At 46.1% G+C, this 68,759-nt stretch overlaps 10 protein-coding genes across 24 annotated transcripts; 7 read left to right on the plus strand and 3 right to left on the minus strand.

Moving 5' to 3' along the window:
• Positions 1-1,549: 1,549 nt before the first annotated feature.
• Positions 1,550-2,684, minus strand: LOC127769828 (uncharacterized). Its single transcript, XM_052295484.1, has one exon. It carries the CDS (start codon positions 2,493-2,495, stop codon positions 1,971-1,973), a length of 525 nt encoding a protein of 174 aa, XP_052151444.1. The 5' UTR covers positions 2,496-2,684; the 3' UTR covers positions 1,550-1,970.
• A 15,116-nt stretch (positions 2,685-17,800) lies between these two features.
• LOC127770368 (pentatricopeptide repeat-containing protein At3g22670, mitochondrial-like) lies at positions 17,801-24,698 on the plus strand. 14 transcript variants are annotated; one of them, XR_008016940.1, is made up of 5 exons: positions 17,803-19,334; positions 22,057-22,235; positions 22,540-22,593; positions 22,950-22,995; positions 23,999-24,696. XR_008016940.1 is itself a non-coding variant. In XM_052296054.1 (2 exons), exons 1-2 carry the CDS (start codon positions 17,912-17,914, stop codon positions 19,162-19,164), a joined length of 1,167 nt encoding a protein of 388 aa, XP_052152014.1. In that variant the 5' UTR covers positions 17,801-17,911; the 3' UTR covers positions 19,165-19,251. The 14 variants fall into 14 exon arrangements, 2 of the variants coding, with proteins under 2 accessions (XP_052152014.1, XP_052152013.1); XR_008016942.1 differs by lacking the exon at positions 23,999-24,696 and having other exon boundaries at positions 17,801-19,071; positions 19,156-19,334; positions 22,057-22,593; positions 22,950-23,539; XR_008016941.1 differs by lacking the exon at positions 22,057-22,235 and having other exon boundaries at positions 17,802-19,334; positions 23,999-24,698.
• Positions 24,699-26,444: 1,746 nt separating this feature from the next.
• Positions 26,445-28,922, plus strand: LOC127772228 (probable aquaporin PIP2-3). Its single transcript, XM_052298239.1, has 3 exons — positions 26,445-27,128; positions 27,812-27,952; positions 28,461-28,922. Exons 1-3 carry the CDS (start codon positions 26,511-26,513, stop codon positions 28,572-28,574), a joined length of 873 nt encoding a protein of 290 aa, XP_052154199.1. The 5' UTR covers positions 26,445-26,510; the 3' UTR covers positions 28,575-28,922.
• Positions 28,923-34,805: 5,883 nt separating this feature from the next.
• Positions 34,806-37,010, plus strand: LOC127770045 (uncharacterized). The gene is made up of 2 exons (XM_052295710.1): positions 34,806-35,191; positions 36,753-37,010. Exons 1-2 carry the CDS (start codon positions 34,930-34,932, stop codon positions 36,788-36,790), a joined length of 300 nt encoding a protein of 99 aa, XP_052151670.1. The 5' UTR covers positions 34,806-34,929; the 3' UTR covers positions 36,791-37,010.
• Positions 37,011-39,242: 2,232 nt separating this feature from the next.
• LOC127770493 (uncharacterized) lies at positions 39,243-42,305 on the plus strand. Of its 2 annotated transcripts, XM_052296230.1 has the most exons (4): positions 39,243-41,524; positions 41,698-41,824; positions 41,942-42,043; positions 42,185-42,305. In XM_052296230.1, exons 1-4 carry the CDS (start codon positions 39,495-39,497, stop codon positions 42,239-42,241), a joined length of 2,316 nt encoding a protein of 771 aa, XP_052152190.1. In that variant the 5' UTR covers positions 39,243-39,494; the 3' UTR covers positions 42,242-42,305. The 2 variants fall into 2 exon arrangements, 1 of the variants encoding a protein (XP_052152190.1); XR_008017006.1 differs by lacking the exon at positions 42,185-42,305 and having other exon boundaries at positions 39,243-41,528.
• Positions 42,306-42,788: 483 nt separating this feature from the next.
• Positions 42,789-45,030, plus strand: LOC127770496 (uncharacterized). The gene is made up of 2 exons (XM_052296233.1): positions 42,789-43,279; positions 44,489-45,030. The coding sequence occupies exon 1, from the start codon at positions 42,800-42,802 to the stop codon at positions 43,271-43,273; it is 474 nt and encodes a 157-aa protein (XP_052152193.1). The 5' UTR covers positions 42,789-42,799; the 3' UTR covers positions 43,274-43,279; positions 44,489-45,030.
• Positions 45,031-45,741: 711 nt separating this feature from the next.
• LOC127770494 (IAA-amino acid hydrolase ILR1-like 5) lies at positions 45,742-49,337 on the plus strand. Its single transcript, XM_052296231.1, has 5 exons — positions 45,742-46,172; positions 46,422-46,547; positions 46,916-47,230; positions 48,251-48,379; positions 48,788-49,337. Exons 1-5 carry the CDS (start codon positions 45,861-45,863, stop codon positions 49,184-49,186), a joined length of 1,281 nt encoding a protein of 426 aa, XP_052152191.1. The 5' UTR covers positions 45,742-45,860; the 3' UTR covers positions 49,187-49,337.
• Positions 49,338-49,505: 168 nt separating this feature from the next.
• On the minus strand, positions 49,506-49,994 carry LOC127770495 (protein PELPK1-like). The gene has a single exon (XM_052296232.1). It carries the CDS (start codon positions 49,992-49,994, stop codon positions 49,506-49,508), a length of 489 nt encoding a protein of 162 aa, XP_052152192.1.
• A 1,409-nt stretch (positions 49,995-51,403) lies between these two features.
• On the plus strand, positions 51,404-52,094 carry LOC127770498 (defensin-like protein CAL1). Its single transcript, XM_052296234.1, has 2 exons — positions 51,404-51,550; positions 51,666-52,094. The coding sequence occupies exons 1-2, from the start codon at positions 51,484-51,486 to the stop codon at positions 51,842-51,844; spliced, it is 246 nt and encodes an 81-aa protein (XP_052152194.1). The 5' UTR covers positions 51,404-51,483; the 3' UTR covers positions 51,845-52,094.
• An 8,883-nt stretch (positions 52,095-60,977) lies between these two features.
• On the minus strand, positions 60,978-64,696 carry LOC127769692 (gibberellin 2-beta-dioxygenase 6). Its single transcript, XM_052295309.1, has 3 exons — positions 64,090-64,696; positions 61,721-62,063; positions 60,978-61,540 (listed from the first exon to the last, which is right to left on the minus strand). The coding sequence occupies exons 1-3, from the start codon at positions 64,575-64,577 to the stop codon at positions 61,295-61,297; spliced, it is 1,077 nt and encodes a 358-aa protein (XP_052151269.1). The 5' UTR covers positions 64,578-64,696; the 3' UTR covers positions 60,978-61,294.
• Positions 64,697-68,759: the final 4,063 nt, after the last annotated feature.

A 68,759-nucleotide genomic window follows, 5' to 3' on the forward strand; every position in this document is an offset into this window, starting at 1 on the left:
AATTTGAATTTGCATATTTGTGAGATGATATATTACATATTAACCTATCATGTCAATTTTTTTGAAAATTTTTCATAACCATTTAGATGATATGTAAGAAACGGGTGGACGTCCACCCGACCCGAGTGTTTAAAACACTTTCCCGTACTATCTTCTCTTTTGTAAAAGCGGTGCCAGGTAGAAGCTTGATCGATCCAAGTTTTACGTGGCGGATAGGCGAGGTAGGCGCCACGGCGTTCACGGCGATCGAGAACCAAATCAACCCCGGGTAGCTCCGCTGCCGCAGTCGGTCGATCGATCGCGCGCGGTGCCATCCATGCATGCATGCATGGGCAGGCTCCTCTTGCCAGCTGCGCCGTCTGTGGCAGTGCGCCCTGCTCGTAACCGAGCCGACAGATCCTAGTGCGGGCAGGCGCCGCGGTGCGTGCCACTGCCACAAGACCAGAGAGACGTGGTGCACCCACGGGCCACACGCCACCCGCCCCCGCCGCGCGCGCGTGCGCGTGCAGAGGCGGCAGCAGCTGCCTTCACGTGCACAACCGTGCCATGGCCGGGCCTCACCTCGCCGATGCATCCACCCTGCTCGCCTCGGTCGAGCGGCCGGCCGGGCCTGGCTCCGCTGCTCGTGCGCAGGCTGCGGCGTCGTTCGTCCGAGGACGTCCCATCAGTCCACGTCGAGACCACTTGGCGAGAGCTTGGATCAGCAAGGCACAAGTTTAATCTCGCAGCCGCACCCTGCTCCATTTTAAATTGATCGTGCCATTGTCGGTACGTACGGGTTTAAAACTGCGTCGTGACATAAGCAGATGGGAGTGAGTGAGCATTACGGTTCAGCGATGCATGGGTCGGGTCTGGAAGGGGACGTCGTTTCGATATATTTTTCCTGTGTGCAGCTGCAGCAGCAGCATGGGTGAAGCGATAGGGTCCTACATGGCCCTACATGATCTTATCCAGCTACAACGTTGGGAAAACGACGCCTTGCCATGTGCCATGCATATTATCGGCTATCCATGTATAGCCGTGTTAACAAATAAATACTAATAGATCAATTATTGATGCTCTTCGGTTTGTGGAGACTCGCAGCCTCATACGTCACCTAATCTGTTTTAGCATCAACTTTAATTCTGATATGGGACCCTACAAAAGTCCGAACGTAGTGAATGAGTATATGTATTTCCAGGATTTTCCTTATATAATCACTGATATGATACATATCAGTATCTGCTAACTGTTCAGTAGGGTCGGCTTGCCGCTGCATCATTGGCAATGATGTTGCTAGCTAGTGTTGCACTATACATAGGTGTCCCGCTCATCCAAAAGAACAATTCATCATTTTAGCTATTGCAGGAGAGGCAGTCGTTCATTTTCCATTTACACTCCTGTTGAATGACATCAATATATATAATATATGCATACAAAATTACTGGAAAAATGTGTGGTGTGACGGTATGAAAGATATTTTTTCTTTTCTCGAATTCTATAAATAAAATACTACTACTAAAAGAATAAGTACCAGAGACTGGCAGTATGCATGCATGTCAACACAAGATTCTTTCTGAATTTCTTCGTCCTCTATGCAATTTCGCACAAAACGGCATGTACAATTCTGCATACTACATACTACAGTGGTATAATACATACACTGTGCAGTAATGTGGAATTTCCCATACTCGAAGGGTAGAAAAAAAATACAGGATCGATCAGCTGATCAACCAACTCCAACCATCTCCAGGTGCCCTCAAAATTGTCACACCTTGATTGAACAAACCACCCACTCTTCCTGTCCTCTCTTGCATCTAGCCTTCTAGGACTAGGAGTACTACCCAATTTCTTATCTTGTCCATGGCGAAAGAAAAAGAAATAAGAACAAAAGAGAATAAAGTAATTAGTACTACTAAGTACTCATTTTTAACCTACTGCACGTCTGCACGGCGAGGCCAACCACCGGGAGTGATCAGCTAGCTCGCCGGTCAGTCCTCGAAGCCGGTCTTCTTCCAGACCGCGTCCCGGACCCGGCTGAGGTCGCGCCCCTTGAGCGTCCTCCCGATCCCCTCGTGCACCGACAGCGACGCCGCGCGGCCGCGCCACGCCAGCTCGTGCGGCGGTATCACCACGCCGCCGACGCCGGCCACCTTGCCGTACTCGTAGTCGTCGTCGCCGTCGCCCTGGAGCTCCCACTCCGCAGCAGCGGCCTGGTGATCCCTGTACTCGACCCCAAGAATCTTCTGCCAGTCCGGTATGTTCACCGGCAGCGAGCCGGCGGCCCGATCCAGCGGGGCCTTCCGGCCGGCGCGGGCGGACGGGATCGCGCGGCCCCGGGCGCCTAGCTCGGCGGGGCTGGACTCCACGCCGGCCGCGCCGTACGAGCCCCACACGTCCGACTCGTCGAACTCGTCCGCCCCGGGGCTTCCGGGGCACCTCGCCGCGGCGCCCCTGGACGGCGCGAACATCCGGTAGGCGTGCTTCGCTGCCGCCGACCTCGCGCTCCCAGCCATACGCCGCCGCCGCCGCCCGATCGATCGGTCTACGCTGCAGGGTAATATATAGGAGTAATTTGCTCCGCTTTACCGTGAAGCCGCTCGCAACCACCGATCTTTACAGGAGGTGAGAGCGCGAGAATGTCGTGAGGAAAGTAATGGGTTTGGAGTTTGTGTGTGGGCTTGGACGTTTGGTTGTCCACGTTGGATTTTATAGGAGCGAGAGGTGAAGAACGGGAATACTGCGCCTCCGCGAGGTGAAAAGTGACGAGAGATAGCAGAAGCGGATAAGACTGTTTTTTGGAATGACGCTTCTGCCCTCCGGTGGTTCACGCTGCCACGGCTTCGTAGGCTTACAGCTATGCACCGGGGCACACCGTGGGCGCTTGTGTGGCCATGGGACACGTCGGTCTTGTACACGCTTGAACCGTGGCGAGTAAACATATTTTCCACCGGTGACGTGCCCGCGTCGAGACAAAATCGTACTACGACTACGAGTACGACCAGCTTCACGCTGGAAATGGACCATTTCACAGGGAGTAATAATTGGCCAAGGGCATTGGCGAGATTTCGCCAAGAGGAAAGGACCCAGGGACGCCGTCCTGAAATTTTCACAATTTGACCCTTTGCAAAAACCATTTTTACAAATAAACCACCGCTAAAACTTATTTCAAAAATAACTTTTTTTTTGGTCAGCGCCAAATCACCTGGCGCTGAACTTAGACACCTCAGCGCCATGTCAACTGGCGCTGAATGCCGTGCCACCGTGGATGGGAGACTAAGTCAGCGTGCCAACGCATATTCAGTGTCACGCTATTTGGCGCTGAGGTGTCTAAGTTCAGCGCCACACGATTTGGCGCTGAACAAAAGGGTTATTTTTAAAATAAGTTTTGGCGGCGGTTTATTTGTAAAAATAATTTTTGCAAAGGTCAAATTGTGAAAATTTTTGGACGCCGTCGCTGCACACACGATGGCAACATGGCCCCCTCGGCTGGGTCGACGGGTCCGCGAAGGCGACACGTGGTCTCGCGCTTGGCTGTCTCCCCACGTTCGCTGCCGGTGGCCCCGTCCCCCCTCGTGGGCGCGTGAATTGCAGCCTACTGGCGAAGGGGCCCAACCGTGGGCCCGGCTGTTGGCTGGTAGAGGAGACTGGGCCGGTGGCCGGTTGAAACTTGAACGCAATGCAAATAGTGCAGTTCGAGTACTGCGGTAGTGTCCGGGTCAGGTACGGCACAGATTGATATACTACCGGACTACCGGACCGAAGTGCAGTTAACACCGGTCACAGCTTGACCGGGATGATCAGAAAATATTAGAGCCACAGGCAAAAGGTCGTTGGAACAAATCAATCTTATCCAACTGAGCTGTATAACTTCTCTTCAAGGCATGAATGCATAAGGGATGGGATCACAATGGTGTGTTGTTAATCGCCTTGCGTATCACCTAGAAACAACACTATCGTCTAACGAGTTGTTTCTACATTATTACAGCATATAAAAAGAGCCACCCTACAAACTGTGAGCGAAGAGATAATAGATACCACCTCCGTTTCAAACTATAACAGTACTTATTTTGTTTCGTCATGATAATGTTTTGAACAACAATTATTTTATTAAAATGTGATTTTTGACACAAATTAATTTTTATTATATTTATATTCAAAAGTAATTACTTTTGCCACAAAATTATATTCTAATGAAATAATGATTGATAAGAGTCTTGTCCCGATGAAACAAAATATACCTTATATTTTGAGATAGATGGAGTAGTAGTACAATACAAGAAGAGATATATGCCCCATCTGTGGTATGGGTTATTTGGCTCGTCTCTTCACCAAGGGCCAATGGCTCCATTTTCTTTGGTACACATTAGAAAAAATATCTATACAACATTACATAAGGACGACATAGTAATTGTTGTTACACACTCGACGACATAGTAATTGTTGTTACACACTCAACAACATATTAACAATTTATTTATTGAAAATGTCTCAGCTATTTACGCCATTTATTGATTGTATTTAAAAACCATATATTGTTAGTTGTTTTAACCTTTAGATGGTTGTTCTTTGGTGTAGGTTGTACAGAGTCACAAATGCAATACACCAAGCAACGAAGCAAATATACCACACCTAGGTTATTCATCTTGTTTCACGCATGATCAGTCTACCTCTCTGCAAGAAAAAAAATGCTAAAACTATTAACAAGAACAATTATGATACCTCTAGCTAGTCTGGATTAGGATACCTCATACTAAATCACTAATACGTATTGTTTGGATCAATGAGAACACATAGCATTTTCATACTACAGTGTAAAGCCTAGTGATAGGGTGTGATATCCATACCCTTGTAGATGAGAGCTCACTGTGAGCTATAGGATGGTGGACTGCGATAGGCAAACAACCAAAAGTAAAATAGGTTAGCTAAATTTAGCATTATTTTTGGTTGGTAGTGTAGGGAAGAAAAATGATCTGTTCAAGTATAGCCAAGCAGTCAAATTCACCCACTATTTATGCATGTTATATAACATTATTATTTTTGTAGTTGAAAAATTAGCTACAGTTCAAGTAGGAGTACATTTTTATTCAACTGTAGCATTGTGTAATTTTTTTTGACGCAAACATTGTGTAAATTTTTACACCATGAAACACAAATCTGCCAATGAGTGATCACGGTCGACTGTGCACCGGTGTGTGATGCCCCTGGAGGCTTGGACGTTGTCGCCCGCTGTACCACACTACTATCGTCGATCGCACGCGCTGTAGCTGTCGTGGTGCATGTATGCTGAACTGTACTGCTACCCACGAGCGGGCCGCGCGCGGGTACGTGGCGTGCGGGCAGTGGCCCGGTCCACGTGGGCGCTGCCCTGGACGCACGTAAGGTAGGGCGCATCTGTACCCGATCCAAAATTAAGACGCCCCTCGGTCGCGCCCCCGGCTAAGTTTTAATTCCGACCCGAACTGTCCCTACAAAACACAACACGTCTCTACCCGTACACTGGTGGAGAAACCACCTTTTATTGGCCGGCCGAATTTTACAATAGTCCCGGTTACAATAAAAACCGGGGCTAAAGATCATCTTTAGTCCCGGTTCAAATGCTGTCAGGGCCTGTCAGCCCTCCCGGGATCTTTAGTCCCGGTTCATAACACCAACCAGGACTAAAGTCCCACCCCTATATATGTCTTCTTCCTCCTCCAGCTACTCGAGCAAGCTTCAAAATTTCTTCAAAAAAGAGGGGAGGTCATGACAAAATTTCTAGTGAATTTATTTTGGTGATTATATACAAATCGGAGGTGCCTAAAAGGTTAGCAACTTTATCCTCCAATGTTTTTTTTGTCATATTACATTTGGAGCTATGTTTTGCACACTTTTCTGTCTCCAAAATTTAGTTGTAAGTTGATGAGAGAGAAAATTTGTGTGGGGGAAGAAAGAATATATATAGAAATTTAGTTTATTTGCTAAATAAGGTTTTATAAAATAGTTGAGAAGAAAAATATAGTGAAAGTTAATCTTAAATAATAGAAAACAAACTAAAATGAAAATTAAAAGAAGTACAACACATTAATATTAGTTTAGAACTTTAGAAATAGTAAATAAGAATTATTTGGTGTAATATTTATAATTTTTGTATGAATAATGATATGTCATTATTGTATGACTGTTGAAAGAGTTTGTAATTATTTTATAATTATTGTATGACTGTCATTATTGTAAGAATAATTATTTGTGTACGATTTTTTTCATCTTATGTAGATGGATCGGCAATGGATGTACGCTGACCGGCGGTCCAAAGAGTTTGTTGACGTCGTGCATTATTTTTTAAGAGTGGCCGAAGCAAACAGGCATAAGGGTTTTATTTATTGTCCATGCAATAAGTGTAAGAATCAGAAGGAGTATTTTGCATCCAGGACTATTCATTTCCACTTGTTTGAGTCGGGGTTCATGCCAAGCTATAACTGTTAGACATCCCACGGAGAGCAAGGGGTTGAAATGGAAGAAGATGAAGTGGAAGATGACAATATTCTGGACTTTGGTCAGTACGCTGGATTTGAAGGAAATCAAACGGGCGAGGAGGAAAGGGATGCTGATGGTAACGACGTTGCGGATGATCTTGGTCAGATGTTGTAGGACGCCAAGGAGGACTGCGAAAGTGAAAAGGGGGCCCATAAATTGGACAAGATGTTAGAGGACCACAGAACGTCGTTGTACCCAAGTTGCGAGTAGGGGCACAAAAAGTTGGATACCACTCTGGAGTTCTTGCAATGGAAGGCAAAAAATTGTGTTAGTGACAAGGCATTTGGCGATTTATTGAAACTCGTCAAGAACATTCTTCCGGAGCGAAACAAATTGCCCGAGACAACGTACGAGGCTAAGAAGATAGTCTGCCCTCTAGGACTGGAAGTTCAGAAGATTCACGCATGTTCGAATGATTGTATCCTATATCGCGGTGAGGAGTACGAGAACCTAGAAGCATGCCCTGTTTGCAAAGCACTACGATACAAGATTAGACGAGACGATACAGGAGAAGTTGACGGGCAGCTAACAAAGAAGAGAATTCCTGCTAAGGTGATGTGGTATTTCCCTATAATACCACGGCTAAGGCGTTTGTTCAGAAACAAGGGGAATGTTAGAATGATGCGATGGCACGCTGAAGAGCGGCAACAGGACAGGATCGCTGAGACACCCCACCGATGGTTCGCAGTGGCGAAACATCGACAGAAAATTTAAAGACTTTGGAAAGGACGCACGAAACATACGGTTTGGTTTAAGTACGAATGGCATGAATCCTTTTGGACAGATGAGCAGCGGCCATAGCACTTGGCCCGTTACGATGTGTATCTACAACCTCCCCCCTGGCTATGCATGAAGAGGAAGTACATAATGATGCCGATTATTATTCAAGGCCCCAAGCAACCTGGTAACGACATCGATGTGTACCTAAGACCACTGGTCGAAGATCTTAAACTGTTGTGGAAAAAGGAAGGTGTCCCCGTGTGGGACGAGGACAAACAGGAGGAGTTTAACCTACGAGCGCTGCTGTTCGTAACCATCAACGATTGGCCTGCACTTAGCAACCTTTTCGGTCAGTCCAACAAGGGGTACAAGGCTTGCACTCACTGTATGCATGAAACAGAAAGTACGTATCTTAAGCACTATAGGAAGGTTGTGTACATGGGTCATCGTCGATTCCTTGCTGCAAACCATCCGGTACGGAAGAAAGGCAAGCACTTTGAACATAAGATGGACCACCGTACGAAGCCTAAACATCGCAGCGGGAAAACAATGTTTGCTATGGTTAAAGATCTTAAAGTAGTGTTCGGAAAGGGGCCTGGAAGCCAGCCTATAGAGAGCGAAGATGGTCACGCGGCGATGTGGAAAAAGAACTCTATATTTTGGGAGTTACCCTATTGGGAATTCTTGGACGTCCGCCACGCAATCGACGTGATGCACCTCACTAAGAACCTTTGCGTAAACCTTCTTGGCTTCCTAGGTGTATATGGAAAGTCGAAAGATACACTGGAAGCACGTAATGATCTGAAGCATATGGAACAACGCGGCGACCTTCACCCGGAACCAAAGGAGAAAGGAAGCTATCACTTGAGTCCAGCCAGCTACACTCTTAGCAAGGTAGAGAAGAAAAGTATGTTTGAATGCTTGGAGAGCATAAAGGTACCGTCTGGATACTCCACGAATATCAAGCGAATAATAAGCACAAAGGAGAAGAAGTTCACAAACCTAAAGTCTCATGACTGTCACGTGTTGATGACACAACTGCTACCAGTTGTAATAAGGGGTATCCTTCTAGACAATGTCTGGGCAACAATAACAAAGCTATGTGCTTTCATGAACGCAATTTCGCAGAAGGTCATCGATCCGGATATATTAGAAGCCCTTTAGAATGATGTGGTGCAATATCTTGTCAGTTTTGAGTTGATATTTCCACCTTCATTTTTCAATATAATAACGCATCTACTTTGTCACCTTGTCAAAGAGATCAGTATTCTCGGGCCTGTGTACCTACACAACATGTTTCCTTTCGAGAGGTACATGGGCGTTCTAAAGAAGTATGTTCGTAACCATGCTTGTCCACAGACAAGCATCGCCAAGGGGTATGGAACATAGGAGGTCATCGAATTTTACATAGAATTTATTGAAGACCTTCGCCCAATCGGGATACCTGAATCACGCCATGAAGGGAGACTACGGGGAAAGGGAACTCTCGGAAGGAAAGCAATAATGACGGTAGACAACAATTTATTCCGTAAAGCCCATTTCACGGTTCTGCAACAATCTTCATTAGTATCTCCTTACATCGAGGAGCACTTGGCTCTAGTTCGCGCCAGAAACATCGGTAAGTCCGATGCATGGATTACACGGCATCACATTGATACTTTCCCCCCGTGGTTACGACAACATCTCATGGGTAACGAGACGATCAACCAACAACTGGCCTTCCTAGCGAGAGGACCATCTGGGTCGATCGCGACATTCCAGGGATATGAGATCAATGGATACACATTCTACACGAGAGCCCAAGACATGAAGACTCTAGAGCATCCAGGACGAACACGAGGGAAAGGGGTGATTCCTTAGAAGATTGGATTCAAGGAGGACATCCACACGTACAGGAGTCGGATGAGGAGCAAGAGAGATACCGAGGCGAAGATTGCAGATCTTGAGTACAAGGTATCGAGCTACGAGCTCAGCATGCAAGAGGAGGTGAACTTAACAAGAACGTGAACATGAACTTAACGTACGTTAACGTGAACGCATGTGAACAAACGAACGTAGGTGAACGAAATGTGAACTTAACGAGAACGCCAACGTGAAATACAATATATGTTACTTTGCGTTTATCCTAATACATCTTTTTGTATGTTGCAGAAAAGACGTTGTCGTCGTCGTCCCTCAAGCCGGATTGTTAGCTAGCCCTCGAAGGAATTCGCGCAGGCAAGTGATGTAAATATATGATTGTTAGATTTTTAATGCAATTAAGACTATAAGATTTAATATACGACACTTAGACTTAGCATATATGATTATCTAGGTTTGTAATGTACGACACTTAGACGACTTAGCATATATGATTACCTAGGATCCTAATATACGACACTTAGACTTAGCATAGTATAAGATTATTAGATTTGTAATAAGACTTAGCATATTGTGTAGGGTTCTAATATACGACAGTTAGACTTAGCATATATGACTATTTGAGTTTTAATATAAGATTATTAGAGTTCTAATACAAGATTATTTGAGTTTTAATATAAGATTATTAGATTTGTAATTAGACATAGTATATAATTATTGTCTAGGGTCCTAATATACGACACTTAGACTTAGCATAGTTGACTATTAGAGTTTTAATACAATATTATTTGAGTTTTAATATAAGATTATTAGATTTGTAATAAGACTTAGCATATAAAATTGGGTAGGGTTTTAATATACGACAGTTAGACTTAGCATATTTGACTTAATTAGCATATATGATTGTTAGCATATAAGATTGTTAAAGCAAAAATGACCTATAATAGTTGTTAAAGCAACTATTTCTTGGATGAACAGATGGCTGATCGCGATGAGGAACAGATACTGTACAATATAATCGCGGAGGGAAGCAGCCAGTACTGGAACGAAGAAGAGGGGAACGAGGATCCAAACCAGTACTTGAACGAGGAAGAGAACGTGGAGAGGGATGCGGAGGGGAACCAGGAGGGGAATGTGTTGAGGGATGTGGAGGGGAACCGGGAGGAGGAGGCTAGTGGAAGTCAACCCTCCGCTGGACAGAAGAGGGCACGCGGGCAACGAGGTGCCGCGAAGAAGCTAGAGAGTCAGCACATCATAATGGAAGTGGACGAAGACGGCCGACCTAGTGCCCCGGCGGAAGCAGCCAAGAACTACGTACGACACATCGGTTGGATTATGCGGGATAACGTGGTTGTCAGTACGGTGTACTGGCGCAGAACAAGGGCACGCGGAGATCATGAGAGCTTTGTCCCAGATTCGGAGAAAGAGATGCTGTGGACCACAATGCTCAAGACATTCACCCTTCCCGCGGGTATAGAGGACAAAGTGAAAAGGTGGACTCTAAAGAAAATGACAGAACAGTTTCAGAGCTTCAAGGGAGATCTGTACCAGAAATATATCCTGAAGGGGCAGACACCGAGCTTCGACACATTCCCAAAGCTAAGGGATCATTGGAACGAGTTCGTTGCATATAAGACAGGTCAACAAGGGCAGGCGATGATGGAAAGAAACAAAAAAATGCCGCCAAGAAGAAGTACCATCACCACTTGGGGTCAGGCGGCTATAGCGTCGCGATGCCGAAGTGGGAGGAAATGGAGGCAAGCTTGCTTGAGAGGGGGATCGAACCGGCTACCGCTAAATGGCCGGATCGATCGAAGTTCGGGTACTATGCTCACGGTGGAACGCTCAACCCAGTTGATGGCTCCCTGGTCTTCAGCGATCAGATACGCGAGGCTGCGCGTCGACTAACGGACGCAGTGGAAGCCTCTTCTCAGGGTACGTTCCGACCCGACAGAGAGAAGGACGAGTTGTCACTCGCCCTGCAGACTCCAGAGCATCCAGGACGAATACGAGGGAAAGGGGTGATTCCTTGGAAGATTGGATTCAAGGAGGACATCCACACGTACAGGAGTCGGATGAGGAGCAAGAGAGATACCGAGGCGAAGATTGCAGATCTTGAGTACAGGGTATCGAGCTACGAGCTCAGCATGCAACAGGAGGTGGCAAGGAAGGTTGATGAACGCATGGCCGCACATCGGTCCCATGATCCCCAGCCGACCATTCCTCCTGCAATGTTGATCCCTTTAGACAATCATAGCAGCTGCGCCTCAACGAGGCAGGTAGGATCACAGAGCATGGACGCCATGCAAACCCAGGACGAAACCACTTGCCCAGTTGATGACATAACTCAGCGGACACCATGTGAGCTGCATATTCCCTTCAAGAACTTATCAATAAAGGTAAGTTCGTAGTTTATAGATTTTAGACTTGTCCATTCCGCAAGCTGCTGCTTATATATGTTGATTACTAATAAATAACCTCTCACCACGTGAAGGTGGCGTCGGGCATGGCCATCCCAACGGACCCTTTCGGGGACTTACCACTGCAGGCCGATTTCAACAGGATACTCCAAGGTCGAAGTTGAGTTGGTGGAAGGCGTGTACGAGGACCTCGAGTTGGATTACCCTGGAGGAGACGGTGAGACGCATCTACGAGACACAAGCCACGCCATTATGCTATGGCGCAAGCGGTACATCATCCTCCCTGGGCGACAAGCGGCGTCTCGTGCACCATCTCCTCCGGCTCCGCCATCTCTTCCTCAGGCTCCTGCACCGTCTCCTCCTCATGCTCCAGCACCGTCTCCACCTCAGGCTCCTGCACCGACTCCTCCTCAGGCTCCTACACCGACTCCTTCGCAAGCTCCTCGTCCAGCACCTTCCAAGTCAAGGGCCCCCCAAGCTCCACCGCCTACCCCCACAAGGGCAACGAAGAAGGCGAAAGTTGATGCCGCAAAAAACAAGGATCCGGGGTACGATTGCACGCAAGAGGAGCTTGACGCTTATGTGGCATCAGAAGTCAGGAGACAATTGAAGCCTCGAAGTCCAGAAAAGAAGATTCCTATATACCCGAGTCAGGAACTTCTTCAGGGGTATGTCTGCACCTGCCAAGGAGGCTATAAAGCTATCGGACTATGAGTGAACACTTAAGAAAGCATCTTCTGGAAAGTCCAAACCAGTCCCTCAGCTTGGAGAGCAACCAAACCAGGAGATCGAGCCGTTGGTGACTGGTGAAGATTTTGGAATACAAGAATTTATTAATGACACCGGGCTAACTACGGATCAATTGCTACGAGGCGCACCAATCGAAAAGGCGGAAGTGAAATACATGTACGAACTCGGTAAACCGCTTGTCAAGCCTGAGCAGCTGCAGTCCCTACCCACACAAATGTACAAGTTCCATCAACTGTACATGGAGATGAGCGCCACTGGTAGAGAGATGATCGGAGCGAGGATCAGGGGCACGGACTTCTTGCAAGGAGATGACACATTCTCTGGATCAATTGCAAGGGTATCTACGAACTATACCAGCTGGACGCCCTCGATGTCTCTATTATGAGTTGCTGGATTTTGTAAGTATCGTTCAATTAGATTTCTTATTACGTTTTCTTTAATTAATTAGGTCCTTCTATATAGTAGACTATATATAATATATACTTCCCTTTATCGTTGTAGAATGGAGATTCAAAGGGCCCGACGGCGGAGGGTTTTCGATACTGGATTCATCGACCATCGGAAAGTAAACGTCGCAATGCTCGACCAGTATCCGTAAGCTAGAGGACAATCTCGTCCATCTCCTGAAGGCGCTGCATTACAAGACGTTCATACTATTGCCGTACAACACAGAGTTAGTTTTTACTGTCTTCCTATACCAAATTTCATTCCCGTACGAACATGCTAAGTGTTTCATATGTAATGCATCCCACGCACATTGCAGATTCCACTGGGTCCTTTTACTCTTCGACCTGGAGGCCTGCACCGTCAACGTATATGACTCAATGGATAAAAAAGAGTCTACGTTTGACAAGGTTTTCAAACTTATAGATAGGTACTGTCATAAGTTCCTATGTTAATTACGAATCTTGTTATAATTAATTGCTACTACGAATCATAGCTTTAAACTCCATGTAGGGCTTGGTATCGGTTCCGTCATTTGGTCCGCGGCAAATGGAGAGAAAGACTTAGGCGGAAGTTCAATTTTCCTGTGAGTACACATGCTCTACATTTATATTCAATCTCCAATTCAAATACATACAAGTGTATATTAATTAGATCTCTCGCCGTTTGTCAATTTATTTATAGTGCGCAAAGCAAAAGCAGGGAACTAACTTGTGTGGCTACTACGTGTGCGAGTATTGCCACTGCCTTGCAGACCAAATCATCACCACAAGAGAGCTCGATGTACGTACAAATAAATTCAAAATTTCATTGCGTACATATCGATTTGTTGTTTAATTACTAATTAATCTCATACATTCATATAGTTTATTCGCATGAGGGATAACCTGATCACACACAAGGAATTTATCGCGGCGGTTCAAGAACAACTCATGGGATTCATCAACGAACAAATCCTTGATCCCAAGGGTGAATTCTACTACGACGGAAATACAATTCATAGGTCCTTAGCTTCTGAGATAACGACTACTACTACGTCGAAATCGTAGCTAGCTAGGACATCATAATGGATTGTAATTAATACATGTCTATTTTTCTATATGCATGTACACATTTTCTTTAATGTAAATATATACTACCCCCGTTTTTTAATAGATGACGCCGTTGACTTTTTCTCACATGTTTGACCATTCGTTTTATTCAAAAATTTTATGCGAATGTATAAGATATAAATCACACTTAAAGTACTATGAGTGATAACAACTCATAGCAAAATAAATTATAATTACGTAAATTTTTTGAATAAGACGAATGGTCAAACATGTGAGAAAAAGTCAATGGAGTCATCTATTAAAAAATGGAGGGAGTATATATATATATATATATATATATATATATATATATATATGAAAATGATTCAATACACCTGGGAGTACGTACACCTGCTCCCATCCACCGTCCATCCATTCAACCAGCAATCTACCCGATCGAACCTCCCCCTAACGGGTATAGCTACACTGGCCCGTTAATATTTTGAATAAGATTTAATCCATAATTATCCAGGGATAATTTAACTAACCATCGCCGATTTTTTCTCACTAAAGCGACACATATCTCTCGCGATACAGACGCGGCGGCGTGCGGCCATGGCGCGATCCATCGGCGATTCGGCCGCGACGCCGGCACGATCCATCGGCGATTCGGCCACGACGCGAGGTGCGGTGGCTACAGGCAATCCGGCGACGACGGCGTGGTGGTTCATAGGCCGATCGTCCTCATTGTTGGTACCAATCCTTGAAGTCTGACTGCTAGATATATATTCTGATTCCAGATATTCTGATTCATGGTTGCTTCTAAATCTCTGCTATCCTTTCCCCCTTTTGCAGTGAGCCAGGCGTACAAGAACCGTATCAATCATGGCAGAGGTTTCCGGGCTTCCGGCCATAACCTGGAGGCAAACTGTCCAACGATGGCAGCTGCTCACACGGATCCTCAATCGACGATGGTGTCTAGTCAATGAATCACGGCCACAACATCCGGTAGAAACGCGTACTACACCATGTCTATGGTTATTTGATTTCAGGTTCAGAGCTAATATCGATCTGCCAAAAATCAGAGGCGACACGTAAGGCATTTGTTCTAACCTCCCAGAGAACTGAATAGATTCTGAATTTTTCAGCAGCATATATATCTACCTCTTATTTCTTTTTCTCTATTTTTCGATCGACTAGTTGATTCTGAATCCTGTGAGCATGAGCTCATATATACCTCTTGTTTTTTGTATTTGTAGATGAATTTTGTATCATACTTCTAAATTTTGCTCGTGAAAAAGCATATAATACTGCACACATGAAAAGCAATATATGGCTTATCTAAGTAATAGTGGTACATACTACTAAATCTAAGAAATAGTGTATATACTTATTTAAGCAGTATATGCATCATATATATACTGAAGAAACAAAAAGAGTAGTATATGCAGAGATACTGAGCAAACAAGAAAGCAGTATTATCTCCTTTAGCGATGAGATGCAGTATATAGTGACCGAACAAAAGTATAGCAGCATATACTGACCAAATTAAGAAAAAACTAGTATATGCTCCGTCAATACTAATGTAGTATATACTGGCCAGAAAATTCAAGAAAACAGTATATACTGTTCAAAGGAATAAGTAGCATATACTTGTAACAAAACAGTACATACTGTTCCAATAAACAGTAAACAGTATATACTTATAAGAGTATGTGAACATACTATATATACTACATTGCTACTAGAGTATGCAGAAAGCATGCACATATGTACATTCATATATATACTTTGGGAAAGAAATCAGTACATACTCTTTCGGAGAATAAATCAGTATATACTGAACCAAAAGAAAATTAGTATGTGCTGCTATAATTAAGTAAAACGAGTAAAGTTTATACTACTACTACTAAGTGGGAAAAAGTATATACTACAATGTTTATAATCGGATTTCTCTAATCATTCCCAAAAAAATTCAGTATATACTCACTCGTTCCAAAAAAATCAGTATATACTCATTCCAAGAAAAATCAGTATATACTACTCATTCAGTCGTTCCAACAGTATATACTGCACGTACCATTAAAAAAAGAAATAATCAGTATATATACTAGTTGATTCTGAAGTAAGTATATACGACTGCTAAGAAAAAGAAGTATACACTGCTACAACAAAAATATAAGGTAATCCTTACCATGTACTGCTAATAAAAAAAAAACTAGTATATATATACTACTGCTCATCACTACAAAGAGTGTATATACTAGCCTAAAAACAGTATATACTGTTGCTTACTAGAAAAGAGAGTATAACTAAGGCACGTTATCAAATTTGAAAGCAAATGCATACCAACGCCCTCGTTCAAATTTGCACCAAATCCGCTGGGCAGCTAGGCCACATGCATACGGTGTTTTAGAAATTAATAATTTTATTCTTTTTCCTAGCTAATTCGAATTCTAATGGATCATCCACTAATAAGAGTGAGTACATACACCTGGGTGTACGAAAGAGTACATACCATGCATATATATGTTTCAATACATATATATGCATAATATATATATATATATATATATATTATGCATATATATGTATTGAAACATATATATATATATACATGGTATATATATATATATATATATATATATATATATGTGTGTGTGTGTATGTATGTATATATATTAACCATGCAGCAACAGGGCCATGAAAAAAAAAAGGTCAGCTCGATCTTTAGTCCCAACCAACCGGGACTAAAAATTGATCTTTAGTCCCGGTTATTTCACCCGGGACTAAAGATAGCGATCTTTAGTCCCGGATTGGTAGTCCCGGTTTGAAAACCGGGACTAAAGGGGGTTACGAACCGGGACTACAAACGCTTTCTCCACCAGTGGTAGTATCGGACCGTGTTTGTATCTGTATATACACGCAATGACTCACACCGATGCGCGATGTTTGGACAGACGAAATACTGGTGTGAGTTTGTGTCGTCGATGCGTACATCGATCGATTCGTTGCAAAGAAGCGGCTGTCATATCCATCAATTGTGGCATATATATGGTCTGAAACTATGAGAGGATTAACGTACGAGCTTGGTCTTTTTTTATTTTAAAAAAAACGGTTCATACTTAATTACGTTTCTAAATTCTAATGTGAAAGGATATGACTTGTACCGATCATACGCTCCTGGTTCTGGCGTGCAGGTTATATACTTGCATTACGACTAGCTGTCATATTCGACCTTCATTCCCATCTGCCTCGCAGTGGACGCCGGTTTAATTTGGCGTCAAGAGGTAGAGGGGATGCATGGTCAGGTGCGCAGTGCAGGGTATTTTGGCCGGTCAGTTCAGTTGGTCTACCGGTTTTGCTTGCATTCCTGGGTCTCCTTCCAATTCGCTATCACTGCGCTGTTCCGGATAAAAAGCGGTAGCTAGATGGTGAAGTCAATACCGTATGCGTACTGGACTGCTCGACAGATGACATCGTCGTCTCTGGCAGCCTCCGATCGTGTGCACCGTGTGTGGTGCGCAGTAGACATCGCAGACTGAATTTTCATTGTAAGGTACGTATAGCTGGTTTTTTAATACGCGTATAGTATAGCTAGCCATCCTGACGCGGGTAATCTCGATCAGGACTCAGAAGGCTAATGTAGCATACGCCACTGTGATACTGTCCATAATATATGGATCATCCTTTTGTGAAACGTGGAAAGGCTAACGGTGATTCACGCCATCCTTTTGGAGTACTTCTGATCAATGATCATCAATTCATCGTATGGGCTAATGGGCAGCTGAAGGACGCAACAGTGGTCAACTAAAAGCAGTGTCTTGCCGAACTCGGTACGTACTCGTCCCTACACTAGTATAGCACACAAATTTGCCTATACCGATATGCTGTATTCGGCCTTGCTAGAGTTGGGCTCACAAAAATTTTTCTCGGCCCAAATGTTCCGCAACAGCCTAGAATGAGCCTTCTTCTCTGTTGGGCCAATCTAATGCTCGTTTTCTCCCAAAATCCGCGAGGTTTTGTTTTGTAGGCCCAAATACGCTACACACGGCAAGAGGACACCGCGGAAACTCATCTCCAACAACCCTCCAGTCAATGCTGTTCGAGAGATTCATCAGAGAATCGGAAGCAGTTCAATCCCGAAGCAATTTCACTTTTCCTAAATCCTAATCCCTTCGCTTGTCGCCGATGAGCGCGGCGACGGAGGAGGGGCGGCCGGACGGCGAGGAGGATTCGCCGCGCGCGGAGGCGTTCCTGGAGATCCTCGGCCGGGTCCAGCCGGGGGATGCGGAAGCGGAGCTCTCCTCCTGCGGCATCGGCCCGACGGCGGAGGTCGCGGAGCAGGTGCTCAGGTCCCGCGTCTGCTACTCCCGCCCCAAATCCGCCGTCCGCTTCTTCGTCTGGTCGGGCCGGTCGGTGAAGCACACCGGCTACGCCTGGAACCTCCTCGTCGACATCCTCGGCAAGGCCGACATGGAGGAGCCCATGTGGGACGCCGTCCGCACCATGAACAAGGAGGGCGGCGGCCTCGTCACCGTCGCCACCTTCGCCTCCATCTTCTCCTCCTACTGCGCCAGCGGCAACCTCAGGAAGGCCGTCGAGGCCTTCGACGTCATGGGGAAGTACGGCGTGGAGCCGGACGCCGTCGCCCTCAACTCCCTCCTCTCCGCCATGTGCCGCGGGGAGGGCCGCGCGCAGGCGGCGCAGGACCTGTTCGAGCGCACCAAGGCCACCGTCGCGCCCGACGCGGACACCTTCGGGATTCTCCTCGAGGCGTGGGAGAAAGAGGGGAACGCCCAGCGCGCCAAGAGCACCTTCGGCGAGATGATTGTCCGCGTCGGCTGGGACGCCGGCAACATGCCCGCGTACGACGCCTTCCTCTCCACGCTTGTGCGCGGGGATCAATTCGGCGAGGCGCTCAAGTTCCTTCAGGTGATGCGGTCCAAGGGCTGCCTCCCGGGGCTCAAGTTCTTCGCCAGGGCAATCGACCTTGTCGTCCGCAAGCGCGACTATGCGAACTCTTTGGCCATTTGGCAAATGATGATCTCGGATGCTGGCCTTGTACCAAACCTCCCCATGTACAATGCCATGATCGACCTCTGTTGCAGTGTTGGTGATACCGACTACGCCCTCCGCATGCTCGATGAAATGCCCTTCAATGGCGTCTTTGCAGATTTTATCACGTACAATGCCATACTTGAAGGGCTCATCAAGCAGCGCAAGGCTCGTGAGGCTGAGGCTTTCCTCGCAGAGATGAGCAAGAACGAGCAGCTGCCCTCCCCAACCAATTGTGCTGCTGCTATCAGCATGTTCTCTAAGGAGTTTAACCCGTCAGCAGCAATCGATGTGTGGCACTGCATTGTGGAGCACCAGATTACTCCGGCTGATGAGTCAGCCAGAGAACTAATAGTTGGGTTGCTTGATTTTGGCAGGTTTGCTGAGGTGAAGAAATATACTGATGAAATGCTTGACATGGGAATTGAGTTACCTCAGTCAACCATTGATAATATGAAGCGCACATTTGATAAGGTTGGCAAGCGCCACACATATGACCATATTGCTAGAAGGCCAAAGCGGTGTTAGCTATACATCACCAATTTAATCATAATAGGTATGCCTTCTTTCATATGGGTGTTTTTGGCTGTGTCAGTGAATGCCATGAATTGCATGAATTCATCTATCATCTTGACCTTATGCCATTCACTAGTAAGTCCTCATGACTTGCTAGTAAGCTACTTGGAGTGAATGTCATCAGTTGCGTGAATTCACCAATCATCTTGACCTTATGACATTCACTAATTAGTCCTCATGACTTGCAATTAAGCTACTTGGAATTGGAGGTTTTATCCTGGACTACTAGTTTGGTTCCCTATATTCTTGCATGAGCCAATTCCTTGTTCCTCTTGGCTGTCTTGCTCTCCTTGTCTTGTTAATATTGGAGTACCTTTTCTTTTCACGGTGCACAAGGCCACTAAAAATGACTATTCCACTGACTATTTATGTGCGCTACTTTTATGCATTTTGATAACTTTCCTTGCCCCTTTGGAAGACACTGGACATCTATGATTCCATCTTCCTTTACAATAGGATTCATAGTGATGTTGTATGGAAATGTAGCTGTTTGGTGCTCTTCAATGGAGGAAGAACTCCTAACTCATATCTTGGGTATCTAGCGGACATGCACTTCTATCACAACAACTCATATCTTGGGTTATCTAGCGGACATGCACTTTTCTCACAACAACTCCTTGTCGATGTCTACACTACTCACCCCACTTTAAGATAGATATCTTGTGGTGGCTGTCGGGGTTTACAGACTTATGTGCCCTCGCACTATAGTTGATGCAACCCATAAGTCCTGATTGCAGATGGACACATTGCATTGACTATCGTCTATCTTCCAGGACCTAACTATTACACATTGGCTATATGTCTAGGCTGTGGTCTCCCCTCATCTAATCATTGAGTCCCTTGTCCCAAATTACAATGGCCTTACAGATGTGTTTTGTGCTTAACCTTTTTCTCTCTGATCACTTCCATCATTGTAGGTGTCGTGGGCTTCTTAGTGTTTAAGCCAAGTAAAATGTGATTCAATCTTCTTTGCTCAAATCTTTGATTCCTGGTACAACATAGTCGAGATAAAACATAATGTTGTTCACTTTAGCCTGTTTGGGTTTTGCAAAACTCCATAGATATGCAGAAGAGAAATGCTATCCCACTCCATCATGGCTTGACACTTCTTAGTCTGAACTCTGTAGAATTTTAAGGATTGCCTTCTAATTTTGGCATATTATGGACTCGAGTTCAAGATGTGGTGTACTGCGTGTCATCTTTTTTCCCTTACCAAGTTACCCCTGCTATATAGCTTCTCCAAATGCTTTTGATCACTCTTTGAGAAAGGCATGTTGGAAAACAGAATCATGTGGTCAGTACTGATCACACATTGCACAAGATGGTACTGTTTCTTCTTCGTTGAACCTAGATTATCTTCTTTAGTGTTTCTCTGGAACAACAAACCTCTTGAATTGTTAAAGATTCAGTAGCATTGAGTAAAACTACAACAGGTTATGTCTACTGTTACCACTGTTTGATGCACTTCCATCCTATAGAAATCAATAGCTAATGTCTCTATTCATGACGTGTCTACCAGGGAGGATTTACATAATTAGAGTCGGGGACTTTTTTGGGGCCTTTTGTGGGTTGACTCCAAAAAAAAAAAAAAATTCCCAATGAGAACCTTTAAAAAAAAACAAAATGATCTATTTTGGTTTACTTAATGATCAATGCGCCTATGATTGCATGCATCTGTTGAAGTAGAGTTGTATTCCCACCTCTCTCTACACCTTAAGCTTTTGGATGAGCTGATTGGTTCATGAAACTCCAAATATTTTCTGTGGATGTGTTGCTTGATTACTTATTTATGTGTTTCATGGACGCACTGACTATCTATGGTATGCCTGTTCTGTTGGTAGCCTCATATGACCTTGCTTTTGTTACCACATGTGTTACTTTTGCAGCCCGACAACCTAGGCTTTACTTAGTACTGTATGTTACCATTTGTATTTGGTCAAATATTGGATTTTTTGGTGTTGGTTTTGTCTGTCAATTGAAAACTAGAGTGTGAATGAGAGAAAAAAGAGGACAAAAGGCAAACCTCATGTCAAAATTTCCTTTTTGTGTCTCATCTCTCCTAGCTCCAGCTTGGCGATTGTGGACCAAACAAAATGCTGACCTCTGGTCACTGTAAGACGTTTATTCAAACTATGCCACCCTGCTTTGCTGCGTTGTTGTTGAGAAGCTCCTCACCATTGGCAGGGGCATTGTTGTGCACCTCCCCTTCCTCCAGGCAGAGCTCATATAGCTAACGAAACCATGTTTTATATTTCAACACACATATTTAGATTGAAACTCAACCTTTTAACATAAAACACCATCTTGTCTCCCTGTTTGTGCTAACTTGGAACAATCTTGCCACATCTTGGCATAGTTGCCTTCATATTGGCATGGTTGCTAGAGTTAAGTGCCCTTCTTTGCACCCAATCGACCCAAAAAGGCATGAATTCTGCCATTTGGCCTTGTCTGTCTTACCATATGTGTTGGCTGATGTGGCAGAATACCAGTATAGAGATTAGCCTGGCTTGAGCAACCTTTACTAAAAGACGGTGTTTTACATTGGTTGACTGCTCACCTTGTTCATGTGCAAAGAAGTAAAGGGGAATGGGCAAAATTTCAGAATGAGGAATTTATCCAAACAAATGTAATGCATGTGGTTGTGTTACACTTTGTCATGTTCTATAAATTTGTGAAATTTACCCTTTCAAAATATCTGACAGGCTGCCTAAAAGTATTGACAGTAGTGGTATGAACCGCCTATTCTCTGAAACGTAGCAGCGTGATGAACAAGATCAAATCAAGTGGTTGGACTGTCCTTGGTGCGTTCGTTGGCATCAGCATCTGCGCTTCCTGTCATAGACGCCTCTCGCCTGAATCGAGGATTAAATGAAATCAAACGGTGAGAGTACATGCTGATGTGTGGATTCAAGTCCAACAATTAAAAGGGCATAAAATGTAGAAGAGCAAATCAAACATTTGTTTCATTTGGAAGATCTCATAGTTTTTGTGCTATTAGCTTGTCCTTCACATGGCACTGTAGTGCCTAGGGGTGTAGATATAGTTGTTTCAAGAATCCAGTCATTAACATGTCACCATGTGCCTTTATTTTTAGACCTGCAAGTCTATGGGATGTCGATAAAGTTTTCCTGAGAGGGTGTTGAGTTCTTTGGTATGTTAGTATTGCCATATGTCCACTTGTCCAGGATGAGAAGAGGCGAGTTCTGGGTCTCTTGGAAGGCTGCATGGGTACAACCACGGTGAGTTGCTAATTTCATCACATATGTTGCCTATCCATTGCCGTGATTTGCAGGTGTGCCAGAATGGGATAGTGATTTGCATGCGTGTTCCGTCATAGTTGGGTCTGAACAGGATATCGATGTATAAAAATGTGGTTTATTTTATTTTTATTTAGGTCTGCATGATATAATAGAGTGATGGACATGCATCATCTAGTTTCTAATCAACCTTTAGGGGAAATGATCAAATCCACTCAACTATGGGGCAAACAATACATGGCCTTGGGGGAAAAGAAAGAAAGATCGATTTCCCGTAAGAGTAAAAGTTGTCATTAAGCCATTATCCTGCTGATCCTTATATTGTTTTCCTTTTGTAGTTATTGTTCAACTTCAGCTATTTGAAGGCGGATTTTGGAGTAAAAGGTATTCCACAGAGTTGCTCCATTTCAATATCGCTACTGAAATATTACGGGTTTGTTGTGTTGAAAATTGAACTTAGGCGAAGTGCTTCAGTGTCAATTTGCAACACGGGAAACCTGTATAGTTTTGAAATCTACTGTTATTACCAGCAATCCAGCATTTTTATCACCCATTTTGTGTTAGGTTTTGATTGCACGTTGATTGTTTTAATACAAGAAATTGCTTTTTGCTGGAGATTGTGTTGTTTTTTAGTTGAATTTTTATGCTTAAGATCAGATTGGCATTCTTCGAAGGGGATATGCTTTGTTGAATCGGTTCCATTGATCTGAGATTACTTGGTTGTTAGCTGGCTAAGGTGACAGTTCTCCCATATTCTTCAACTTAAGTCAGCTTAACATATCCGTTGCTCCGACATCCCAATTGTTATGTAAGAATCTAATATGTTTTAAAAATATACTTGTTTTTCTAATTTGTATTACACTATTACTCCTTTATATCTGGACCTTCCAGGTGCAGATCATCATATACGCAATCCATCTTATTTTTACACATTTTTCGCGGGACCTCCTTTTACAGAATGTTCTCTTTTTATGCTACGTTCTGCAACTGCAAGTCTGCAACCTGTCTGGACATGCCTAATGGTGGTTCATAATTTTCCCTAGTTCTGATTGCTACGAATTTTGTTGAATTGTTAGACACAGACCCCTTGGATGGATAGCGTGCAGAGTCGTCTCTTTGTCTGTATGCGAAAAAGGATTCCATGTTCTTTGTTTTGACAAAAATGAAAGGAAAAAGAACTTCCTGTCCTGCAATGCCAGCCTGCTAGGCAGTTGTAGAAACCCATCAAAAATATTTGGAGTGAATAGGACTCGAGCCGTCCAGCTCGTTTCAACCATAAAGGCGTAAATTATAGGGCTCAGCGTCACTATTAGCCTGGTCGGTCATTGTTTCATTTTTTTCGCATATTGTAATCTAATGGCTGCAGTGCATCCACTTGTCCATCCAGGAGTCCAGCACGAGCTGCATGCGTCAACATGCAATCGCGGAGAAGCGATGGCTCAGGAAGCGACCTGGGAGATGGAATTGGGGAGGGAGATTAATAATGGATCTTCGCTTTCTGTTTTGTGCTGTTGTTGTCTTCATGGACGAAAGGGCGGCTTGAAACTGTTCCATTCATGAGCGAAATAACGGCATCCATGGATGAGAGTGGACGGTCCTCGAAAGAGAGTGGCAAAGCGTTTTGTCAGGAACAAGCAATCGCATTGCTTTCATGTGAAAGCGTAGCAAAACTGCAGAAGGTTCTAGCCTGGCAAGTTGCAATTCGCGAGAGATTTTATTTTCACGTTGCAGTTTGAACTTTTGCATCCTCCAATTTTTGGTAAGGAAAGGAAAAGGTTCTCTAAAGTCTGAACTGTAGTGTAGTGATGCAACGCTCGTTGCAACGAACCGCTTTTGCACCACAAATTTAATCCGGCCGTATGGTTCAGACAGGCTCGCCTGACCTCATGGCAAGACGTAATTAATTCAACCAGGCTTACAAATTTGTGTACTTTTGCCTTTGATAATTCAGAGAAAGGAGGGATACAGCTAGGGATGTCAATTTTGCCCACGGGTCCGGGTATCCCGGACCGATGGGCACGGGCATGGGTGTAATATTTTGCCCGTGGGCACGCCCGCCCGAGACCCGAGAACATCGTGGAAAAGAGGTGGGTATTGTTTTTTGCCCGTGGGTAATATATACCCGACCCGGTACATATGTATGAGCAAATTTTGTCCCATCTCTTATTCCTCATACCCCCTTTTTTTTTTTTGCCCATTTGGCCCACTAATATATACTAGAAACCCTAACCTATTCCAATCCCCTCTCCTGTTCCCCACTCCCCACTCCTATTCCAATCTTGGTGTCCCCTCTCCTGTTCCCCACTCCCCACTCCTATTCCAATCTTGGTGGCGGCGCAGGCTGGCTCTAAGGACGACGGTGGAAGCGGGCGACGGCGATGGCTCTGAGGGCGACGCGGCCGAGGCGGACTCGGGCGGTGAGTGGCGCGTCAGCGGCGGCGGTGGGAGTCCGACTCATCACCGCCGTCGAGCTTCGCTTCCTCATCGCCGCCAGCCTCCTCATCCACCATCGCCCCGCAGCTGGTGACGCGGCAGCGCATCAGCGCGGGCGGCGGCTGGCGACAAGGCGGCGCGGGTGGAGGCCGGCGAAGTGGCTGTGCACAGGCGGCGACTGTGGCATGGCGGCACACGGCAGGGGCGTGGCTGGCGACACGGCGGCGCGGGCGGAGGCCGGCGAGGCGGCGACGCGACTGTGCATGGCGGCGACCGACGGCGTGGCGGTGGTTGACGACATGGCGGCGCACGGCAAGCAAGCCCGATGGGTACCCGTCGGGCATGCCCGTGCCCGACAGGCATGAGCACGGGTATGGGGTTTTGCCCGATAGGTTTTGCGGGCGTGGATTGGGCACGGGCACTTGGATCTCGGGTCGGGCATGGTTTTGCTCTACCCGTGCCCGACCCGACCTGTTGCCATCCCTATATACAGCCAATGCTGGCACATCATGGGACATTTAGGTTGCAACTAATCAAGCTTTCTGATAACAATCTTGATTAGCTGGTGGTTCTCAGGATGCATGATAGATCGATGATTCGTTGTCCTTATTATTAGCAACCAAACTGCTGATCAAGCAATGACTAATGATTCTCGCTGCCAGACAAATGGCAATAATACGAAAACATTCCGCCTAATATTCGTGGTGACTAATGATTCGCCAGAAGTATGAAAAACACAAGCATGCAGCTAGCCAATGGGTAGCAATGGCTTCCCAGAATTCCGGGACGTGCATGCAAAACCTGTATATAATACTGAAATGTAAATTTCTCCATTTCAGCAGATATTCAAGCGAACTGAAGGTCTGAAGCCAACTAAACAAGGTGTTGTAAGTTCTAAACAAACGAAACCTGTTACCTATACACTAAAGGGCCAAACCTTAATCGCTTAAAACACTAAAACCTAACCCCTGAATTGAACTAAGTGTGTACAACATCTGTATGGAGGGCTCTGAGTTGGTAAAGAACAGCAGAGAGCCAGGAGATCGTGGGACGTTTATCAGAGAGCTAAATCCAAATGTTGAACACATAAGCCATCCACACAATATCGCTGGATTAAACTTGGCCTCTGATTATTAAAAGCAAGCCCCCGTATAATGCACAGCCACCAGTTTGTCTCTGGAATGACCTAATGATGATGGCTTTAGTCGGTTGAGGGCGGCAAAATTATAACCCAGAAATCCCCCTCACCATAAACCCCAGGCTTATCTCTCACTAATTAACAAAATCTCTAAACAAACCAATCACTTGATCACTTCCTGTCCAGTCACGAGCCAGTAGCTAGCTACTACTAGCTACAGTCCACTAGACACCGCCCATAAATACCTCGGCTCGCCGAGCTCGTCAGCTCACACCACTGCAAGCAGCGAGCAAGCTAAGCACACACAGCGCGCTCACAGTGATCGGAGATGGCGAAGGACATTGAGGCGGCGGCGGCGGCGGAGGGCGGGGAGTACACGGCGAAGGACTACTCCGACCCGCCGCCGGCGCCGCTGATCGACGCGGAGGAGCTGACCAAGTGGTCCCTGTACCGCGCGGTGATCGCCGAGTTCGTGGCCACGCTGCTCTTCCTCTACATCACGGTGGCCACGGTCATCGGGTACAAGCACCAGTCGGACCCGGGCGCGAACGCCGCCGACGCCGCGTGCAGCGGCGTCGGCATCCTCGGCATCGCGTGGGCGTTCGGCGGCATGATCTTCATCCTCGTCTACTGCACCGCCGGCGTGTCCGGCGGCCACATCAACCCGGCGGTGACGTTCGGGCTCTTCCTGGCGCGCAAGGTGTCGCTGGTGCGCGCGGTGCTCTACATCGTCGCGCAGAGCCTCGGCGCCATCTGCGGCGTCGGGCTCGTCAAGGGGTTCCAGAGCGCCTTCTACGTGCGCTATGGCGGCGGCGCCAACGAGCTCAGCGACGGCTACTCCAAGGGCACCGGCCTCGCCGCCGAGATCATCGGCACCTTCGTGCTCGTCTACACCGTCTTCTCCGCCACCGACCCCAAGCGCAACGCCCGCGACTCCCACGTCCCCGTAAGTGTTCATGCTGCCTCCTCAGCACTTCGCGCGTTAGCTCTTCTTCTTGCATGGCAATTAGCAAATGATTAATTAGCATTAAACAAGTGGTATCGCTAGATAGGGACAATTGAAGAAGTCTAAACACGTGATTACATTAGGTGAGCCATCGTTTTCAAGGTCTGATGGATAACATATATACAGTTCTCATTGGCATTCTTCTCATTAGTTCTCTGGAACCTTAGGGTCAATTGTTGATAATGTTAGTTTCATACTCTCTCCGTACGGGCTCCAAAACATAACTTTAACTTCTTGTTTCTATAAAAATATTTATTAAAAAGTGATATATGTATATTTTTATAAAAATATTTTTCAAGACAAATCTATTCACACAATTTTTACATTTTCAAACTTAAGAACTTGAGAGAGTTATTCATGATTTATATTCTCAAGATTTGAATTAAACATTGTCCTAAACGGCTTTCTTTACGAGTACGTAGGGCGTAGAGAGTACAGTTCAACTAGAAGAACTTTAATAAAAGTAACTCCTTTAACCAAACTGATTGCATAAGCGTGCAGTGTGTGCTTCCTGATGGTTCAGAATGTCTAAACAGCTGAACTGAAATTAATTTCAGAACATCTGAAGAAACAGTCTCGAGAATTTGTTCATATAATTAACATGATGCAATTGATTTGTTCAGGTGCTTGCTCCTCTTCCAATTGGGTTCGCGGTGTTCATGGTTCACTTGGCCACGATCCCGATCACCGGCACCGGCATCAACCCGGCAAGGAGCCTGGGAGCTGCGGTGATCTACAACCAGCACAAGGCATGGCATGACCACGTACGTGCCACACTACTTTGCCTCCTATTTTCCATTTTTTTTAGAGTCTACCAATGGTCTACTTACATGACAATCGATTAGCAATCACAAGCTTAAATTATAAGCATAACTTTGCGGCTCTTCTGAGCCGTAAGTCCACACATGTATAGCAGACAGTAGATATACTATTATACCGAAAGGCTCGGGATAAGGCTTTAATTAAGCTCAGCAGATGTCATCACCGACTGATAATTAAGTCATGAAGTTCTTAAAATTTAGCAACCCCACCTGCAGAGCAACTTCAGAAAGCAACCCACTACAGTGCAACTACCCTCAGACATACCTAAAGAAGCTCAAAATTAAACTACTCCATCGGCTAGCTAATGGTAGCTTGGTGTACAAAGTACAACTGTACATACACTAATCAACAATTAATAATATAATCAGGAGCAATTTAACTCGCTCTTTTATTAACTGAGATGACTTGAAGTAGTACTGTCACTAACATAGCTTGTTCATGTTGTTGTAGTGGATCTTCTGGGTGGGGCCCCTCATCGGCGCCGCCATCGCCGCCGCCTACCACCAGTACGTCCTGAGGGCCAGCGCCGCCAAACTCGGCTCTTCCTCCTCCTTCCGCGGCTAGACGCCGCCGCCGCTGGATGCATGACCGGAGGCATTGAAGTGTAGATATATCGATATCAGAGAGGGCCTCCGGTCAGCTCGCTGTTAATGATCAGCTAGCTGTTCGTTTGCCTGCCAGAGCTAGTTTATCCTCGGTTTCTGGCTTTCTGCGTCAGCTAGCTTCTTGATCATCTTCAGCTTCTGTAATTCCTGAGCTATGCTGCATAATTGTTTGCTCAATGTTTCTTCCAGGTGTGCTTTTCATGTTAACTTTGTATGTGTCTGTATGTATATATGCGAGCTGTGTGCATATGGTACCAAAATACTGTATGCACTCTATATGAAAAAGTACTTCGATGTTTTCCTCCTAGGTTCTTCCGGATCTATCTATTCCTGCTTTGAGTATCGCTTCTTTAGAATCTGTTGAATGTGTCAACAAAGGAAGAACACCATAAGTCAGTCTATTTACCCGAGCTGTGCTTGAACAAGGGGTGAACGGGCCGCGGACGCTTGCGTTTTGGTGAAAAGGCCGGATGGAGTGCATGCCAGGCAACGCAGCCGGGCCGGTGGCAGCTGGGCCATAGATCACCTGCAAGTCTGCAACAGAGGGTGCGCTCTTTTCAGCTTATAGGATTAGATTCTCCTCGTTTTCCGTTAGCACGCTTTTCAAACTGCTAAACGGTATATGTCGTGCGCAAACTTTCTATAAAGAAATTGTTAAAACAAATCCAACAAATTTATTCATAAAAAAATTATATATTAATACTTAATTAATCATATGCTAGTCGCATTTCTCGTTTTGCGTGCGGCTAAACTGTCCACCGCCACTGCTGAAACGATCGCACCCAGAGTGTAGAGAATTTAGAGTATCCAGAGCTGAAATTTTTACATTTTGGTCCTTTTTGAAAACTTATTTTACAAATAGACCCCTGGGAAAACTTAAACGGGAATGGTCCTTTTTGGGGCGCCAAAGTGGCTGGCGCCGTACCCCAACATGGCGGCGCCAGCCACACTGGCGCCGTGCCCATGCCACCGTGGCACTAGGGCTGTCGTGGAGGTGCTGACTGGGCAGAATGGGGGCGCCAGCCACATTAGCGCCGCCTCTCCTACCACGGCGCCAGCATGGCTAGCGCGCCCCTCCTCTGTGGGCCGACCCCTTAAACCTCGTGGGCCCCACCACCTATCTCCTCCCCACTCCCATTTTCGCCCAAGCACCACCCCGAGCTGAGAAGCAGCAGCTCTCCCCCTCTCTCTCCCCCTCACCTCCCCACCTCAAATCCACTCCATTTGAACTCGTTTTTCGCGGAATTTTCTGTGGAAATCGAAGAGAAAGGTAGACTCCTTCATTCACCCCTCTTTTTTTTCGTTTTTATTGGTTGAATTTGTAGATCGGTGGGTAACCCTAGGACCCCTTTTTTACCCAAATTTGTGATTTTTAGCATTTGTTCTTAGGATTGGCTTGTTGTAGTGCTACATGTTTGCAATGTACTCATTGGTGTCACGATTTTTTTAACCATATATGTGGTAATGTCAATTTTTGGATGGTTTGGTTGGATGGATGGATGAAAAATTATGGTTGAGGCATGAAAGTAATTTTAATTTGATGGACTTGATGCTATAGTGTATAGGTTAAACTTTTAACCATTAATTATATGAAGGTGAGAAAATTTTGGTTGCATTATATAAATTGATTGTAGTTAACTAGAACTAGGTTGGGTTGTATGACGGAGTATTTGTAATATTTCGATGTGTAATGCACTAGTAAACTTGTTGATAGTTGTAGGTGGATTAAATATTTTTTTTGGAGTAGTAGCTTTGGGACAATTTAAGTTATGCATTGGTTATAATATGTTTGTTTGGACTACGTTTAGGAATGAAGATTTAATTTTTGTTGCAAAGTTACATTTGATTTTTTGGTGTAGATGGATAGACTTGTTCGTGTTTACTACGGTGGTAGAGTGGTGGAACCTTATGTTGGTGCACATGTTGAGTTTGAGGATATGTCATTGAAGACCATTTTGTTTCCCACCCACCCAACTCTAGATGAACTAAGGTCACGAGTGAAAGAAGTTCTTGGATGGACCGAGGATAATGTGGAGATTCGTTTTTATGGGAGATACGATGTTGGTCAAGGGCATAAGTATATATTAAATGTGATAGGTCAGTTGGAATGGGAAGTTTACTTTGATTTGGTAAAAGAGTCTCAGTTTAGATCTCTAGAGGTGTTTGCATCAAAGTTAGTTCGTACCGTAGAAAATTTGGATCTAAACAAATCTCCTTCTTATCATTACGTTGAGAAGAATTTTGTGGCATATTATGCTCGTCGTGGAGGGGGTGCAAGTAAGACTGAGTTGGTACGAGAAGACTTGGAGGGGGAAGGAGAGAAGAAGAGACCTTTGCTTGGAAATGATTTATGGGAGGCAGGACCATCAAAGAGACATTGCGGTAGTGATGATGTGGATGCAGCGAGGGAGATGAAAAGGGAGTTAGTACAAGAGGGGCTTGATCTAAGTGAACATTTGTCGGCGAGTGTTCATTGGTCGTCGTACGGAGTCAACCCTGAATACCCGACAGAAGTAGCAGGCCAATATGTGAATTCAGATGATTACTTTGATGTCGAATTGAGTGGTGGCCACGATTCTGTCTCAGTAGAAGTCAATAGAGATGATGTTGACGAGGAGGCAAGTGTTGAGCAATATGATGTTGAATTTGCTGAAGACTTTGATGATGACCGTCCATTCCCTCCACTTACTAATAATGACAAGTTAGCATTAGAGGAATGTCGTGCGTTTGAGAAGGTGTTTGGGAGGAAGCCGGACATTCCTGAGTTTAGGGACCTAACACATGCCCATGGTGCACTACTAGATGGCGGCATCAACCTAGATCAGTTGCCAGAACCATTCCAGGTGGATGGTCTCAGAAAGGGTTTAGAGTTCCCATCCATGGTCGCATTGAAGCTATGGCTCCAGGAGTACGCCATCGTGCACCATCGTCCATACCGTGTTGTCAATTCTGCCGCAAATAGGAGGTACACTGTTAAATGTGAAAACCCACGGTGCAAATGGAAGGTCCATGCAACTAAGAGGTCTAGTGGCACGTGGAGGATATCACGGGTAAGTTTTCTTGCATTTGTCAAAGTTATTTCCATTTTCACCCTAGACCCTAACATATATCTTCTCACGCTTTCAGTCGAGAGAGCTCCTCAGGAGTGTGAATGAAATGGGGCATGCCCTCCAAGCTCCGAGGGGTGGTGAGGACACGGAGAACACATTCCGCAATGTTTTAGAGGTAAAATTTATTTAGCACTATGCATTACTTGAGTTATGCCTAACAAACTTCTTTTTTTTTTGAAATGCAGAAAGTTCGTCAAAGGTGTCGGAAACTTGCAGCAAGATTAGGTTGCAGGTCGGTTGGATTGGACGACGTGTACCAACCGCGGAGACTACCACCACAACTACCTCAATCCGCGCGTCCAAGTACCGCTCGACACTCCATCAGGATAGAAGAGCGTGAAGAAGTTGGTGGCTCGTCGTCGTCACGCATTCCGCAAGGGAGGGGAAAGGGGAAGGCGCCGGCTCCACCTAGCGACGACGATGACGACAACGACGAGGAGGATGAGGACTACGTCGCACCAGACGCTGAGGAGATAGACATGTCGCAGCTTCCCGACGCGCCTCAGGGGACGCAACCCACGCAATACAACTTGCGATCCACTCGGGCAGCGAAAAAGAGGTAAAATGAGCTTACCATTCTCAAATGTTATTTGATTTCCCTCATTTTGTTTTTAAAATTTTTTAAACATTGGATTTTCAAATGTAGGTACACTCCGGGCTCGCAAGCTATTCGACGCCAACGGAAGAAGTGATTTGTATGAAGTTAATCTATTTGTTGGTAGTATGACATATGTGGTGCACTATGTGATATAAAATGTGATGGACTATGTGATGGACTTTTGACATTGTTTCATGTGTGGAATATAGGATGGACTTTTGGCATTGTTTGATGTGTGGAATATGTGATGGACTTTTGTCATTGTTTGATGTGTGGAATATGTGATGGACTATGTGAGCACTATGTGATGGACTTTTGGCATTGTGATTTGTGCAATTGGAACTTGTTTTAGTCCGTACGAATCTGTGAATTGTGATTTGAATTGCGAACTGTGAATTGGTACATTTGTGTAATATGGATCTTCAATTTGCAGGGAGGCAGAGGGCGGCGCCAACCACCCTGGTGCCGAGGTTGGGGAGGGCGGCGCCAGCCAGTGCCGCGAGGCAGAAGGGTTTTGGGCGGGGGAGGGCGGCGCCAGCTACCCTGGCGCCGTGGTCCATGAGGGCGGCGCCAGTCGAGGCCCGGAGGCAGAAGGGCTTCGATGGGGGGAGGAGGGGGGCGCCAGCCACCCTGGCGCCGCGGTCTGGGGGGGAGCGCCAGCCGTTGCCCGGAGGCAGAAGCGAAAATTTTGAGGGGGGGAGAAAGTTGGTGGGGCCCGCAGAGGAGGGGCGCGCCAGCCATGCTGGCGCCGTGGTATGAGGGGCGGCTCCACTCTGGCTGGCGCCCCCTTCGGCCTAGTCAGCACCTCCACGACAGCCCTACTGCCACGGTGGAACGGGCACGACGCCAGTATGGCTGGCGCCGCCATGTTGGGGTACGGCGCCAGCCACTCTGGCGTCCCAAAAAGGACCATTTCCGATTTAAGTTTTTTCAGGAGTCTATTTGTAAAATAAGTTTTCAAAAAGGACCAAAATGTAAAAATTTAGGGTATCCAGAGTGGATGGGTCTATTTAGCACAACTTCAATTTCAGCTTCATCTTTTTTGAAACTGGAGTAAACAAACAGATTCATATTACGAAGAATAGAGTGAAGCGAGCTGAAGTTGTAGCCCTAATGAGTTAAATTTAGATCTAACTAAAAATAGGGTTAAATTTAGACTTTAATTCTATTTAAATACCAAACTACGAAATCATATCACTCAAAGTTATTTTTGAGTCATAAGAGATACACATCTTTAAATAAATAAATTGATAAATCTATATAGCGCGCACTACATGCTGTAGTATGTGAAATGTCTATAAACTTATAAGTTATAACCAACTAGCTAAATACCCGTGTGTTGCAACAGAGTTTTAAAAGCGAAACTCATCTTTCTAAAACCATTTCCATTTTCTAATCACGATACTGTACTTGCAAAAATTAATATTAAATTTTCTTATGGATTTTTTGTGACTTCTAGAGCCTAGTTGGCTGGTTATCTCTACTATATAATTGCCAAAAGGATAAATAAAATTTTTAATTAAAACTCAAACAATCTAAAGTCTTGCCAAATAGATACTTCTTCCATCCCATAATATAAGGATTTTGATATTTTGCTTATACTGTTTGACCACTCGTCTTATTAAAAAAATTGTGCAAATATAAAAAACGAAAGGTTATGCTTAAAGTAAGTTGGATAATAAAGTAAGTAAAAAATAAATAGTAATTTTATTTTTTTAATAAGACAAATGGTCAAACAGTGCAATCAAAATATCAAAATCCCTTATATTAGGGGATGGAGGGAGTATTTAAATCCAGATTGTTGGTTCTAATGAAGAATAATCGATATAGATCTATATAGGCTTTGTTATCCGTTGGTTCTTCCCTCGGTCTTCATCCGGAGCTAATTGTAACAGGATTGGGCAATGGTCCGATCTGAGGGTGTACAACCTGTGCCATAGGGAAAATCGTCAACCAATTCTGGCTCGCAATAGCCCGATCAAGTTGGACTAGCACATTTCGTCTTCCTTCTTGTTTGTTATCGTATGCCCATGGCGACCCCTTGAACCCTAAATCATATTTGGCTATATAGATCCTAAATAAGTTTGAAAAAAAAATGGTCAAACAACTAATAATATACTAAACGGAGAGATTACTTTTTCTTTTCCCCTGATCAAGGATATGTCTCCTGATCAAGGATATGTGTACTTATGAAAGCACGCATCCACAGTATCCGTATATTGGATGTGACACACCAAAAAACTATAATGCAACATTAATTAATCCTCAAAGTTTGGGTTGATCGATCATTTGCCTACCGAAACTCACGTGAAAAACGGCTGCCCTACAATACGGTCAGCATATCTACCACCCGTCCGATATTCCTCCAACGATCAGGATACGTGACCTGACCCCACCCTCCGACGGCCCACCCGAGCCCAGATCGGCCTACGGGCCCGCGTGGGCCCGTCGTTGCAGTCACATCCTCCCCTTCCATGGACTGATGGACCCCTGACCAAACCGCGACGATCCTCCCCCAAAACTCACGCTTCTCGCCGCCGCCGCCTCCTTGCTCCTCTCCTCTCCGGCCATCCGCCGCGAACCCCCGAAATCTCCCGCCGGCGAAGATGCACCTGTGGCCGTCGCTCCGGATCCGCGACTCCTTCAAACACGCCTACCTTGATAAGCTGGAGTTCAACCTCGCCCGCATGAAGCGCGCCCGGGGCGAGGACCAGGACCAGGACCAGCAGCAGCCGCCCGGCGACGGGAAGGCGCCGCTGCTCGAGGGCCTCCGGGCTCCGAGGAGCTCGTTCGTCGCCGGCGCGCTTGAGCTCGCCATGGACGCCGCCATGCTCCTCACCTGCTGCTGCTGTTGCTTCTGCTGTGGCGGTATGTAACACAGACTGAATCCTGTTTTCAATTCCATTTCTAATTATTGGGATCGCAGAAATTCAACCATGCTACCATCTATTTAATTTATCATTATTTTTGCACAGATTCAGCGTTTGATTGTGAAAAAACGCATTTATCATGATAGACGAAGTATTGTCTACTAATTTTCAGTTTTTCTGAATGCCCTAAAATATTTCCACTTGTATTTCTACTTGAATCAGACAGAACAAAATCATGTGATAGATTACGACTGCGATAGCTCGTAGAGTTGTAGGTTCAATTGATTGAGATGGTATAGGAATTAATATTCTGGTCGTGTATGGTATGGATTGGTTTCCTGATCGATCAAGTTGAATCTGTCTCCTTAACATTGGGGCTTCAGACTTGATCGCTTATGCTTAACTACTTAACCACATATAATTCGTAAGAAATCATCTCCTACAAGAGCACCCAACCTTTTTGGTAAGTTGGCAAATGGCAACCATGGGAATTCACTGTACACAGTTTCTATTGGAGGCTGTAACTCACACCTCTGTCGTTGTTAGCAATCTCAAATGATTGCAGTTATGCAATGTGGGGTGTTCACGAATGTTAACAAGAGTTGTGGTGTGATCTGGTTACATTGAGGGCATAGTGTGTCAGAGCGTGGCTGTAGTTCAGGGTTAATTGATGAATTTACGATGGCAGTGAAACTGTGAAAGTCAAGGTTTGCTGTTGGACGCACCTGATTATGTGCTTTTCCTTTTTGTCCTGAGTCAGCAGTTTGATGGTCCTTCCGTAATACGTTCTCGTGGGCTATCCCGTCTTCAGTTTGATTTCCTTGCAAACAGAGTCACAGACTCAAGTCAGGACATTTGAAAACAACTTCATTTCTTCAATTCATAAATTGTGGCCAAGTTGTTTTGAATTATGATTACTGATTAGACACTTTTGTGGAAACCCTCATATCCAAACATCTGAAGATATTATGCATGTTTGTTTGAAATCTCAATACTAGGCCAAAAACTCATTTAGGACGACAATTTTGAGAAAACTATCCAGGGACCAGGGCGGCCTACTATGCCTGTTGAAATTGTTTCTGCACTGATTTTTCTTTTTAGAACTAGATTCCTGGACTCTGACTGAACAAGAAGATTTTCCCGCTGAAAGTGGACATTGTATATTGTTGGTGCTTCAGCGGACATTGTATATTGTTGGTGCCTAGTACGATCACGAGTTGCTATGGATCTATCGTGCATATGCCGCATGCAGATCTTTGGAGGGACACATAATTGACTCTCCTTAATTTAATGGCTACTGCTAATTGGTGGGCATATGCACCTTCCTGTTTTCGAACTTATGATTTGTCACTGTGATAAAATAAGTTGAAGCCGTTTTCCATATATATTTGGTAATTCATGTTCTTGCGATCTCCATTTTGTTCCATGACCATCATGCTCTTCATTTGCAAAAGAAAAAGAGAACCGCTAAAATCCCCTTTGGTTTCTTTCCTGAATTTGATCTAGCTAACTTTATTTTTTCTAACTCGTATATAACCAAACCATCTGTTTTGTTCCAGCTTGTGGTGACGAGGAAGATCATCCTATTGCTCGCTGAGAATCACCTTCAGAAGAGTTCCCTGAAGAAAACCAGAAAATGCATGGACAGTCAAATAACATCGTCTCTGTATATATGGATTTTTGGTTGTTCGCTGATGTGGCTCAAAGATGCCACTGGCAAATATACATAGAAGTATTTTTTTTATGTAGAAAATTAATGTAGTTATACTTCAGAATCAACATGTGTGCTCTAGAAAGTCGTATTTACATTCAGGGTACTGTGCTTCTCCCGTCACATTTATCCTTACCTCTGTACGTTCTAGACGTGTTAAACGCCTATCGCTGCATTCATGGTTACCCTTCGCTCGACATTTTAATCTGATTGGGCCAATGGCCGATCACAAGAAAGGTTTGATTCTACGCTCTAACTCCTGGGGATAGCGTAATCTTAATGCATAGATCAAGGGCAATTTTCATTACTTTATCTTTCCTGTGGTCATGATTTTGTGCAACTCATGCACAAACACTCTGGTCATTGGCTGGTTGAAAAGTGGTTGACCATATATGGTCTGGTTGAAACATTCGCACCATTTCAAGACCATTCACATTGCGCCCCCGCCTCGTCCTCCCCCACGGGCGACACGGGAGGCGGAAACCGCGGCCTCGCCCGCTCCTCCCCCCTCCTCCCTCCGCGGCCTCGCCGCCGCCCGAGCGGCCACCGGCAAAACCGCGCGGCCGCAAGGACGGCGGCGGCGGGGCTTCACCCTCGTCTTCGTCTCCCTCTCCCGTCGCGGTGGGGGGCCGCGCGTGGGATGGCGAAGACCGCCCAGATCTGGGCCGCCGCGGCCGGATCTGGTGGGGAGGCCGCCGGAGGCGGGTCGGTGTGAGGTGGCGGCAACAGTTGGTGGTGGTGGCGGCGGGGATTGAAGGTGGCGGGGTGGCGGCGGCAGTTGGTGGTGGCTGGCGCCGGGGAAGGCGACGACGGTGGCGGGGGAGACGGCAACGGCGACAGGGATATCGTGCGTGCTGGTGGCGTGCTGCTTCTCTTGCTGGGGGCGTCGGCGGCGGGGTTGGAGATGGCGGCGGGGATGGAGGTGGCGGCGAGGCTGGTGACGGAGGCTGGATCTGGCGATGAGGCTGGCATCGGCGACTGGATCCAGGCGCTGGAGATGGTTTTGCCCGGTGACAGTCGCGACGGCAGCGAAGAGCTCGGCGACGGTGTTGGGGCGGTTGCGTTGGCGGTGCCGACGGTTTGCGACGACGACTACTGGCGTCGGTGGCTGGTGACAGCGGCATCAGCAACGGCGGCTGACTTGTAGTGGCCGTGACTGAGGAGATGGTGGCGACGTCGAAGGATGCAGCAGTGGAGGCGGGGAAGGAGTTAGGTGTGAGGTGACGGCGGCGACGGTGAGGTGGTGACCGTGACGGTGGTGGGAGGAGGCATGGCGGCCTCGGATGGCTTGCCGAGGGCGTGGCAGACGGCTGCATCGGCCAGCGCAGCATCGTTTGGAGGAGGGGTCAGAGACCGGCTGGACGCAGAGTGGCGTAGCCGATGGCAGCGGAGGCTGGCTCGGCGCGAGAGGCGCGGGCGGCGGAGATGGAGGCCGGCTTGGCGCGAGAGGCGCGACCGATGGAGGGAGGCCGGATTGGCGTGAGAGGCGCGTCCAGTGGAGGAGGCCGGCTTGGCGCGAGAGGCGCGGCCGGCCGGTGGAAGAGGCGACCTAGGTGCGTGGTGGAGCTGCCGGTGGGTGTGGCGTGGTCTTCGGCGCACGAAGGCTGGCCGGCGGGGCGTCGGTGCAAGGGCCCCACATGTCGGCATAGTTTGAGTGGTGGTGGAGCATCGTGCATTAGCCGTAGATTCGCAGGTGGTGAGCGGCGGGTGAAAACCCAGCCCGGCCTTGGCCGGACCGACAACGATGAATTCCCCCTCTTGAGGGTGTTGTCGTGCTGTCTCACCCCTCAAGGGTGATTGCCGGGCGAAAGCCCAGTCTTGGCTCCTTTGAGCCCTGATGGACGGCGGCGGTGGTCTTCCGTCGCTTCTCTTCTTGAAGACGTCGTTTTGGCACCCCCTTGCTGTAGGGTGATCTCGTCTGTGTTCCTTTGTTGGTCTAGCGGCGGCCGGTCCGGTGCTAACCTTCTCCTGGTCATGTGTGTTGGCGCTGCCAGTGTGTGGGTGGTGGTATATTTTTTTCTTTCTCTTCGTTATGACCCTTCAGGGTTGTAATCTTGTAATTTTTTCCTGCTCTATCAATAGAACCTCGCATCGTCTCGTACGAGTCGTTAAAAAAAAAAAAGAAAAAACATTCGCACCCAACCAAGGCAATGATCATGAGAGCCCATTCTTCTACAGATGGTACGATCCTTATCAGGGAGGGCCCATACATTCAACTGCTCACGGCTCTTTTCGCGGTCCTAAATGGGCCAGCCCACTTTTTGTTTTGCCCAAAAGGGCCCAAGTATAGAAGAAGCCCAACACCGGGACATTCGCGTCGTCTTCCCCTCCGTCTCCGATGGCCGGAGCGACGCCTCCGCAGCCTTCGGGGTTCGGATCTCTCCACTCCGTATCCTCGCCTACTTGGGTTCCGTTCTACCACCATCTTTTAGGACCCCTTTTCTCGTCCTCGTGGTCTCCTTGTGGTCACCTGAATTGAAGGATTGGGGATTTCGCCTTCCTCTCCACGAACTCACCTTGCCGCGCGTCGAGGGAGGAGGGAATTACTACCACCGGGTGACTCGTGGTTTCGTACGCAGAAGGTGGCGAAATGGACGAGTTCTTCATCGGGCTCGAATCCCGGCTGCGGCGCTCGGTGAAGGTGGCGGACTCCGTCATGATGGGGCTCGTGAACGCCGCCATGGAAGACGCCTACAAGAAGAGCCTCTGGAAGGACGGCGACCTGGAGCGCCTCGTCCAGAAGCTCCGCTTCGCCGAGCTCGCCATCATGCAGCTCGAGTGGAGCCTCCGCTTCGTGCGCGGCGAGATGGAGTCCGGCTCCGGCGGCGGCGGCGACGGCGACTGCCACGAGCAGCTGCTCGACGACCTCCTCGAGACGCGCGACCGGATCCAGGCCCGCCTCGACGAGGCCGAGCTCGCCGTCGCCGACAAGGACCGCGACTACATGCTCCGGAAGCACGAGGAGCTTGCCTCGTCGCGCCGCGAGGCGGCGGTGCCCGCCGTCTCCGGCCGTGCCAGCGCGCTCCGCCGGGAAGCCGACGACGACGAGGAACGCCGCGTGTTCGGGGAGCTGAAGGGCTCGGTGGACCGGCAGATGGCGAGGATGAGGTTCAGGCTCGAGGACGCGCGGTCCACGCTCATGGCGCTCATGGAGACGGTCAGCGGCGAGGCGTCGCCGATGGCGAGGCTGCAGGAGGCCGGGCACGAGGGCGACGGGGTGAAATGCTTGTCAGGATTCTACAGCATGGCGCAGCTGCTCATGGAGTTCCAGGAGATGGTCCTCGACGCCGGCGCAGTGAGCGACAGCGTCACATCCTCGTTCGAGTTCATGGAGAGGTCCGTCTCCTCGTTGAAGGAGGCCATGGACGAGCAGCAGTGGCTGGCTAACGTCGAGAAGGAGATGTACGCAGCGACCATCAATGGTTTTCTCAGAGAGATCAGTGCGGGATTTCCAGTTCTGAATGATTGTTCTTCTCCGGGAGAGAGGCAGCCACCTACTGAGAATATTTGGGAGGAAACTGAACATCTGAAGGAAAAAACCGAGCACAATCAGAAGAGCCTGAAGGGAGATCAATGCGGGATATCTGGTTCTGAATATCTGACAACAACAAGGCCTGCGGCAACAGGGCAATGTTATTCAGAAGAGCCTAGCATCTGTCATGAGGAGGTTGAGAGGCTTATAGAAGAAAAGATTGATTCGGAGATCAGATGTGAACTGCAACATGTGTTACATTCAGAAATATTCAGAGACTTGGTGAGGAAATTGGCTGTTCTGGATGTTCAGAAGCTAACTGAAGAAAATGGTGAACTGAACATCAGAGTTGAACTACTCTGTGAAATATATACTACAGTATTTAAAGATTTGGTGAGTAAACTAAGTTCAGAATCTGCTGAACATTTTATCAGGACCTTCATCAAAGATGAAGTAGAAGCTGTCATTTTTGCCCGGACTTTAAAAGAATTTAAGAGTGTGACTGAAATGGTTCGCAGTGAGAAGCATATCAAGGAAGAAAACAATTGCAGTTTTCCTGGGGAAATAGAAAAGGGTTTAGAACAAAATATTGATTTTAATGTGCTCAGATTCCCAGATGAAAATGCATGCACCAATAATTTGGGAAGATTCGGTATGATTGGCAATATTGAACAACTATATACTATAAAGATGCAAACTAGTGGTGCTAGTGAAGATAAATGTACAGATTATTATCAGGTACCTCTTGAGAAAGAGATTTTAAGCAGCCCTGGTAATTGTGACAGGCAAGATTCAGAAGAAAATTATCTGCTAGCTGAAATATCAACAGGAAAAGATGGTGTTTCTGATGCATGGAATGGCAATGTTGAGCAGTCTTTGCAGCAACAGGATCATAGGAAGCTGCACGTGGGAGACACAGCTTTAAATCTGAGCATACCTCCTGAAGAAGCGAATACAGAGAATGCCGAAATGACCTTGATTCTTAATGAGAAACTTGATGTGATTCACTCAACAGGTTCAAATTCCATGCTTGCTGAACAGGATCACTTTGATCTGCAAATGGCTCTAGTTTCATTCACTGGTTTCCAGGAAGTGTTCATGAATTTTGAAGTTGTTACCTGCGAAAAGTTAGAAACAGCTATGCTGAGGTTGGTACGTTTCTTCGATAACTTTTCATACTCATTTTTTTTTTGAACGCCGGCAAAAGCTTTGCCTTTTATATAACTTTTCATACTATAGCACACACGGAGGATAATCTCAAAATTACATTTGAAGTGAAGTTAGGTATGCAATTGCAAACTCAGTAGTGATGATTATGCAGATTGAATTATTTGAAAAAGCAACAGGGAAATCTGATTGAACAGATGCGCTCTCTTAAAATGAGCGAACAGAGTTATCAGATAGCTTTCATCAGGCGATACCACGATCTCCAAACTGCGGAAGCAGAGGTTAGAGACACTGACACTTTTTATCTCAGGGGGAAAACGGCTTAGTACTGATTCCCAATACCAAAATGATTCAGTGCAATAGGAAGATGCTTTATCTTTGTTTGCTCTGAATGATAGGTGGATCTGCTTGGTGATGAGGTGGAACTGCTTCTTGGACTTCTCAGGAAGACATATAAAGCGTTGGATCGCTATTCACCGGTTTTAGAACACTATCTCGGGGTAATGTTATGATTTTGTGCCATTATGAGTTAGATTTATAAAGCAAAGCTATTGCAGATACTACTGAGTACGGCATTGTTCGAATATCTAAATAATCATACCTGAAATGGTATAGTTGAGTTTGTTCATTTACTTTTTCAGGTTAGGGAGATGCTGAAACTGCTTGGGAAGGAGCTAGCCCTGAGGCATCAGGTTTAGTACAGTGTTGTTCGTATCAGTCTGTTGATCAGTGAAACATATGCTTCATACACCCAGATTAACCCATAGACCTGGTTCAGGTGCATGTATTTTCTTTTGCCTGTAGCTTGTTTATATTTTAAAGAAAACATTAGGATCAGTCAATAAAATACGATCATTTTCTTTTTCGAAAGATCGATGAGATACGATAATGTATCGTGTGATTTGCTAATTCGCTCTCATCTGCTGTCATGCTGTCCTCCTTGGCTGATGCTGCCAATCGCTGGTAGGTAGGCCGGGACGGCCGGACAGCATGAGGCGGTGAGGCCCATTGGACCATTAATAGTTGGGCTGAAACGGGATTACGGTGGACGTGCGGACCATATTGATTGGGCCGAAACGGGGAATCGTACGGCCCAAAATAGTTGGGCCGGAAATGCTCCATGGTGATTTGTTACTGACACTTCTCGAAGTTTCCAGTGGTTTACGCCACTGCACAAAGCAGCCGTACCCGCCGGCCGCCGCCGGATCGCCGACTTTGCACGGGGAACTCGCCGTCCCGGCCTCACTCGGCCAGCCATGGAGCTCGACCTCCCGCCGAAGCAACAAGCCCCGCCGCTCGCCGACCTCGCCGTTGCCATCCACCGGGCCGCCGAGGCCACCGCCGCGCTCTCCGCACCCTCCTCCTCTTCCCAAGCCGCCGCCGCCGCGGTGGTCGCCCTCCGTGACGCCCACGCCACTATAGGCGGCTTCCTCTATCGCCTCGACGTCTCAGTCCCTGCCTCTTCTTCGTCCAGCGACGATCAGCCGATGGCGGACGGCTGCGAGGAGGAGGGGGAGGGGGAGCAGCAGATGGTAGAGGAGGTGGAGGAGGGTCTCCGGGAGTGCGCCCTGCAGGGGAGCAAGCGGCGGAAGCGGCCTGTGCCGCCGTCGTGGCCCCTAGGGCGCCGCTCGAGTGGCGGTTGCGTGGTGCCGGAGGCCGCGCCGGCTCCTCTGGACGTGGAGGGGCGGCGGCGCGCTGCCATGGATCTCTTGCTACAGTTCCATGGGTAGGATGAGGTGAGGAACTGATGATTCGGTGCTTATCATGTCTAACATTTTCATCTATATTGTGCATACCAGTGCGTTGCAACGGCATTTGGAATTATGGGGTTTAGTTTTTTTTTTTATCCGATTTTTGGGTTGATATTTTAGGTAGTTTTCTAAGGAGGCGGTTTTTGGGAACTAAGATGGTGGGGAGGACTTTGCTAGTTTGCTTTTAAAATGTTAGAGAAATTAGGTTAGGGGGGTTTGGGTTTGTTGATGAGAGGGAAATGAGCAATGATGAGAACTATTCCGTTTACTATCTTCCCAATCCTAGTGATAATCAGTGTTTGACTGTGGACATGTTACTGTACCATTGCTGGTGGTACTAGACTTCTTCAACTACCTTGTTGTGGATAATTGTGGCATTAGGAAAGTTGGGGATTGAAAACTGAAATCTTTACATTTTGCAAATGTAAAGAAAAAAACTGCAAAGAGATGAGCAACGTGTTTGTTGTGAAGGATGTATCGAGTAGTAGTATGCTGAATATGGTACGCATCTCAGGTAGGAGTGTAGGATAACAATCTCCAAAATTCAGCAGCATAAAAGATAGAAATAGAAATACAAACTTTACTCCTTAAGAAAATAATCATTTCAGAGTAACTCAGGCTGTTGTGGTGAATTGCTCAATTAGAAAAAATAAATGCCTCGGTGCATTGCGTGCATACTGTGTAGCAAACCCTCTTGTGCTAATGGGGAAAGTCTTGGGCACTTATCAGCCCATCTTTTTTCACCGCAATGCTCGTCAAGCTCCTTCAAGAATATTTTCTTCTAGTTTTCCTGCCTGTGTTAGCAACTGATAGTAGATACAGTCGATAAATCTTTTCTGGAAGCACTATACCCTCATTTATATCGTATTGATCTCTACAAGTTTGCACTGTACTTGTAATGTTGTGAGCTCATATGAGGAGTAAAATTAATTTGGGTTCCATCCTTCTATGCAATGTTGCAATGAAGCAAACCTTCTACGGTTCTACCTGTCAACCTGTGCTTGTACTTATACTTCTCCAGCATGAAAACTGAAATATATCCGCGCCATATAATAGCGGGTCTGCTTACTAGCATACAGCCCCATCCTTCGATACAATGTTGCAACCAAGCAAACCATCTACCTGTGCCTGTGCATCAATACATTGCATTGATATCTTCAACTCTTGTACTGATATTTTTTTCTCATTTTTCAGTGCAGGGTTCATTGGCACAATACGAACGAAATGATGAGGCGCCTACTGAATAGTCCATACCAAGTTTGTAGATCATACACTCGTGCTGTTCTTCACGAAGATATACACAAACATATCAAACAAACCACAAGCAAATAGGTGAAATCACCAACCTTCCCAATACTGAGGCAGCTAGAAATCAACACTTCAGCAGTGAGTGTGAGACAGAGCTAGTATCAAGCAGTACTCATCAACATAATGAGCCACTTAGCCTTACAGATTGTGTTATTTCCCAAAAAATAAAAAGTGAGATGAAAGACTCAGATTTGAGTCCCAAGATTGTTTTGTTTTTCAGTAAATGGGCTGAATCATTTGTCTCCTCAGGCGTTAATTCGTTATCCCCTGTACCTCCTACGCCACCAGTCTTATGAGTGGATTGACAGTTGCTTGCTCAAACATGTTCCTGGAAGGTATTTATTTTACATCTAATATTTTTTATTTGGGGTTCAGCGGGCATTTGTTTTGATTGTTTCTTATTACTCCCTCCGATTATAAATATTTGATATTTTTGAACAAGATTTGATCAAACTTTTAAAACTTTGATCATCAATAACATCTCAAAATTCTTAGCTTAAATATGAAACAAATGGTTTTGCGTAGGTTTGCCTTGAAGAATACTGTCATATTATCATAAGATTTTTAGATTTTTACAAACTTTTTGTAACATTAGCTGATTGTCCGCTCGTTGCAACGGATCTTAAATAAGAACATTGTCAATTGTCATACATTTTAAAGCCCTAAGTCTATCTAATCATCAAACCGTTTTGCCATCAATTTGCATATCACATCAGTTAATTTCTGGAAATCTATCACTTGGAATTTTGTATATACTTTGAGCTAACCACACATGTATAGCTTTATAAGGAACAGAAAGTTGGTGATAAGGGTGATGGCAGATTCATCATATACCCGCACCGCTTATTTAAAAGTATACTCCAGTATGATAAAATTGATATAGATGGTAAAAGTTTGAAAGTTGAATTAAATCTGGCCCAACACGCACTCAGGGAAGTACCTGTACTTCCTACAAGACTTTGCAGCGTTTCATCCATTGAAAAGTCAGTTGGGCTGCACGGCTTGCAGCTGTACAGGATATGGAATTCTTCAAAGATTTTTGTACTCACTAGTAGAACACATGGCCCACTGAATAGTGGGACCGGTAAACGAAGTATCATACATCGCACGGTTTTTTCCCGCGACCACAGCGATCAGCCACAAAAACAAACGAGTCAACTTTCACAAACAAAGCGAGAGCAACAGTATCAATCTACACTGCGCAACCGGCAACCAAACCCCAAGTCAGGCTTCCAATTCCAACTGCCACCGCTTCACCATGGCCGCTCCTCTCTTCCTCCTCCTCCTCCTCCTCCTCGTCTCCTCCGCCTCCGCGGGTTACGAGGAGGAGGCGCTGCTGCGGCGCGCGGAGGAGGAGCGGGACTGGATGGTGGGCGTGCGGCGCCGCATCCACGCCCATCCGGAGCTCGCTTTCCGGGAGCACCACACCAGCGCCCTCGTCCGCGACGAGCTGGAGCGGCTCGGCCTCACCGCCCGCGCGGTCGCCGGCACCGGTGTCGTCGCCGACGTCGGCTCCGGCCTCCCCCCCGTCGTCGCCCTCCGCGCCGACATGGACGCCCTCCCCGTCCAGGTCCCACCTCTTCCCCCTTTTTCTGATTTCGGTCGTACTAGCTTGTAGGAATGCCAAAACCTGCATCTCAGCATCTCTGTCCATCGGTGGTACCAAGGAGTGAAGGATGCGGAGCAGCTTCTGATCGCTCATGCTTTGCTTTAGTTCGTAGTTCCACTCTAAATCGCTTATTTTGAGGGATTGATTTGTACTACGACCGGGGTTTCTCTTCGTTGAATTGACTTCATTCGGTTGGTTGTGGTGGTAAAGGAATTAGTGGAGTGGGAACACAAGAGCAAAGTGGATGGTGTGATGCATGCCTGCGGTCATGATGTGCACACCGCGATGCTCCTGGGAGCTGCAAAGTTGCTTAGTGAGCGCAAGGAGCAGATCAAGGTGTGCTTTCTTATTTATTCTGATCTGAAAGGATTTTGCAGTTTTAATTTGGCATGATGTCGTAAACTGATCTTATGCAAGTTCAGATTTTCATGCACATAGCATTGGCCATTTCACATGTTTTAAGAGATTCCCTGGAGTTAAATATTTATTGTATAGTGACATTGCATGATGATAAGGAATATCGACAAATTCCTCGTTCAAATGATTCTTGTGATGCAACTCAACAAATTATACTAGCCATCTGAAACTTTACATTAGCTACAGATTTTCCAAATATCTTTCAGTGCACATGCTAGTGAATACACCTAGATATTACAGGGATGAACAGATATTCATTTTTGTCACATCTATCTTTTATGATCAAGGGCACAGTGAGACTTCTTTTCCAACCTGCCGAGGAAGGTGGTGCGGGTGCATCTTACATGATAAAAGATGGTGTTCTTGATGGAGTTGAAGCTATATTCGGGATGCATGTTGACTATCGGATGCCAACAGGTGTAATAGCAGCTCATGCAGGGCCTACACAAGCTGCTGTATGTTTTTATGAAGCAAAAATAGAAGGTAAAACTGGAAAGGCTGAAACTCCACACTTAAATGTGGATCCTATTGTTGCTGCATCATTTGTCATCCTATCCCTGCAGCAGCTCATTTCAAGAGAAGATGATCCTCTTCACAGCCAGGTATGGCACTATATTTCAGTAATATTACTTACTTCTGGTAGTTCTTATTTAGTATGTTAATGTGTTATAGAAAAGTGTTGCACATAAGCCAAAATGGAAAGAGAAGGAATGAAACCATGTTGGTTAACAAAAATCTCTTTCTTGTCATAGACATGTTAATATGTTATTAGGGCTAGTGAGTCGGGGTCTCTTTAGAACAGTATTCAGTTATTACTCTTGTTGCGCAAGGTAAAGTGTAAATTATTAATAACAAGCTCCGGCATTTTGATGTTGTCATGTGGGGAAATATTCCGTATCGTCGAAGGACTCATGCACAAGCGCCGCACGGCAAGATTGACAAGGCTTCCTGAAGTTTACCTTTCCGTTTGTTTAGAGATTAGTTCTTGAGTTTGTTAGGAGTTTGATAGGATGAAGAGTTAGTATCAGTATCTATTTAAGGAGTTGTAATTCGTCAGGAGGAATTAAGAATTAAACCAAACACCTCATCTCCTATATCTTTTCTCCCTCAAGTCTCTCCTTTCTCTTGCGTGCCCTTATTCTCTTTTGCACGTTCTTTTCTTTCTTCTGTTTCGATCTATCACCATACCTCGCCAAATTCGACAATGGAGGCCACGGCCTCTGCACTTTCATCCACACAATCTTCGGCCGCTGCCGGGCCGTGACAGATGTGCTAGCTGCTACAGGGTCAACTCAACTTTAGATCATGTACTAAAAGGTGTTATGTTGTAACCATGCATTTGTTCAATTGTGGATCATTAGTCATCAGCACATGAGATAAAAGTTAAGGTCTTGTACATTTTCAATTGGCACCTAATATGCCATAGAAGGGATGATATTTTATTGGGAAATCTACTCTTGCATGCTGCCATGATACTCATTTTGATTTTTAGTTCTCACATTTATTGAGACAATATGTTTTGTAATTTATTTGGATACCTTTAAATTCTCTAGTAGAACTGTTTGGGGCAAACAACAGGAAACTGTGCATGTTTCTGAATATTATTAATTTGTTGCCTTCAGGTGCTCTCAGTTACCTATGTCAAGGGTGGGAACACTATTGATGCCACACCTCCAGTTATTGAATTCGGAGGTACTTTGAGGAGCCTCACTACTGAAGGTCTATATCGTCTACAGAAAAGGGTCAAGGAGGTTAGCCCTATGGCATCCTTTTATTCTCTATAAGCCTAAATTAGCATTTTTGCACAACTTTGTTGTCCTGTTACCATTGCTAGTACTTTCATAGCAGTCCGCTGAGGACTTCATATCATTAACCTTGCATTGTTCTCTCTCTCAGACTCAGCAACACATTCAAGATTCAATTGCATATACAGAAAAAAAAAATGCTATCACTAACTTGTATTTAGACCAACTGGGTTATGGATTACGGTCCTGTTCTTGTAATCAGTGCTTCATGCCTTTTCTTTGCAAGTGGCATCCGCTCAAAGCTAACAGTGTGCTAGTGTATGCATATTTGCGGACAATCATTATTTCAAACTATCAGATAACTTGCTCGACTGTACAGTAGATCTTGAATATAAATGTTGTCCCATTTCCCAGGTGGTAGAAGGGCAGGCAGCTGTGCACAGATGCAAGGGAGTTGTCCAGATAAAAAGGGACGACTACCCAATGTATCCAGCTGTCTTTAATGATGAGAAACTGCATCACCATGTAGAAACTGTGGGCAGACGATTACTTGGTCCAGACAAGGTGAAGCCGGGAGAGAAGATTATGGCTGGCGAAGACTTCGCTTTCTACCAACAGTTAGTTCCTGGGGTTATGTTTGGCATTGGTATTAGAAACGAGGAAGTTGGTTCAGTTCACACTGTTCATAACCCTAAGTTCTTCGTTGATGAGGATGTTATCCCAATTGGAGCTGCACTGCATACTGCCCTTGCAGAAATGTACCTTACTGAGCGCTCCACAGAAGGTGAAGACGGAAGCCAGCATTCGCATTGACATTCGTGCGTTGAACAGTTCGAGTGTACAAGTATCCAAGAGAATAATCATGCTTCAAGAATCCAGATGATCATTTTAGTAGCGTGCAAGGCGTTCTTGTACTCAGGTATGCTCGAGTAATGACAAGAAATATATACACTGTATTACTCAATGATCACTGTACAACATCCGACATACAAAAACAGAACTGGAACTGACAATCTCAACAGAGGCATCAATACATACACAAATTACGACTGAACCAAACCTGACGGATCACGAGATGAGAGACCCATTGGAAGAGCAATGCAAAAGCGTGCACGAACAGGACATGCCTACGCTACGCCGAAGGAGGTGGCGCGAGGAATGGCACCGGCACGTTGGCGGCCGGAATGGCAGGCATCGGAGGCAACGCCACCTTGGGGATCCCGGCTGGAATTGGGGGCATCGTCACCTTCGGCACAACGACGGCGGGCACGGGCGGCAACGTGACCTTCGGCACCGCCGGCATGGGTGGCACCGTGACCGTGGACACGGTGACCGCCGGCACGGCTGGCATCGGTGGCAAGGTGACCGCGGGCACGGCAGGCATGGGTGGCATCGTGACCTGCGGTACGGTGGCCGCGGGCACGGCTGGCATTGGTGGCATCGCTGTGGGCACGGGCAGCTTCGGCACGGCGGGGATGCTGCCGGGGACGGCGGCAGGAGACGCGGTGGGAGTAGCTGATTCCGTGGCGTCTGCCAGGAGGCGAGCGGCGTAGCTCACGTTGGTGCCAATGAGAGCGAGCGCCATGACGAAGGCTAAGCAGCTGCCGGAAGTAGCGGCCATTGCAGGAGGGAAGCCGCGTGTGATCCTTGGTTTGTAATGTGACTGATCCAAGGATTGGTTCTCCTCTGCTTAGTTCTCGTTTGCTTGGTGCGAACTAGGAGGATTCGTGCATGCGTATTTATATACACAGAAGACTAGATTGATCACGCCATCAGGGTGTGATCCGATCATCCGATCGGTTAGATTGGTAGTTGACCAGATTAGCATGGCATCCCTAGGCGAAACGGGTTGTTTAAGGAGTCAGTGATGCCCTGACCCCAGTTCGACGAGGGAGCTGTATCGACGTGACAACCCGCGTAGCGATCTGCTATGTATTTCTCAGGTTAGTTCACCTCCCAATTGGCTCGAAACTAACGCATGACATGGGCGTATTGTGCTACTGCACCAACAATTGGCTCAACCACAACCACTAGCAGAAAATTTTCCCATCTACTCGTAGTTGAATAGATAAGTTTCGGCACAGGGAACCAGAGATCGGGAACGGTAGTGGTAGTGGAGTTGGGTTGGCTAGGAAAAACCGGGCACGCTCTCTGGCTCCGACGCCGCGACGCAGATGCGCTCGGGCGCGTTTTTGCAGAGAGCGGAGAGCCGGAGAAGCACGGGATGTACAGGCAGTAGTGCAGTACGCGTGTTGACGGATGGAGATTTAGAGGGCTTTCCAAGGAGTTGGGCCGGCTTGCGTGGAGTGTGGGCAATTTGGTTGGACTAGTATTGGGCCCGTGGCTCAAGGCTGGAACAGAATCTCTGGCCCAGGGTGTTGCAGGCTGAAATTTCTGGCCTTACGGGGCCTAGTTCGGTAGCTAGGAGCCCAACCTACCCCGAAGGCCGAAAGCCATGTGAAGTTAGCCAACAAGCACAATGTGATTGCCAATGAATTCATGTTTGAGTGACTCCGGTCGGCACCGACTAGTTGCCTTGACACTCATGATGCACGCCGCTCAATCTGATTGGCCGCATCCTCAACGCTGATCACGTGTACCCGTCCATCCCACTGTCAGGTCGGTAGCTGTAGCTCCCATTACGAAGCCAAATACACACACGACGATTGTAGCTACCCGTGCTCTTTGTCTAGCTTGTCATACTGAATTCGTAGCCTGCCTGCCAGCATCAACATGCCTGACCCTTGCCAGCCAGCTCCTCGGCGTTCCAAATACAAAAAAACATCCACACATGCGCGCACCATCACCTCTAAACCAGCGCACAAATACTTTCTTTCTGCACCTGCCCGCTGCGAATTTTACCGGTACCAATGAGATTGCCGGGTGTCGGGTGCTGGCTGTATTTGGAAATTTTAACCCAACCCGGTCTCCAATGCACTGCTGATATGAAATGGCTAGTTTTGAATTTCGAACTGGACTTCGAAACTGCTATATAAACCCCTACAGTCCGGCGTCCCCCGGACCGTGCTAGCTGCTCAAGTTCGTGTACAACATCCTCACAGATTCCATCGCTATAGTTGAGCGCAGGTGTTCCTAAGGAAGCAGAGCAAATGGCTCCCATCTCTCGCCGCATTGCGCCCCTCCTCTTCCTGATGCTCCTCATCCTCGTCGCCTCAGGTTCATACACTTGTCCTCTCGTCATCAGTCAATCAGTAGTATGAAGAAGAACAGGAACCAATGTGATGTATTGGATTACGTTTGATGGATTGTGCTGTACCATTCGTGCGTGCAGAGATGGGGACGACGAGGGTGGCGGAGGCGAGGCACTGCGTGTCGCAGAGCCACAGGTTCGTGGGCGCGTGCATGAGGAAGAGCAACTGCGAGCACGTCTGCATGACCGAGGGCTTCCCGTGGGGGGAGTGCAGGTTCCACGGCATCGAGCGCAAGTGCTTCTGCAAGAAGCGCTGCTAGCCTGCTTAGCCGGAGAGGCCCAGCCCCAGGCCACCCGCTGATCGATCGATGATCCACCAAGCCAAGCCAAGGCGCCATTCCCCCCATCTCGCTGGTCACAGTTGTCGCTCACCTACTCTCGTGTAGTAGCCCTTCTCTTTTGATGTTATCGTGCACGCGAACTGCTGTCGACTTGCCTGGTCTTGTAGTAAGTTTGCAAGGTGTCTTTACTTACCTGGAACAATCAAAACTTTGGTCGTTGCTCCGATTGCTTGGCTGCATATGTATGCCTGTTGTTCTTTTGGCGTGACACGTACGAGGGGTTTCAACTTCCGAAACCTCGCGTTCACAAGACAGTGCGTAAAGACGATCGAGCAGGGCTAGCGAATCAATCACAATATCGAAAAGGAATAAGTTCACTTTAGGTCCCTCTATTTGTTGCTCAGTCCGATTTTTGTCCCTTGACCGCAAAACCGGGTATGACCTGTCCCCCAACTTACGAAAACCGGGCAAACGCGGTCCCTCGACGGTTTGGAAGACGGTTTTGGCTGACGTGACGCATACGTGGCTTGTTTGACTATGTCTCCGTCCCATGTGGCATTGACGTGGCGCTTACGTGGCAATTATATCTCAATAAAAATAAGAAGTGTGGTCCCACATGTCAGCTGCAAAAAGAATTAATTTTAAAATGGCGGGGCCATGTGGGCCCCATATGTCAGCCTCACTCCTCTCTTCTTCCCTCTCCCCTCTTTCTCTCTTCTTGTAACTTCCCGCCTCTCCCAGGCCGGGCCCGCTTATATCTGGCAGCTTTCATAGGTCATAGACTGCCCTCACAGACCAACACAAGTCTTTTCTGCACACTTTGTCCTCACTCGTGCGCACCCGAGTCTTTTCTGCACACTTTCTCCTCACTCGTGCGCACCTGGGATCTCGGTCGGTCACCCATCCCAAATTGCTCCAGGCCAAGCCAAATTGCTCCAGGCCAAGCACGCTTAACCCTGGAGTTCTTTAGAGATCGACTTCTGGAAAAGAAGTTGCAACTTATTGATATGAGTATTCTAGTAATCCTATTAAGCCCTAGGCAGGGATGTTACAGCTGCCGACCTTCGCTAACCACCAGACCATCCATGTCGCCGCCGCCGACCTCCGCGCGCGCCGGGACGGCATCACCAAGCGCCTCTACACCGCGCTCGTTGTCCTTCCGCCGCCTACGCCGCGCTCGAGCTGTGTCGAGCTCCCTCCTCTCCCGCCGGTGAGCTAGAAGGGCGGTGGACGGCTAAGTGAGCTCCCTGGCACAACCAATCGACCAAACAAATTCATATCTCTTCCTCTTTGATCTCTTCTCCCTGCTCAATCTCAAGAACATACATTTTGTGTTCGACAAATTTTCATCAAGAAATCTCAAGAACACGTCGTGTTCAGGCAAAAGAAAGACAAGAGGCGATCGATGGCAATGGCCATGGCGAAGCTGTTCATCACCGGGCTGAGCATGACGATCACCTGCTCCTCCACGGTGGTGTTCAAGGGCGCCGCCATGGCCGTCGTGCTCCTGCTCAGGCTGGTCCAGCTCCCGGGCTACCTCGGCTGCCTCCTCATCCGCGCCATCAGAGCTGCCGTCGAGGGGGCCGTGGTGGCCGCCTTCGCCGCCGCCGGGGACGCCGTCGCGGCGGCGGCGGACACCGCGGCGGGGTGGAGGGACGCCGCGTCGTCGAACAGCACCGCGGCGGTGGCATTCGTGCAGGCTGCCATGGGGAGGCCCGAGGCGCTGCTCGCCGAGATGCTCGCCATCTTTGGCCTCGTCGCCTTGCTTTCGTGCAGACCATCGTCCCAGCGCGCGTGGAGGGTGTCTGGGTGGTCGGCGGCGGCGACACGGATAGTGGCGTCGAAGAAGGCGGCGACGCGACGGAGAAGAAGGCGACGACGCGACGGAGGAGAAGGAAGGAGAGAGGAGAGAGAGAGAGAGAGAGAAAAAAGAATAGAGAAAGAGGGGGAGTGAGGATGACAGGTGGGGTCCACGTGGCCCCCACCATTTTTAAATTATTGTGTGTGTGAAACTGACATGTGGGTCCCATAATTTTTATTATTTTTCGGATCGAATTGCCACGTATGCGGCACGTCAATGCCACGTCAGATGAAGACCGAGTCAATTAGCCACGCAGGCACCACTTCAGTCAAAACCAAATACTGCCGAGGGACCTTATTTAAACGGTTTCGTAAGTTGAGGGACCTGTCGTACCCGGTTTTGCGATCAAGGGACGAAAATCAGACTGGGCGACAAATAGAGGGACCCAAAGTGAACTTATTCCTATCGAAAACCACACTTGCTATTAAACGTGCCAGCCGGTGCCACCAGCCCACCATCGAAGACCGCGCGGCGTGCTTCACACAGTCCATCGGTTGGAGTTTCAAACTTGCCCAAAACAAGCCCAGAGAGAAGTAGAAGAACCAGGACTGCACTGATAAGTGGCCGACTGTTTATTGTAGGCCATACCCAAAAAAACGTTCTTTCGGCCTCATAAGAATAGATCAACTGGCCCAAAACAGGTTGAGCCTGACTATCTTTTATCCTGTCCACTTTTGTCCATTTTATCCGGTTTTCTTGGAGTATCCCAAAATGACTATGTGAGTCCCTTGAGTTGGTTTTTATAGATCAGAATTTTTTTAAATGAAACACAGTACAAGCGCTAACGCCCATAACACGCACACACTCATTTTTATGAACGCATACACATACACCCTATCCCTATAAACGCATCCCGAAGACCGAGCCGACCTTTCTTGAGATCAACGAAGTCACTATAAACGTCTCGATGTCGACAGGTACGTCACCTACTACTAAAAGAATAATTAGTTGTAAATGCGAGCACCCTATCAAATATATGATTTGAACCTGGGTAGGCTAGTCCCACCACAAGGAAGCTAAACAGATGAGCTACGCTCACTTCGCTTTATAGATTAGATTATATTATACTCCTTCCGTCGCATAATAAGTTTACTTTTAGATATGAATATAAATATAGGTCTGTCCGAATAAGTTTACTATGGATATGGATATCAACATAGGGTTATCAGAATAAGTTTACTTTCAACATGAATGTGGACATAGATATTTAACAATAAGTTTATTTTTGGCCTATGTATATTCATATATATATATATATATATATATATATATATATATATGAATATATATAAGTAAACTTATTTTGGAATATAGGGACCAGATAGTATGTGTATCAACAATTTTAAAGCATTAAAATGAAAATTAAAAAGTATAATGGCAACATGATAAGTTCGTATATCATTTGTTACTAAAATGGATAAATGATGTGCAACATCCTTGCCAAAAAAAACCAGCACCGTTCCCCCCGCGTCGCCCACGCGCAGGCGACCGGAGGGCAAACCCAACCGCCTCCGCCGCCCCCCTTCTCCCCCTCCCCCAACCTCACCGTTGCTGGAGCTCGCTACTGGTAAAGCCGGCTGGAGAGCTAGGATGGCGTTCGCCGACGGCGGGAGTGGCAGCGGCGAGGTATCCCGGCTAGGAGTGGCATATCCGGCCTCACCGCCACTGGATCTGGTGACCACTGGCAGCGCGAAGCGGAGGCAATGCGGCTGGCGGTGGCCGCTGCGGCGCGAGGCGGCTCGCGAGGCGGCGAGTCTGGTGTGTGGGTGGCAGAATCACGGCGTAGCGACGACAGCTGGCTCCGTGGTCGGTGGGAGCATCGGGTGTCCCTCCGGCCGCCCCTCGTCGCCGGCGGAAGCAGAGGCCGCCCCCACCCCCACCCACCTCCCTCTCCCACCTCAACTACCATCTTCTATCCTTCTTTCTCTCTTCCTCTCTGTGTTGTCTCTCGGCACAAGCAGAACCCTCCCTCTGATACCCAATTCCTCCCTTGCCTCCTCTCTCTTCCTCTATGTGCCGTCTCTTGGCACAAGCAGATGGGGGAGGCCCCTCCCCCCATTCCTTCATCCCTTCCTCTCGCCAGCTCTTCTGTCTAGTTGACTAGTTGCCCTGCTGATTGCCCCTGCGCTCCTCTCTCCGCTCTGGTGGTGAAGTTCAAGGTGGTTGCCGAAGTTGTAAGGATTGTCCCGCGAAGCCCGGAGATCATCGCCGAAAACATGGAAGACACCGATGTCTTTGTTGCCCGGTCTTCAGCTCTCAGTTCCTCTTCAGGCCTAGCAAGCCTCCTCTCCTCCTTGATGCTCCTCTCTTCTTTTGGCCGTCTACTTTCAGACCCTGCCGTGAAGTCTTTCGGTGGTCGAGGAGAAGTGTTCGTTCGTGTGGTGGTCTAGTCTGTCTGTAGTCAGGGCTCTTGGGCCTCGCCGGTGTTTCTTGTGCCCTGTGACTGTCTAAACCTGTCATAGTGCCAAGTTTGGAACGGTGTGCTTACCCCATATGGAACTAGAGTTTCTGTGTTAAGGCGAAGTCGGAGCTGCTGCATCAGATTCAGCCAATGAGCTGGGCAACGATAACACTCGATACTCTTACTCTGGCTTCTTGGAGGTCCCACACCTTTGGAGGGAGTCTTGGGCGAAAGCACTGCCTAGTCTTCCAGGACCGGCGACATCGACGCCTGTGGGTACCGTTTCCTCCTTGGAGGTGTTGCCTTGTGGACTCTCTCCCCCTTTGGGTGAAAATCCAGTCCAGTTTTGGGCGGGTGTTGGCAGCGGCTTCTGTCGTTGTTCACCTCCTTGGAGGCTTCGTCTTGAAGGTGTTGCTCTTCCTTTGATCACTTCTGTGGTTCGTAGTTGTTTTGTCATAGGCTTTTTTTGTCTTCTGTATAAGGTTTTGCCGGTTTTCAAATTATGTAGTTGTATGGTTTTTAGGCCTAGTCTTCCTTATAAATAAGGTCAACTCTCTTCTTCTAATATATCCGGTAGAACTCCTGTTGTCTACTATTAAAAAACATCCTTACCCAATTAGAATTTGGCCTGTGTGGCACATGAGAGCTGTGTGCGTATGTTTAGTACTAGCTTACTAGTTTAGCATGAGTGGAACCAACTGATAAAGGCTTATATCCTTCTAACCCTATCACTCCAGGTTAACACTTTTACATGAAGCGAGGACAAAAGTATAAGTGGGGTGGTATGTGTAAGTAGGCCCCGCCCATCGGTTAGGCTGGGCTACGTGGTTCTGGAGGCCGGGTTATTACGAATGGTATCAGAGTCAACCCTCGTGGTTGCGTATATGGATCAATGTGCGGGCATATGGCGTCGACACTAGACATATCGACGTGTGCTAAGAGGGGACGTGTTCCTGGATATTTGCCTATATGCGTGTGTGGTCCCTCCTAGCATATCACTCCCTAGTTAACTCTTTTACATGAACCAACCATATCACTCACTGGTTAATCCTTTTAACGACGCAATGACAAAAGTATAAGTAGGGTGATATGTGTAAGTGGGTCCGTGCATCCGTTGAGTTAGGCTACACGGTTCTGGTGACCGGGCTGTTTCATGATGTCAACGCCCTAGCTAAGAGGGTCTCTACTTAACCACTTTTATTCGTTTTGAAGGCATGATGTCACATTGTGCAGTTAGTGGGCCAACGCCATTTTGCAATACACCTCGATCCCCTCATGCTCGGATTTGCATCGATCCCCCGCACCGCAACACAAGACGACATACGCGGCCGGACCGCCGGAGTGCCGAGTGCCGACACGGTCCTCCTCGACGTTGGGTTGTCCACCGCGCGCGCGCCTCGGACGGGCTGGCCAATAATTCGTACGCGTCGTGCGCCTCTCCGCTGCCACATAACGCGAGTCGGCGTCGCGAGATATGGTGCAACGAATATGATGCCCTTTGGCGGCAAGATTCCTGAATGCATGCAGACGCGGTGGGTTTAACAACACGTGTCGTCGTGGAAAAGTCTCGCTGCCGTGTCGACCGTCCTGTAATCCTGCAACGTTAGAAAGGACATAGCATCGATGTGTCAATGAGCTCATCCAGTCATCCTTGGTACGGATCATTGACGAAGTGTGTTAATTCCAAGAGTGCACGTCGCACCAAGTGTCACGCCGCCCAGTCGCACTCCGTTTTCTCTCTTTGTATGTACGATCAGCGCCTCAACGGTAGTACGCCATTATGCATCTTTCTAGAAAAAGAGAAGAAGAGAGAGAGAGAGCTACGCAAAATAGAGACCCGATCCCGTACATTTCGATTGATTCAATTCGTCCGCTACACGTGAAAAGGGCCCTACCTCCGAGTGTGAAATTTGTCGGCACGAAAGTCATTCTCATTTTTGTGCCTACAGCCTACTGCCTAACGAGGCTAACGCTCATTGGTGCGTGTTCCAACAGAAATAGCATGTCGGGCTCTAGCAACAGGATCAACGGCATATCTTCTTCAAAAGTAGGAAAAAAGAGATAAAGGGTGTGTTTTGGTGGAAATTGAAATGATGTAATGGAAAAATTGAAAGTTTATGTGTGTAAAAAAGTTTTGATATGATAGAAAAATTAAAATTTTGAAGAAAAAGTTTAGATCTAAACACGGTAAAAAAAAAAAGTACCTTCGAGATCACATCTAATTGATCGATTGCACCGGCATCTAAGGACCCTTCTTGCGACTTGCGAGTAGAATTTGACAACATAAAGGTCATTTTCATTCATCGTTGATAGCTGATGAGGTTATACTATTTGTCTTTGACTATCTTGTCAGAGTGATTTTTACAGCTCTTTAAAGAAGCACTAGGAAATACCGTATTATATGAAAAAAAGATTGATACATCTTAGTATCGCTAGTACGTCTATCATAAAAAAAAGTTTTGACACTACTCAAAGACCATAATTTTTTCTAAAACTATTTAAAAGACAGGATGTAACTAAAACTAGTCTTACACGTTGCAGATGACCAACACTGGTATTTGTCTTCAATGTCGCTAGAATCTGCTTCGCTCATGTCAAATCTGAGAGAATTGTCATTGGACATGATAACAACAAGGTCATAAAAAAGATGGCCATGCCCATGTGAAGCCATATCAACGTCAAGCATAACATACCTATCACTAGGCATAACATCATGTCATATGCGGTAGCAAACCATTAGTGTAATGGAGAGTAGGTTTTGAATTGTCGTCGCGATGGGCTTGTGGTTTTAGTGTCTCAAGCGGGGTTGATCCAAGATAACTCTATTTCAATGACTAGGGTCACGCCCACATCTAGTCTTTGTCGTTGCATCATGGTACTATGTAAAGATATATAGTGATGTCGCTTGCAATTGTATCAGAGTGGTATATGGGCATGTTTAATGGATTACTTTTCAAAGGTGTTTGATAGATTCCAAATTTTGTGATGTTAACTAGTGAATATGATGTGATGTAGACGCTCATGGTTGGATCACTTCTTATATATGAGTTATATCGCTTAATTGCCAACAGATCTTACTGGTATCATCATAATTAAGGACATCTTCTATCCTTGGGAGGTATCACCAGTATATATCTGTATAATTATAATAAAAAGAAGGTATCAAAATTAATCATAGAAAGTCTATCTTTGCAATTTTTCTCTTAGTTTTTCTCCAATCCTTAAGAGTTACAGGTATTTAGTGATTGTCAGTTGGCTACTAAGAGTACTATATTTTCTTGCTAACACTATTACTACGTACAAAATCTTTGACCAACTTCTATGAACCATAAGCCCCACCGCGATGCTCTCTATTGGTAATAGAAAGAAATCCAAACCGTTGAACTACCACCCCAGTTAACGGTGGTAGAAACGTGGAGGAGCATTATTATAAAAAAAAAAATAGGTGCGAAGGGGTATAATCATTCATTAGCGATTAAACCTTTTTCCTCCTTTTTTCGCTTTTTCGATGGAATACGAGTGATGCCAGTGCAATGGATGAAAATAGATCAATCTAGCAAGAAAAAAAACATAAATGACATACTTGCCGCTAATTATTGTATTAGTAAATTACTAATTTATCCTTAGTAATGAACTATTCAGATAATTTCTACTAATAGTATAGTACTACCGGTAGAAAGCACTCGAGTATCTCCCAGTACTTTTTATGGGAGAAACAAAATCAACGTTATATATTTTTTTCTCTAATCAGTACTGTTGCTTACTATATGTTTTGTCAATCATGTCAAGGGAAAATATAGTATCTTGTAAACACAAGAGAAAACATTATGGCTAAGACACTGAGAGCACCCTAAAAAAAAGATAATGTCACATTATCAAAACCTAGAAAATACATGCCAGATACACACACGCCACACTCAGGGTCTGTTTGGTACAGCTCCAACTCCTAAATTTAGCTTCAGGAGTTGGGTTTGGAGTTGAGTTGTGGAGCTGCCTAAACCCAGCTCCAAAACTCTAATTCATTTTATGAAAGAGCTCCACCCAACTCCACTCCCAGTTTTGGTGGAGCTGAAACTATTTGGCTGAGCTCCAGCTCCAGGAGAGGTGGAGCTGGAGCTGTGCCAAACAGGTCCTCACACTCAAATAGATATGGGCGTAGTAATATCTACTATTATAAAAATTAAAGATATGGGCGTAGTAATATCTACTATTATAAAAATTAAAGATGCTTTTGTCAGTATTTTAGTACGTCATCCGATGTATGAGTCGGTTTTTAAATTCGTTTGCTTTAGGAAACATAGAAGGAATCGTATAAAATCTCTTTAAAAAACTCGCATACTAACATGAGACAATCAGACTCCTAATTGCAGCTCATGATTTTCTAACAAAATATATCCAAACGAATTTAACACATTGAATTTCACATTAACTAAACCATATAACAATAGTAAGATTAAAATAGTTTTCACCTGTTGCAACGTACGGGTATTTTTTCTAGTATATATCTAAATAGTAGTTAAGATTTAACCTCACGTAGAGAACCAATTTAGCCACACGGATCCACGAGATATTGGGGATCAAATATGCAGTTTTGGAGTCGAGGGTGTCGAGTGGACCTTTTACAGAACAATGTTTGAAATGAAGTACTCCCTCCGTCCCAATAAGTGCAGTTTTGCACTATTCACGTTTAACGTTTGACCATTCGTCTTATTTGAAAATTTTTTATGACTATTATTTTTATTGCTATTAGATGATAAAACATGAATAGTACTTTATGTGTGACTAAATATTTTCAAATTTTTCATAAATTTTTCAAATAAGACGGACGGTCAAACGTTAGACACGGATATCCACGGCTGTACTTATTTTGGGACGGAGGTATTAGTAAATTATTTCCTCCGACATGGTGGCAGTTGTCATTATGCGATAACTTGATAATTGCACATAAGGCCTTCTGGTTTAATCACTTGTATAGTACTACCTTGCCAATTACAATCTACAAACCAAAAAAGGCCACGGAAATGATAAGGAAAGAACCTCCTCCAACCCCGAACACCGCACACACAATTGTACAGTGAGATGGATTGATGGTACGGTCGAGTTCACATCAACCATAAATTATAACGAACATATATAGAACAAGCAGTTGCTGTCATTGATGCGATCATTATTGTACTGAAGAATGCTTGAGAAAGTTTGGGAGGCCAATCTTTTTCCCGGTTGTCCTGACGTCTTCCTGCACCTTCTTCCTGTACTCCCCGAAGGTGAAGGCCCTGTATGGCGATGGCTCGCCGCATGTCCCGACGAGCGAGTCGTAGGACGGGCACAGGAAGTAGGCCACCGATAGCCGGTCCGTCTTGGCGTTGGCCACCACTTTATGCTCCACGCTCTTGTACCTGTTGTTGCTCCACGCCTATAGCAGAGCAGAGAATTAATTAGCTAATGATTCATGGCCTCATGGGACATCGAAAGTTAAAATCAATGCATCCACACAAAGACACGTAGATCTGATGACATCTCTGTTTCTCCCGCCTTGGTGGTCAAAGCTGGTACACACAATGATGGCCGAGCGAGCTAATCGGCGGACTGTTACCTGAAACAGATCGCCGATGTTGACGACGAGGGCGTCGGGGCGTGGCCTGACGGCCACCCACCGGGAGTCCTTCATCAGGTGCAGGCCCCCGACCTGGTCCTGGCACAGGACGGTGAGGAAGTCGCTGTCCGTGTGCGGCACCAGCCCGAACGTGTCCGCCGCGAAAGGGCACGTCGGGTACCGGTTGAGCCGCAGGAAGCACGTCGTCTCGTCGCACCCCGCCGGGAACCACGGCGCCGCCGATGCCCCGCCGCCTCCGCGCCCGGTCAGCTCCTCCGCCAGCGCCGCTGCCACCGTGTTCGCCACCCGCGACATCGCTTCGGCCACCTCCTGCATCACGCCCCTGCACGCCGTCACCACCACAACAACCTCCGCTTGTTAGTAATCGAGTACAACCACTCGATCATAATCCGTACTAGAGTCCATGTGCACCAACCGGCAGTAAAACAGTAAAAGTACTGATCAGCCAGGTTAATAACCTCTCGGCTAATCGGTAGGACAACGGAAACCGGTTATATATATGTTATTCACTGTTGATCCGATAAAGAACTAATAGAAGCTTAATTAGATTTCTTTATAACCTGATACGACGCTAGAAACCTTATCACCATCCAACTTTAGTGGTTAGTTTAGATTAATCTACAAAGCAACTGTCAAGGGGACATGATTTGGTAGGGTCAACTAAATATTCCTCTGTTTTTAGAATGTACGAGATGTTGTTGATATTTAAACGTGATGTTTTATTAAAATATTATATAAATATGTAAACGACACGTAAAGTACCTTTAATAATAGAATATGCCATAAAAAGTACATATTTTTCGCTAACTTTTAAGTAAGATAAACAGTCAAACGTCTTATCCAAATATCAATAACGCTATATATAAAGAGGAATCAGTAGCAAGTCAATGTTCATACAAGTTAGTCATCGGTGTCGCTAGCAAGCATAGGATCCATAAGCTCAGTGACCTAGCTAGTGGCTCAATTTACTGGATCTACCCTCGATTTAGACGGGAAAGGTTATATATTAGAGGTTACAACTCCGATTTATGCATCCTCCTACGCCTACGTGTGTGACTCAGATATTTCTTGTGCCCGAGATATTTCTCACACTATTTCCTTCACTGTGTATGAAAGCTAGACACGCCTCGGAATGTACACGACACACAATATAATACTATCTCCATATTTTAATGTATGACGCTGTTGACTTTTTGTCTAACGTTTGACCATTCGTCTTATTAAAAAAATTTATGTAATTATCATTTATTTTATTATGACTTGATTCGTTATTAAATGTCCTTTAAATATGACATAAATATTTTCATATTTGCAAAAAATTTTCAAATAAAATAAATGATCAACATACATTAAAATAATGAGGGAGTAATTAATAAGCGAGTATATATATCACCGACGTGGGGGACGGCGTTGGTAGGCTGGTTCAATGGACACGAAGGCGTTAAATTCGGTTAGTGTACTAAAAGGCACGCATGTTTCGTGGGCACATACGCCACCGCACACATGATATCATCACTCATTGACTCACATGAGCGGAATATATACAGGCGACAGGCAAGTTTGCTGCTCGCTTGGAGCTTATTATAGACTCCAGAGACTTTTATAGCTTAATTTGTTCGATCGTAAGGACAGCGAGCACGCGCGAATATAGCAGCGATCGCGCTCGCTCGCGTATGTGTCAAACAGTCGCGGCGAGTACGTGTACACGAGAAATATCCCGTGAACGATCGCAATTAACAGAGATACCTCCTTTTCTGATGAGCAGTGCCCTGTTAGCGCCTTTTGTACTAAGCTAGCACTAGTACTTAGACGCTGACACTGTAACTGTGACGGCCCGGTCTAGCTAGCTACAGAGCTTGTACGTACGAGTGTGAAACTGCAAGTTACTCCTACCTCCATCATATAATATATCAATCTAAAACTGGATGAGATCTATCCTACCTCAAAATATAGCAACACTAGAATTAGATAAGATATATTCGAGTCTAACAAATATAGACAGTCCCTTCTCCAGTTTCATTGAATTGGATATGTCTCGTTCAGTCCTAAATTACTAGTATATTTTAAGATGAAGGGAGTAGTTATAACTAAAAACAACTTAATTGCCAATTTTGTTAGCATTTATCCAGCTTGTCACATGCATGCATATGCCGATATGAGATCGCCTCACCGGCCTGTTTCATCAAAATGACTAAAGTGTGCTTGCGCCAGCGAGCTAATTAAGAAAAACCAAGCTAACATATAAAAAGCAACATGGAGTACTGCAGTGCACACTGTACACTACTCCACTACGTATATTAACGAGTATATACGAGCTAGTAATTAAGCATAGTACGTACTGTACGTACCTTAAGGAGGTGAGGTCTCCGAAGTCGCAATCCGCCCCGGAGATGCTGGCGAGCGGGACGTGGAACGCCTCCGACCACGAGAGGTGGCGGAGCGACGTGGCGGTGGGGTTGCCCCACCGGTACGAGCCGTTGAGCAGGCCGGCCTTCTCCTTGGTTTCGAACGGCAGACGGAACAGCCTCGCCTGCTCCCGCCTCATCTCCTCCATCAGCTCCCGGCTCACGCCGTGGTTGGTCAGCTGGAAGAACCCCCACTCCGACGCCGCCCTCGCCATGGCGCCCGCGCACGCCTTCCTCTCCCCCGCGCCGCCCCTCGTCAGCCGCTCCAGGTCCACCATCGGCAGGTCGCGCTCCAGCACGGCGCCGCCCGAGCCGACCATCTGCACAGCCGGCGGCGCAATGCCACCGTCGCCGTCGCGGCGGAGCAGCGCCAGCGCGCGGTAGCTGTCGGCCAGAGGCGGGTCGATGGCGATGTCGGCGAAGGCCGGCATGGTCGGGAAGACGTCTACGTAGGCGAGAGGCTTATCTGTGTCTGTACAGCCGTGTACGCGTCGCACACGCAGTTGCACGTATGCTAAGCTAGCTTCTGGCTATCGCAGAGCGCGCGTCGACGAATGCTGCTGGGATACTACTAGCTAGCTAGGATGCGAGGCCTATATATAGAGCTCGCGAGGGGCCATATCGTCTCTCGGGACGTCGTACGTGGGTGCGACACTCCTAGGAGCCACGTGTGGGGTAGTGTTGTTGGGTTATGGCTGGGCCTTTGGTACTGTTTGGAAAGCTTTTTGACAGCTGCAGTTTTATCTAGACTTAAAAGTTTCTCTAAACAATTTATCTGGATTCTAAAAAAACTTGTAAAATCCAAAATATAAACAAAAAGTCAGAAGTTGAAAACTCAACATTTTCAAATTCTCAGAACTAACTATTAATCAACTACTTCTCAGAATCTTAAGTTGTCCAAACAAGCTCGTTGACCATGTCACACTTGATTTAATTTGTTAAAGAGAGATTGACCCTAACCACTTAATAAGCCATAAGATGGACTTCAACTTATGAAGGCAAAAATATCTAAAACTTAGAAAATCTTATACAAAATTAATTAAACTGCACATCCCCGGCCCTTGACAGCCTCTGACAGAATGAACCGGGACTAAAGATCATCCAGGACCGATAGAGTTTTAAACCAGGACAAAAAAAAACCATATTTAAACCTGGTTTCTATTCAAACCGGGACTATTGTGGTTTTTGGCCAATCCAGCAAAGATGGTTTCTCCGGTAGTGTTCCATACAGGCATACGTGCCTTGTAGAAACTCAACAGCGGGAGGCATGAGCGAAGCCACGTCTAGGGAGCGGATTGGCGTGCGTCTTTGCTGTGACATCCTGGTCCAATAGGATTTGGCATGTATGACCTCATGAGAGTTCTGTGCGCATGTTAATACCACTTTGCTAGTTTAGCAATAGTGAAACTAACTTATAAGATCTCTTCCCTTCAATCATACTGCTTTTGGGTTAATCCTTTTACACAAAGCGAGGATGAAAGTGTAAGTGTGGTGGTACGTGCAGTAGTGGGCCCGCCTATCGGACGGGTTGGGCCACGGGGTTCTAGAGGGCGGGTTGTTAAAGTCGCCCTGCTATGACGCCCTTCGGCCGTGGAGCTCTCTAGCCATGCCACCTCAATCAAATCCAGTCCATTGTTGCATCGGCATGTCCTCGTTGACCAATGAGAAAGGAGAATATGCATTGTCAGAGTTCATCAATGAGAGGGAGTGGCCTCCAATTCGTTAGAGGTGGGGGAGAAGAGGTGCCTACCATAAGTACACAGCCGACCAAAGCTCTATCCATGTCTCTGAGCTCCAGATAAGGAGGAAGGCACGGTGATCAGAGGAGGAGGAAGGGTGACATGGCAGATGGAGGAGGAGGAAGGGAGGCGCAACGACTAGAAAAAGGAAAGCTTGACGGGTGGCATGAAGGAGAGCTCAGGTTGTGCTACATCAGGCGTCAAGGAGTAGAGGAGAGGGAGCAGCGTGGTGCGAGAGGAAGAGAAAAAGAATTGGGGAGAGGTGAAGAGAAGAAGAAGATGAATTGGGGGAGAGAGAGAAGGGTAGAAAAATGAGATGTGGTAGTTGAGAGGTGAAGTTACGGTTTAATTTATAGATAATTATTCTCTTAGAAGGGTTTTATTGTAAAATCTATAATACCATATCGTTTTATGGGCTATAGTAAAAACAAGAAGGCCTGACACACAAATTTTAGGGCCTATCTCAAGGTACGATGCATTGGGAGTTGCAGTTTGATTGTTGCATTCATTTACTTTTGCTTAGGTAAAGCTTTGGGGGTACTAGTTAGGCTGCATTGTTCATGTCCTTCAGCATGGACAAGGTAGCCATGAGCTCATTGTCTCCTGACTCCTGTTGTTCAATTTTGTGTGGGAACAGTGAGGCAAGCCGACAGTGGTTGGTCAGAGAGCTAGGATTTGGCATCTCTCCGACCTCACAAAAAGAAATAAAATGTACAGTTGCCCTAGGGCAAGTAAGAGAACAACAAGAATGCAATTAATATGCAGAGAAGTTCGATATTAGTTTCAGTTATACCAGTCTAGTATGTGCTTTAATAACAAAAAGTTACTCCGTAAGATGGAATTAGAATATTGATGTGTGTCCTCCCTATAAGTCAAGCACATAATTGATAATGTGAATATACATCTTGTATCACTTTAGTTGATAACACAACAACATAGAGCCACATAACAACAGGGACGAGTTCATTCAATTCAGCTAGGATAATATATACCATCAGACTAAAATGCGAACACATGCGTATCTTTCATCTTTTTATCCTTTCAATCTTTTTTATTACTAGTATGTATTTATATTTGTATATGATATGATGAATATTGCGACCAATTAATTCGTGCATGGCCCAAGAGCAGCCAGCACTAGGTCAAAACAAACCTTTTCAGAGGCTATCCTATCCACGTGAAACAAAATTGAGTGGGCGATAGCTAGCACACTAGCACGTTCCCGTCCACAGACCAGACAAAATTTCTTGTCCCAAGCGCTGCGCTCGTTATCTTAATGAAACTTCTTTAAATTTCATTAAATTTATAGTAAAATATAGCAACATTTTTAATATAAAATAACATATTATCAAAATATATTCAATGTTAAATTTAATAAAATTAATTTGGTGTTATACATGTTGCTATTTTTCTATAAACTTAATCAAATAAAAAAACTTTAACTAATAAAAAAGTCAAACAACTTATAACATGAAACGGAGTGAGTATCTTCTTAGCAATGTTCTAAATCTCAAGCTATAATTGCCGCTATAGCCGGAGATAGCGGATGGAGAGGGGAATAGCTAGGATATACCAATTTTGATGCTACGATTTATCGGCCCTAATAGCTGTACTTAGCCGAAGATAGCCGCTAAAATAGCCAAAGATAGCTGCACTTAGAGACATCAAAACTAAAAAATAGATTCTTGACGTGCGGGGCACGCGAAGTTCAGCCCAAAAGGCCAAAAGCCCAGCCCAAAACTAAACCCTAAATCCCTCACTCCCTATCCACACTCGTGTTCTCCTCTTCTCCCCTAGTCCTCGACTCCCCTCCCCAAAGTAGCGGCGGCAGCTCCGACCTGTTGTGGCAGCGGCAGCGGCTGTGCTTATCCTGGCCGCGGGGATGGTGGATGCAGCTGCTTCTCCTTGCGGTGGTGGGTACTGCTGCTTCTCCCGGCGACAGCAGGGGCTACTGCTTCTTCCTAACGACGAACGTCCACCATTCCTCCCCGCCCCCTGCACCAATCCTCCTTTCCGTCGCGTCCCTGACCCCGAGCAACAACATGTCCCTGCCGAAGCAATATACATGCAAGAAAACGTTCTCTGATTGAAATTGTTCAAATGCCAAATGCTTTGTGTATGACATTCTCTGATTTTGAATCGGTGATGAACTCTATATGCAATCAAATAAGTGATATGTTAATTTTTTTTATATTTTAGAAAACCGCTAAATGTTTTAGCTGTAGCTATAGCCGGCTATAGCTGCTCTTAGCCGTTGGAGAGCTCAACAGCTAAGAGGCTTGGCTGGAGATTTAGAATATTGTTTCTTAGAGGTTTTTTTTTTTCACTCATCTTGTATACTTCAGTGTTTCTTAAATATAAATATTTCTAGCATTCAAACTTTATATATGATATAAATTAAAATTTGTAACACACCGATCAATTTAGTGTATGGAAATCTAAATATTTTTAGTTAATTATATATTTAAGAGAAGAATCTAAGCAATTTATTATCTTTGTTAAATAATATAAAAATACTTTATATTTAGTAGGAACGTGGGGAGTAGTATTTTGTACACTATATACGACGTCCTATCTTACTATAAAGTTTATCCCGTACTAACTCCTTAAGCTTAACAAGTAAAGATGCCACATCATCATCCATTAATTAACAAGATGCCACATCATCATCCACTAACAATCATCACATTTAAACATCATGCAAATATGCTATATCTTTATAGTTTTTGTAATTTAAGAGCTTTTTAAATACAAACATGTTAAATTATTATCCAATATAATTCACATAATGTTTCAATGTATATCTTTATTATGTTTTATGATATTCTATATACTTATATATTTCATCTTCACTTAGTTAGTGCTTAAATGATT

Source organism: Oryza glaberrima, chromosome 4 (genome assembly GCF_000147395.1).
Source record: "Oryza glaberrima chromosome 4, OglaRS2, whole genome shotgun sequence".
NCBI lineage: Eukaryota > Viridiplantae > Streptophyta > Magnoliopsida > Poales > Poaceae > Oryza > Oryza glaberrima.

What these genes read in the sequence shown, in the direction of transcription:
- LOC127769692 (XM_052295309.1), bottom strand. Translation starts at nt 64,577, where the DNA reads ATGCCGGCCTTCGCCGACATCGCCATCGACCCGCCTCTGGCCGACAGC. An exon ending in GGAGACCTCACCTCCTTAAG is followed by an intron (nt 62,064 to 64,089) that starts GTACGTACAGTA and finishes GACGGCGTGCAG; the next exon opens with GGGCGTGATGCAGGAGGTGG. An exon ending in ACATCGGCGATCTGTTTCAG is followed by an intron (nt 61,541 to 61,720) that starts GTAACAGTCCGC and finishes GCTCTGCTATAG; the next exon opens with GCGTGGAGCAACAACAGGTA.
- LOC127770494 (XM_052296231.1), top strand. Translation starts at nt 45,861, where the DNA reads ATGGCCGCTCCTCTCTTCCTCCTCCTCCTCCTCCTCCTCGTCTCCTCC. An exon ending in TGGACGCCCTCCCCGTCCAG is followed by an intron (nt 46,173 to 46,421) that starts GTCCCACCTCTT and finishes GTGGTGGTAAAG; the next exon opens with GAATTAGTGGAGTGGGAACA. An exon ending in TACAGAAAAGGGTCAAGGAG is followed by an intron (nt 48,380 to 48,787) that starts GTTAGCCCTATG and finishes CCCATTTCCCAG; the next exon opens with GTGGTAGAAGGGCAGGCAGC.
- LOC127770496 (XM_052296233.1), top strand. Translation starts at nt 42,800, where the DNA reads ATGGAGCTCGACCTCCCGCCGAAGCAACAAGCCCCGCCGCTCGCCGAC.
- LOC127770045 (XM_052295710.1), top strand. Translation starts at nt 34,930, where the DNA reads ATGCACCTGTGGCCGTCGCTCCGGATCCGCGACTCCTTCAAACACGCC. An exon ending in CTGTTGCTTCTGCTGTGGCG is followed by an intron (nt 35,192 to 36,752) that starts GTATGTAACACA and finishes GTTTTGTTCCAG; the next exon opens with CTTGTGGTGACGAGGAAGAT.
- LOC127772228 (XM_052298239.1), top strand. Translation starts at nt 26,511, where the DNA reads ATGGCGAAGGACATTGAGGCGGCGGCGGCGGCGGAGGGCGGGGAGTAC. An exon ending in CCCGCGACTCCCACGTCCCC is followed by an intron (nt 27,129 to 27,811) that starts GTAAGTGTTCAT and finishes TGATTTGTTCAG; the next exon opens with GTGCTTGCTCCTCTTCCAAT. An exon ending in ACAAGGCATGGCATGACCAC is followed by an intron (nt 27,953 to 28,460) that starts GTACGTGCCACA and finishes ATGTTGTTGTAG; the next exon opens with TGGATCTTCTGGGTGGGGCC.
- LOC127770493 (XM_052296230.1), top strand. Translation starts at nt 39,495, where the DNA reads ATGGACGAGTTCTTCATCGGGCTCGAATCCCGGCTGCGGCGCTCGGTG. An exon ending in TCCAAACTGCGGAAGCAGAG is followed by an intron (nt 41,825 to 41,941) that starts GTTAGAGACACT and finishes TCTGAATGATAG; the next exon opens with GTGGATCTGCTTGGTGATGA. An exon ending in TTTTAGAACACTATCTCGGG is followed by an intron (nt 42,044 to 42,184) that starts GTAATGTTATGA and finishes TTACTTTTTCAG; the next exon opens with GTTAGGGAGATGCTGAAACT.
- LOC127770495 (XM_052296232.1), bottom strand. Translation starts at nt 49,994, where the DNA reads ATGGCCGCTACTTCCGGCAGCTGCTTAGCCTTCGTCATGGCGCTCGCT.
- LOC127770368 (XM_052296053.1), top strand. Translation starts at nt 17,912, where the DNA reads ATGAGCGCGGCGACGGAGGAGGGGCGGCCGGACGGCGAGGAGGATTCG.
- LOC127770498 (XM_052296234.1), top strand. Translation starts at nt 51,484, where the DNA reads ATGGCTCCCATCTCTCGCCGCATTGCGCCCCTCCTCTTCCTGATGCTC. An exon ending in CCTCATCCTCGTCGCCTCAG is followed by an intron (nt 51,551 to 51,665) that starts GTTCATACACTT and finishes TCGTGCGTGCAG; the next exon opens with AGATGGGGACGACGAGGGTG.
- LOC127769828 (XM_052295484.1), bottom strand. Translation starts at nt 2,495, where the DNA reads ATGGCTGGGAGCGCGAGGTCGGCGGCAGCGAAGCACGCCTACCGGATG.